This window comes from Sarcophilus harrisii, chromosome 2 (assembly GCF_902635505.1).
Source record: "Sarcophilus harrisii chromosome 2, mSarHar1.11, whole genome shotgun sequence".
NCBI lineage: Eukaryota > Metazoa > Chordata > Mammalia > Dasyuromorphia > Dasyuridae > Sarcophilus > Sarcophilus harrisii.
In genome coordinates this window covers 302,745,209-302,817,297 of record NC_045427.1, presented here as the reverse complement: position 1 = coordinate 302,817,297, position 72,089 = coordinate 302,745,209, and the positions used below count along the sequence as shown (strand labels likewise).

Sequence of the window (72,089 nt, the reverse complement as noted above, 5' to 3'; positions counted from 1 at the left end):
ACTCAACAACAATAAATGTATACATACAGAATGTACCAAAAAATCTTGGTACAGTTTTAAGCTTTAAGCTCCTCTTTTTAGCTTTGTGGTGCTACTTATTTTCAAATCACTAAACATCTCCATTTCAAAAGAATTTAAATTACAGGTAGCCCCAAGGATGATGCAAGTTGGTAGGAACATATAATCAATAATAACTTGCATGTGACAAGAGTAATAGGATCACAGGTTTCGTGGTTAGAAGGTGTTTAGAGATCTAATCCAAAGCCATCATTTTACAGGTGAAGGAAGGAAGAAAACGGAGGCCCAGATTATAAAAGACACAATCAAGAAGATGTAGATGACCCCAGAAAGAGGTGAGCTTTCCACACTTCTCTGCTGTCATGGAAATTGGTCTAGTAGGGGAGAACAAGGAACAGAGATATGGTCTAGGTACTGCCCAGCCTACCACGAAATAGTGAAAAATCCTAAGAAAAATAGAAATGAATCCTGTAGAGAGGACTTGCAGGAACAAGGAGACAAAAACTAAACAGAAGAGGATGAGTTGATCTATATCTATTTCTATATCTACATACTATCTAGCCACATATACATACAAATATATTATGTATGTATATATACATATGTACTTATACTTTTAAGGGAACTATTTGACACAATGTTTAAAGAGTCAAACCTGGAATCAGGAAGATCCATCTTTCTAAGTACAAATCTGCCCTAGACACTTTCTAACTGTGTGACCCTGGGCAAGCCACTTAATCCTGTTTGCCTCAATTTCCTCATCTATAAAATAAGCTGAAGAAGAAAATGGCAAACCACTCTAGGATCTTTGCCAAGAAAACCCCAAATGGGGTCACAAAGAGTGGGATACAACTTGAAAACAAATGCACAACAACAACAACAAATATTTATGGGTACATATATATATATATATACACATAAATTTGTATATTGATTTGTTGTATGTATAATGATGTGTGAGTGAATGTACATGTATATACACATGCATACATATATTTGTTGTATATATAATGTATGAGTGAATGTATGTATATGTATATACACATATATACATACACACATGCATAGATGTGCTTCAATCAAAAAATATGTATCGGACTCCTATTAAGTGCTAGGCTTTGGGGAAGATACAAAGAATATTAGCTACTTCCCTCTGACTTACCTCAAGGAAGATAGTCTAGTTGAAGAGACAATACACACATAAAGGTGATCAATAGCACTAAGCAGCATGTGAGAAGTACCAAATAAAAGATACAGGAAAAACAATACACAATGGGAGTTTAGAAGGAAAAAACACTGTGATTAGAATAGTTTCTCGAGCTGAGCTTTCATTGAACCGGCAGTGTGTGTCTGCATCCTGGTCACCCCTGAGCCTGTAGCCCTGAAACACTAAGCTCCAGTTTGGATGTGCAGACTGCGTGTGGAGGCATGTAACATAAGCGGGAATGCCTGTGTGTTCCTGCACGCCTGTGGGAGAGGGAGCTGTGATGTTTCTTTGTGCACCGAGCAGATGTGTTATTTATGTGCTGTTTTGTGCTGTGTCGAGCTGCTGTGATTTGCTCCCTCCCAACACAGCTCGTTTGGTCCTTGCTGAATCAGAAGAGGCACCCCAGGTTTACTGTGGCAGGAAGGGGTTAATTGGAATGCCCTTGCTGAGCTGCGGGTCTCCTTGCATTCCAGGGGAAATGGTGTTTTTGCCGAGCCTGGTTACCAATAGCAACAGCAGAAGGGAATATTGCAGCTGAATCTTCTGAATCACAGGATTTACAGCCCATATGTTTATTCTGCAGTGAAACACTTCGAGTTGGTGCTCTGTCTCTGATGTGAGCCCAGTTAGTGGAGAGAAGGGTTTTCAGAGCCATTAAAAAAAAAAAAAAAAAACACATTTCTAATCTAAGGCCTGGCAGAGAAGCCAGAGCTTCTGTCAGTAGTGCTACTGGCTGCTTCCTCCCCCAGACCTACCCCGACTTACCTAATACATGTAGACTCACCTAGGGTCTCCCCAGAGAGCTGGTTCTACAGGAAGGGCCCAGGGTGTACCAAACCAGCTCCTGAACCAGCTTACCAAGGGAAAAACCAGATGCATGTGTCCAATATGGAGTTTCCCAAACTCCTCTCCTACCCTAAAAGATACCAGATCCTTAATAACAATGACATCAAGTCAAATGAATAAGCTCTTTTTAAAGGAAATAGTATTTTATTTTTTCCAATTACATGTAAAAATACTTTTCAACATTCAGTTTTTATAAAATTTTGAGTTCCAATTTTTTCTCCTTCCTTCCTTCTCATCCTTGCTCCCCAAGATGGCAAGGAATCTGATATGTTATATGTGTGCAATCATGAATAAGCATTTATTAAGTGCCTACTCTATGTCATGCAAAAGGTAGGAATACAAAGAAAGAAAAAAGACAATCTCTGCTCTCAGAAGCTCACAGTCTAATAAAGGAGATAATACACAATCAACTATATACAAACAAAACATAAAGGGGATAATCAGCAGAGCAAAAGCAAGGTCCCAGATCTGAGCTCCTGTGATTGAGATCACCTCTCCAACAAATGGAAGTAGATAAGCCCTGCTCTACTAAAGGAGAGATTCAGTGCAAGCCCTAATCCAGGACTTAGCTGACCGGCCCTGGCTGGAATCTGTCCTCAGAGGGCCATGGATCAGCCCTGCCTACTCATACTACTCCAGACAAGGTGACTTTGGGCCACCCCTCACCCAACTTGTCTCAAGCTTCCTCATCTAAAGCTGGCTCCACAGCTGGCATTGGCCGGGAACCATTTCTAACTACTCTGGCAGTGGGAGGAGCCACAGGTAAATGGATCTTTAATATCCACTCTCCAGCCCCTAGCTCATCTTATCCTAGCAGGGACACATCTTAGAAGACTTATACCTACAGTAGATGCTCAATACATTTTAGATGAAATGATTTTGATTTTACCTAATTGGGCCTATGTTGTTGATGGGAGGGATTTTAGGTCCCAGGAGGAAAGACTGGTCCTTTTCCCAAATCCCCAGCCTTAAACAGGTCACTCTAGGTCTACTATTATCTCTTCTAGCTCTAATATCCTATTATTCTCCAAAGTCAGAGCACTGCAGCCTTGACAAAAATAAATAACCTCTCCCACCTCCTCTCACCATATTCTCCCCCAAGGTCCCAATCCACTTAGCCCTCTTGTGGTGAAATGAAAGTTTGGGAGTTCAGGCCTAAAATAAAGGGGATGGGATGTCAAAGAGGCAAGAGGGACTGGGGGTGTGCCTCAAAAGCAGAGGAGACTTTTTAGGGACCCATCCAAGATAATGCTCTGGCGTGAGGAAGGCAATGGCGGTTCCACTGGTTTGGGAGAAACGGACACAGGAATTTTCTCCCAAACCCTCAAAAAGAGAAAACACTGTTTAGGGAGTAGAGGTGAAGAATTTTGTTTTATTTTTCTTTCTTCTTTTTAATTTCCTCCCTCTTACTTCGGTAGAGTGAGGAGACCCAGAGGTGGAGATATTTGTACTGAGACAGGGTTTACTGACCAGGTCACCGCTGTGATTTATTTGTGAAATTCCTCTAGAAGGTCAGTGGGCTGGGAAGTGGAGTGAGGTCAAGGAAAGGGGGAGGGGTGTAACTGGGAGGAGGGGCGGCGAAGGAGAAAGAACTGGAGGCAGGGTTGGGAGAGCGGAGCACAACGTAAACACTCAGGAAGCTGTCGTACAAACTGCAGAAAAAGACTGGGAGAGGGAGGAGGTAGCAAATGTATCCCCCAGTGGGGGAGTTAAGGGACGTTTGAAAAGCAGAAAGACTGGTGGGGAGGAAGAGAGTCCGGGGAGACAACGGGAAGAAAAGAGGAGAGCGGGAAAGAATTCCTTGGCTTCCCTTTAGACAAAAAAAAAAAAAAAAAAAGGAAAAAAAGAAAATCACAGGGCCTTCTCAGAGAGAGAAATGGGCCGTCGGCATAGGGAGGCAGCTGGAAGAATAAAGCATTGAAGAGGGATTCCCTAAGCATCGTTTGTTAGTAGTTTTTCATTCTCCGCAGTTTCCTGCTAAGCGGAGGCAATGTGCACGGACAGACTCACGCACGCACACAGCCAGGATACACTACGTCTGTCTCTGAGATTGTCTCTGTGTGTGTCTCGCTGTCTCCCGTCCCCCCCCCCCCCCCCCCCCCCCCCGTCTGTCTCTGTCTCTCCCTCTCCCGCGCTATCTGTCCCTCTCGCAGGTTGGAGGTGGAAGGAGGAGGGGGACAGGGGAACCGCCTTGGGGAGTGGGGGAGGTAATCCGAGATGTGCTTAGTCTTCAGAGGAAGAAAAATGCAGGGGCTCCTGCTCCGCCATAAATTGCATCTGGTGATTTGGGCACCGGCAAGTTATTAAAGCGACTGCATTAAAGCCATAATTCAGCGGGTCGGGGGCGAGGGCGCTCGGCAATCGCTCCTCCATCATCCCGCCAGACACCGCCGCCCGGCCCCATTTCCTGAGAGCGCTCCACGCCAGTGGCCTGAATCAGCTCTTATGCGGCACTTAATGACTTTTTTTCTTGAAGGGCGAGGAGTAGAGAGGGCTGAGGCGTTTGGCACAGGTGTTGGCAGCCCGGGGGAGGGGATGGAACTGCTGCTGGAAAACAGATGCCCCTCTGCTCTGCTTTAGTCCCGGGGCGGGGGCGGGAGGGCGGGGAACCGCCTGCCATAGGACAGGTTCAAGGACATATTGGGGGAGGGAAGGAAGGTGACCATGGGGTAAACGTATTTTCTCCTGCTAGCCCTGCCAAAGCAGGTGGGGAAAACAGGAGCATCCTGGGAAAAAAATCCACTGAATCACAGGATTTGGGATCAGGATTAAGGACCTTATGGGTCACCTAGATTAACCTTTCATTTATATGTGAGGACACTAGGGAGGAGAAAGGACAGGCCCAGAGAGAAGTCACACAGCTGGTCACAGTCAGCTCAGAGCGGCCGCCGCAGTCCAGGTCTCTTGATTCCTAGCTGCTTGCTCTTTCCAGTATACTGAAAGAATTATGTATATATACACACAAACACGTGTGTATATTTGTATGTACATATTCACATGTGTGTTACATATCTATATGTGTATATATGCATACTGAAGCACAACTACTTTTGTGTGCAGTTGGAGTGTTCTGTTATATTTTTCTGCATCCTGCTTTACTAGAGATTGATCATAAGACTAACCTGTCTGGTACATCCGGCAGATTCTTCCTCTATATCTACATTATTTCTCCTTCCTAGCTTGGCTTCAGTTATAGATACACGAAGATTTGTACACTGGAGTAGGAGGGGATGGGAAGATTCAGTGAGAAGGGAGAATTTGTTTGGAATAGAGAAATAAATGAGTGTGGGAATGGGGGATGGACAGGTGGGAGATGTGTGCCTCTCTTCTGAAAAAGGAGGGCTGTGGGCTTGGAGATGTGTTGTTTTAGCATTTCTGCCAAGGTGTGTGTGAATGACCGTGCCATGAAGATGTGTGTTAAAGGAAACGGGGTGGGGTGAATTTCTTCATTGTGTGTAGAAAGAAGGTTTGGATTGAGAAGAGAAGCCCCCCTTCTGGTTGAAGGAGGAAGTTAAGGAATCTGAATTCCTGAATCTGTTTGAATAGGAGAGGGATAGTGTTGCCTGGCATTGGCTCAGGGACTGAGAGAAGTGGTGGGAGGATGGGGCCCAAGGAGACACAGGCTTGTAAGAAGCTAGAAGAGGAAGGAAGATCAGACTGAAAAGCCTTTCAGGACAGGACAGCCTTTTGAGGACAGACTGAATGATGGGCTCTCAGGGATGGAACAGTACAGGGAGTACTGGTACTCAGAGGAGGTGCTCCCTCCAATCCATTAGAAACTCCTCTCCCTCTACCCTGGGCCACCCCATCTTGGGCCCCAGCCTACTTGGGCCCCATGTCCTCGAGTCCTACTTATCTTGGATGGGCTGCATGTTGAGAGAATTGGTTCAGGTTCTATGGGCTCTCAGACTCCATTTTCTTTTTCAAAATTTTCTCAGCAAATTGGAGGATGAATAGCCAAATGGAAGATACCTGGTTGCCAAGATGAGGTAAACCAGCTGAGCCTGAGGGATATCTAGATATGACTTCCTCTGGGGAACGAGAATGGTGGGAGTTTTCTGTGGAAGAATACTGGGCAGATTGGAGAGTTCCAGGGGCTAGAGTAAAAAGTGTTCCAATTTGGAGTTCCAGAAAGTTCTGCTACTAATTTGGGTTGTTCCCTCATTTCTGTGTTTGACCCAGACACAGCCTGTAATTGACTCTTTGTGACCCTATTTGGGGGTTGTTTGATAAAGAAACTAAAGTGGTTTGCCATTTTCTTCTCCAGCTTATTTTACAGATGAGGACAATTTTAAGACAGACTAGGTTAAGTGACTTGCTCAGGTTCACACAGCTAATAAGTCTATGAGGTCACATTTGAACTCAGGGAAATGAGTCTTTTTGATTCCAGCACTCTCTCCATTCCACCACCTAGCTGCCCCCGCCACTTACTACTTCTGTTTAAATTTGGAGTTAAATGTTCTCTAATGTCTCAAAACCAACCTGTTTCCCTTCAAACCCATCCTTTTGAAATTTTCTATTTTTTTAAGAACACCCCTACTCTCCCAGTCACTCAGGTTTAAATCTCAAAATCTCCCCAAATTATTCTCCCTCAACTTCCAGTAAGTTGCTGAGTCCTATTGATTCTATTTTAACAACCTCAACCCCCTCCCCCCTCTCTCTTCCTCCCTTCTTCCCTGAGCCACCACCTTAGCTGGGGCCCTCCTTGCCTAGATTACAGTTAGGTCCTGATCACTGTGGAATAATGAACTTCAAAGTGGCCACATTATATGAATTTGCATTTCCATTGGGCTGGAACCAATTACCATATTTTATACCATTATAACTTCAAATAGTCTGATTTCAAATACATGGGACCACTTCACAGGATTCATTAATTATCCACACCATCCTAATTGGTCTCACTCCCTTAAGTCTCCAATTCATCCTCCACCTGTCTGCCAAAATGATATTCTTATACCACTGGTTTGGCCACATCATTCCACTTCTCAGTAAGTTCTACTAGATCAGCACCAGCTTCGGGATCAAATATAGATCCCTCTTTTGGGCATTTATTTCAGCCCCTACATTTTACAGATGGGGAAACTGACATCTAGAGATAAAATGAATTTCTCCAAGTTCACATGATCAAGCAAGGGGACAAACAAAAAGCCTGTTACAGCTCAGCTCCCACCCATCCCCATTTCCATCCCAATCCTGAATTCCTTAATGCATTCTTCAGCCTTATACTTTAAAAGCTCAGCTCAAATGTTACCTCCTATGTGTCTCACGTGACTGGACCTTTCTTGATCCTGTCTGATCCGCTGGGGCCTCCCCCATGCCCCATAAAACTTCATATTGACATGCTTTCATTTTTATCTTTGTATTTATATTACAAAACACTCTTCTGGGAACATAGAGGAATTTAGTAAATACTTTTCACTTGCTTGCTTGTGTGACCTTGGACAATTCGGGACAATTCACTTTATCTCTGTATCTCAGTTTCTCCATCTGCAAAATGCTGCCCTAAATGATCTATGGTTCTTTCTAATTCTAAACCAATAATCTTAAATTTAAGAAAATGAATTAATTCTTTAAATGCTTGCTATGGACCAGGCGCTGTGTTAAGTGCTGAGTCTACAAAAAGAGGTAAAAGACAATCCTTTTCCTAGGTGGGAAATGGAGATCCTACAGATCTGATGCCTGCTCTACCCCTTGTCCCAATACCTCTCTTCCAAAAGCAGTATCTTTCTGTTCTTCCAAGACCATTCCTTAGTTCTACCAGATCTGCCCTTCTTCAAATGCCCCAATCTGCTTCTTCTTCCATGTCCCTTCCAGGTACCATGAAAGTTGCCTAGGAAGATGCTTTCTGCAGGGACGTCTTTATTCTGACTTCATGCTTTACGTTCACTGTATTTGTTTACAACATCAGCCAGGACACAGAACCAAGCCGTGATGATGGCTTCCTGAGAGACCTGATGGTTTCTTCACTGTATGACAAGGAAACAAAAAAACAGATTCAGATGGTACTCGCATCTACAGCTAATAGTGTCCCTGCTCCGAGCATTCTGCAACTGCGGGTCAGATTCTCTGCTCTTGGTGACTGGACAGTACAGGCTGCCATAACAGTGGGGAAAACATCCCCCTTTGAGGTTCTGACCCACTACGAAATGATTCAGAGCCGAACGAGAGCTCAGAGATGATTGAATCCATACCTTCATTTTACTGGTAGGGAAACTGAGGGCTTTAGAGGTTCGATGAATTGTTGAAGGTCACATACATCATAATATAATTGACAACTGGGATTTGAACCTGGGTTGTTTTCAAATCCAGTGCTCAAAGTGCTTTCCTTGCACAAAAGGGATATTCAGTAGTACATGAATTAATTAATGAACAAATGCATGAAGGATTCAGCTTCATCTCCTCATATAAGAGTGAGAGATCAACAGAATTTCCCCCCCCCCCTCCATTTCCATTAACTCAAATATTACAGGCTCATCTTTAGCAGAGTAATCTCCATCTGAAACAAGGAAGGGCCAAACGAGATTTGCAAAGCAATCAGAAGGATCCCAAATGGTAGGATGGAGGGCCTTGGCTGTTTCCAAAGCCAACCGCCTCAAGACCTGCTCCCACCATCCCCTGGGATTGGTTCCCTCACACTTCCCAGATGGCCAGATTTGGTTTACAACTCATTCCATGGCTGCCCCCAGCTGCCCAAGGCCATGCCAAGGCAGAGGTTCGAAGTCTTTTCCTCTCCCTTCCTCACTCTCTGGACAGGCCAATGAGAACCAACCTCGAAAGCCAGGCTTTGGTTTGGGGTGCTGGATAGGAGGGCATTTGTTTTTCATCTTGCTTTGCAAAGCAAACCTGCACCCCCACCCTCAAGTTCCCTGGCATTAGCATGCGCCATAAATCTCCAGGATGCTGCAGCTGTGACTGGATTATTTATAGCTCTGGTCTTACATTTCCAACTTGAAAACATCACACAAAGAGAAAGGTAATGAAATCTCGACCTCTCCTGCCATCTCCCTCTCTCTAATCTGCAGAGCCTTTCCAGAAGCCAGCCTGACTGAGAGAAGGATGCAAGGAACAAGCTCTCTCTCTCTCTCTCTCTCTCTCTCTCTCTCTCTCTCTCTCTTTCTCTCCTCCCCCCCCCCCAACTCCCCTACATCCCTCCATCCTTCTCTCACATTTTACATACTTGTTCTTGTACATGCACATTCACATATATAGTCTTTCTCTCTGTCTCTTTCTCTGTGTCTCTGTTCTCTTTCTCTGTTTCTCTCTGTCTCTCTCTGTCTCTTATCTGTTTATCTCTCTGTCTCTGTCTCTATCTCTCTGCATCTCTCTCTGTCTCTCTCTTTCTCTCTCTGTCTCTGTCTCTCTCTGTCTGTCTTTCTCCCTTTCAGATACACACTTCCTCACATACATTCATTATCTCCCACACCTACATTTTCTCAGATAGCACTTTCACAAATAAATTCCCTCTCCCAGACTCACTCAAACCATGTCTCCCAGATGCGCACTCTCACACTTACATTGTCTTTCTCAAAAACACACATGTTCATGCTTTCTCACATATACCATTTGGGGGGGCATGGACCCTCTATCAGATACACACAAAGTAACCAGTCCTTGTTCCTGCTCACCCCCATCTTTTGGCATGGCCTCATTGGCACTACTGGCACCTCCTTTCCTGTTGTCTTTAATTTACACAAGCACAATACAAACCCTTCTTGTGTCTATATGTATCAAATCTGTAATGGGTTGTGACCCCCTTTTAGGTCACCCCTAACTTTCAAACTTACAAATACACCCTAACTCTTCTTATGACAGTGTGTGTGTGTGTGTGTGTGTAACTTGCAGTAGGTTTATAACTTCCCTTTTTCTGCCCCCCTAATTTATACATTCCCCCATTTCTTCTTGGGTCTCCATATATCAACTCTTTAGTGGGGATACAATATTCTTCTTTTCCTGTCACTTCTAATTTATAAACACATCTATACATAGGCACATAAGCACAAAACAGTTCTTATGCCTGCATATGCATTTGGGTTTACAATATTCCTTACTCCTATTTCCTCTAATTCTCTCTGTCTCTGTCTGTCTTTGTCTCTCTTTCTGTCTCTCTCTGTCTGTCTCTCTCTGTTTCTGTCTCTCTGTCTCTGTCTGTCTCTCTCTTGGTCTTTCTGTCTCTCTCTGTCTCTCTTTCTGTCTCTCTGTCTCTCTCTCTGTCTCTGTCTCTCTCTCTCTCTCTCTCTGTTTCTCTGTCTCTCTCTGTCTCTCTGTCTTTCTCTCTGTCTCTCTGTCTCTGTCTGTCTTACTCTCTTTCTCTCTGTCTCTGTCTTTGTCTCTGTCTCTGTCTCTGTCTTTGTCTCTCTGTCTCTGTCTCTATCTCTCTGTCTCTGTTTCTCTCTCTCTCTCTCTCTCTCTCTCTCTCTCTCTCTCTCTCTTTCTCCTCTATCCTTTTTCTCCCAACACTTTCTCTCCTCATGAGTCATTCTGGCAGTAAAATTCTTGGGTCCATTGGTGGTTTGTTAGTTTGGTTTTTTGTTTTTTGTTTTTTGCTTTGTCAATGAAGATGGTTCAGCATTAATTATCAAACTTGTCCTCCACGGAGGCTCTTTTGGCTCCTATTCCATGGTGGGTGTGAGTGTCAATTTACATTCATCTGGCTCCTTCTAAAACATCACATACACTGTCTACATAGGAGGACCCATTTGGTGGGTGAGCACAAATATGATTTTCTGCTTTGACATATGGCTAGGAAGGCACATGTGACTGTGTGTGACAAGGATGGGAAGTCTCACAGAGACTCTGCATCCCTTTAATTATGGTTTTGGGGGATTTTTTAAAATAAATCTTATTTTCAGATCTTCATTCTCTCTCTCTCCTACTCCCACTCCCACACCCTAAATGAGAATGTATCCCTTTAAAATTATATACATATGCCTTGAAGAAGTCTATACCATGTGACTTATGTACCCTAAATATAAATAAATGCCCAATAACAGCCCCTCCCCAGGTATTCTGTTAACATGTTATTTACTTGGAATATTTGATAATATTCTATTGCCCAATGAAATACAGTTATACCTTTCACATCACGACTTTCCCCATTGCAGTTTCAATATATAGCAGGTTGATCTTTGATTTCCTTCACAAGCTAATTGTACAATAATTCAGAGTCTGATTCTTTTTGTACAGCAAAATAATGTTTTGGTCATGTATACTTACTGTGTATCTAAGTTATATTTTAATATATTTAACATCTACTGGTCATCCTGCCATTTAGGGGAGGGGGTGGGGGGGGTAAGAGGTGAAAAATTGGAACAAGAGGTTTGGCAATTGTTAATGCTGTAAAGTTACCCATGTATATATCCTGTAAATTAAAGGCTATTAAATAAAAAAAAAACAATATATAGCAGGTTGGCATAAGACATTAAATGGGAATTTTTAGGGAGTTTTGCAGAAGTTACAGACAACACACAAAGGTCAGCAAATGACACAGAAAATGTTTAGAAGCTTAGAAAAACATAAAATATATGGATCATGTTGTATAATGTCAACCCAAATTTTACAATAAGGTATTGACAACATCCCGTAAAAGAAAAGGAAAACAAAACAGACATCTCTGGTATGAAGGGAGAGCTAAAATATTTTACTCATATTTCTAGGTCGTGGGGGGAGGAGGCACATCCCTAACCTTGTGATATGGGAAGGATAACTACAGTAACAATTCACTTTACTCTCTCTCCTCATATTGCACTGGTTCTATGGCCTGTCACTATCTTAGACCCTTTTGTTGCACCCTTATCTCATTGTTCCCGGGGAACATTCCCTGCCCAAGATATTACATTGGGACTCCAGAATTGACATACCAGGATCCAAACAGGATGGAGTTTGTCTCCATGGGTAGAGGAAGGGATCAAGAAAAAGCTTTGCAGAAATCTGTATTACAAACTAGAACTTAAAAAAAAAGTTGGTTCTGGAATCAAGGAGGTCAAAATGTAAACCAAGGAATCTGTGTTATTTATGATTAAGGACAGGTCAAAGGTCTGACGATCAAGAGGTCAGGGCAGGGGTAAGAGAATTCAAGGTATCATTTGTCTGGGAAAACTAGAGATAAAAGGGGGCCTTAATAATCCAGATGGAAAAGGGTCTAGAAGGCAGGAAGTTAAGTAGAGAGAGGTAATGACTAGGACTTAGAATTCAGGAATAAGCTTGACCACTGGGCAAAGATAGTTTGTCCTTCAGTTTTGTTATAACTGCCACTGAATTTGGACTGTTCTTGGCCTGCAGAAATTTATAGGAAGTCACTGCAGCTAAATAGTGAGCAGTTTGCTTCAGATATACTTTGAATGTAAGCCAGCTTGGAATAGAGAGGCAGGGAGGGTGATTGGTGTTCTTACAAGAGTCATTGGAGTAAAATGCATTCACCACTTTGGACTACAAACAATTAAATCAGGATTTTGGAGGAGTTTTGAGCAGGGACAGGACAGCAGATAACAGAAAAAGTTTAGAAATTCAGAACTGCATAATAGATAGAGGGTATTGTACAATGTCAATATATTCTATTTATTTTTGTTTTTAAAATAATAGCCTTTTATTTTCAAAATATATGCAAAAATTGTTTTCAACATTCACCCTTGCAAAACCTTGGGTTCCAAATTTTTCTCCCTCCCCCTAACCTAAACTACAAGTAATCCAATTATATTCTACTTGCTAATGTCATAGTAATTCAGATTTCTTTTCTAATATGAAGGAAGAATCAAAAAAGTTTACTTGGATTTTCAAGATTGAGGGGGCACCATACCCCTAACCTCCTCAATGTGGAAGGAATAACTGTCTTTAATAATAATAGCATTCATAAAGTATTTTAAAGTTTGCAAAGTTCTATACATGTATTTCATACAGATATTCTTTACAACAACTCTGGGATATTATGCTCATTTTACAGATGAGAAAACTAAGGCAAGCAGAAGTTAAATGACTTGCCCTGTAAGTCATTTACACAGCTAGTAAGTATTTGTGTCAAGATTTGAACTCGGGTCTTTCTGATTGACCAGAGGCCCAGTATTCTATTCACTGCACAGCTCTCAAGCTCTACTAATTATCTGGAACTAATTATCTGGAATAATATCAGTAATTGTCTGGAAAATTTTGTACATTTCATAAAACCTGTATGAAGTTCAGTTTTCTTACATATAAAAGAATGAGATTGTTACTAGGTGACCTCTCAGGTCCTTCTTGTTCTAATTCTCTCTCTCCTATCCATATTAAACACACAAAAATCACTCTCCAATATTGTATCTATTTCTTCCTCCTTCCCTGTCCATCCTACAAAAGATGTAAAACCTAAATTAGTGAATTCTGAAAAAGTAAACAACTATATCTGAGTTATGTTGCCCATTTTGAAATGGCATCTTTTTTTTCATTTTTTTTCAACCAAAAATTAATTTTTGTCTCTTCATACTCCTCCCCTCCTCTCACCATTGGGGGGGAAAAGGAAGAATCAAAGAAAAACCAAAACCAAAATCTTGTGATAAATATGAATAGTCAAGCAAAACAAATATCCACATTGGTCATGTCCAAAAAGTATATGTCATTCTGCACCTTGAGTTTATTTATCAGAAGCTTCATCATCATAGAGTTGTGACTGATCATAGCATTGATCACAATGCTTTCTCAGATTCCTTCTGTTCCAAGTTTTCTCTCTTGACCTTGACTTTTCTCCAGAGACTGATCTCACTTCCTAATGCTCTGTATTCTAGGTGAGGGGCAGTAACAGCTAAGTGTCTTGAGGAAAGGAAATGTCCCATTCTCATATACCCACCAGAAATGTCTGGTCTGTGGACAAGAAAATTGTCCCTTCAGAAGAATCAAATTAAGTCTAATCATGTTGGTATCAAGAACTCCTGGTCTGTGAATTTCAGAAAAATCTGCATAGATTCACATGAACTGATGCAAAGTGATGTATGCAGAACCAGGAGAATATTTTACACAGTAATAGCAATATCTATGATGATCAATTATGAATAAATTAACTATTCTCATCAAGACAATGATGCAAGAGATCCAAGGACTCAAAATGAAAAATGCTATCCACAAACCAGGGAAATAACTGGTGGAGTCTGGTTGCTGCAGTTAAAAGCTTATTATTGTTTACTCTGTGTGTGTGTGTGTGTGTGTGTGTGTGTGTGTTTCCCTTTGAGATTGTGTCTTCTTTCACAATATGACTAATACGGTAATATGTTTTGCAAGATTGAACATGTATAATCTATATCAAATTGCTTACTGTCTCAGGCAAGGGGGAGATGAGAAAGAGAGAAAATTTGGAATTTTTAAATGAATGTTAAAAATTGTCTTTACATATAATGGGGGGGAATAAAATATTATTTAATAAAAAATAAAGAATCTGTCTGGTTGTCAGGGAGATTTCTTATTCCTGAGGCAAAGGCTTAGGCCCATCAGTTGAATCTCTGCAATGCTGCTAGGATACTCCCCCTTAATCTCTGTTCTTCTTGCTATTGGGGAGTTGGTCATTTAATAGGTTTTCTGTGGTAAAGGCTCTGGGGCCACTGACCCCGAGTTCATTTCTGAGTCCAATAAAGTTCTTCAGCTATTACTAAAATGGTACTAGTCAATAATATGGTAGCAGGAAAGTTTCTCATGAGGGTGCAGCTAACCTTTTCTCTTAGGTTGTGATCTATGATATGACGAGGTTTTAAAGCATCTTACCAAAGATTCTATTGATTTTATGTACAAACTTTTTTTTGCCTGTAGTTCATAAGAAAATTATATCTGGATATGGCATGTGACATTGCCAGAATTATCTAGTTAAGAAAGAACAGAACTCAGGTGTCCTTCCTTTAGGCCCCCAATTCCTTCTGTTCCAAGTTTTCTCTCTTGACCTTGACTTTTCTCCAGAGACTGATCTCACTTCCTAATGCTCTGTATTCTAGGTGAGGGGTAGTAACACTAAGTGCCTTGAGGAAAGGAAGCATCCCATTCTCATATACCCACCAGAAATGTCTAACCCTAAATTCTTGTCTCTTCTGCATAATTATATACGTACACACACACACACACACACACACACACACATATATATACATTAAATTAAGATGATCAAGTTTACCAGTTTGAGCAGGGCAATTCCATATTTTATGACCTCAGCTGGTAAATTTCTGTCCTAAGAAATTCTCTGGTCATGGTCAAAAGGAATCTACACACACAGTGAAGTTGTCTTCTTACCATTGTAAGTCAAGTGAGAATGAGATAGAAATTCACAGATTATCCCTAATGTTTCAAGGTTTTTCATAGTTTAAGACCTACTACTTGCCCCACCTCTCAAGCACAGTCCTGAACATGTCACTCCCCTGCTCAATAAACTCCAATGGCTCCCTATTGCCTCTAGGACCAAATAAAAATGTCTTTAAAGCTCTTCCCAGCTTGACTCCAAACTACTTTTCTAACCTTATTATACATTATCCTGCTTTCCACAATCAACCTATCAAACAGTCCAAACTGTTCCCTGTACTTGGAATGAACTCTCTCTTCACTTCCACCTTTTAGTAGTCCTTATTTCCTTCAAATACTGCTTCCTACATGAAACATTTCCTCATTATCCCCTGTCCGATTCGCTAATATCTGTCTCCTGCCAATAACCTGATATTTCATCTGGGACATAGCATCTCCTGATGGATATAGGACCTGCTTCAGAATCAAGAAGACTTGAGTTCATGCTTCACCTCAGACAAATACTGGTTTGGTGACCCTAACTTCCCAGTGCCCCCCAGGCAACCCCCTTAAGACTATATAATGCAGAACTTCTGCAGAGCTATGTTGGAAGATGAAGTTTCCTCAAGAGAAGATTACAGGTCTGTTGTTTGTGGTTTAAGTATAAATAGATATAGATATATATATTGATATATGTATATCCTCAATATATCAATATCAATACATATATCAATATATATATTGATATATGTATATCCTGAAAGAATAAAAATCTCTTGAAGGCTAGAATTGTTTCATTTTTCTTTTTTTGCCTTTGTTATCTCCAGTGTCTGCCATAATGTCTGTACTTAATAAATGCTTACTGGTTGACATTGATTTCCCAGTATACTTAACTAAGTGGGAGAAGAAGAACCCTCCAGCCCCAAGAAGTCTAAGAAAACAGGTGAAGGGGGTTATCCTTCTATGGTTGGTGATTGTTGAGCAAAAAAAGAAATTCTTCCCCTACATCAAAGTTCTATTAATCCCCTTCCTATACCTGGACAAATCACTTAACCTCTGTTTATCTCAATTTCTTCAGTTGTAAACTGTGCATGCTAATAATAACATCTATATTCTAGGGCTGTTGCAATCCTCAACAAGTCAATTAACTTCTGTTTGCCTCAGTTTCCTCATCTGTAAATTGGGGATAATCTCCCATGGTGGTTGTGAGGATCAAATGAGATAATAATTATTAAGTGCTTAGCAGAGTGTCTGTCACATAATAAGTGCTATATAAATGTTAGCTATTATAATGCTAAACTGAACCAGTCCCTGTCACAATGGAATGATAGCACTGTCTGTGGACTGTCACCAGGACACAGTATTTTAATGCTCAAGCCCAGTGTCAAATGTTTAAGTCCTTAATCTCTGTTGTTGGGACAAGGCAAAAAAAGGACACACAGATGAGAAGCTAAAGAGATTTGGAAAAACTACTTTCCTTTGAGGGACAGGACATATAGCCAACTCCAGGCCTGGACTTCTTCAAGTACCTTTAAGATGTCTTCTATCTGTTTTATCCCATAATTCAAAAGCATAATTTAAAACCCCAGCCTTTCAAGCAAAATTTTGCAAAATTCTATTAACTATTCCCACAGCCAAACCTCCAATCTATCACCTCCTGAAATATCCTCCAATTTTATCTTTTTTCCATATACCCCTCCTCCTTTTGTACTGGTATTGGTGCTGGTGCTGGTGCTGATGATCAGCTATGACTTAGCCCTTTTCAGCATTATAACAATCCAAGACAATTCCAAAGAACTCAAGATGAAAAATGCTATCTGTCTTCAGAGAAAGAACTGATAGAATCAATGCAGATGGAGACATATTTTTTCACTTTATTTGTATGTGTGTGTGTTTAGTCTTTTCTTCTTTTGCAACATGACTAATACAAAAATATGTTTTACATGATTGCACATATACAATCATATAAAATTGCTTGCCCTTATGGAAAATGCCATCTACATCCAGAGAGAGAACTGTGAAGACTGAGTGTGAATTAAAACATATTATTTTCACCTATTGGAGGGAGAGGGGGTTTGTTTTTTTGCTTGTTTTTTTCTCTCATGGTTTTTTCCCTTTGAGTCTGATTTTTCTTGCACAACATGACAAATAAGAAAATGTGAAAAAATGAAAAATGCACAATATGACAAATATGTTTAAAATGATTGTACATGTTTAACCTATATCAGATTGTTTGCTATTTTAGGGAAGGGGGAGGTAAGGGAGGAAGGAAGAAAAATTTGGAGCATAAGGTTTTACAAAGATGAATGTTGAAAACTATCTTTATATGTATTTGGAAAAATAAAGTATTATTGAGAAAAAAAATCAAATTGCTTACCCTTTTTAAGAAAGGAGGAGGTGAGGAGGAAAGGGAGAAAATTTATAATTCAAGTGTTTTAAATGAATGTTTAAAATTGTTTTTACATGTAGTTGCAAAATAATAAAGTGCTGTTAAAAAAAAGAAAGAAAGAAAGAAAAAGAAAACATCCCACCAGGGAACTGGTTGAATAAACTGGAAGGTACCTAACCTGGAACATAGAAAAGCCTTGGGGGTAAGGGAAAAGAAAGAGAAGAGACAGAGTTAATAACTACTTTCAAGGGCTATCACATAGAAGAGGTATTAGACTTGTTTTTCTGGGCCTCGGGGCCAAGGCTAAGACTAAGCAATGGAAGATGCAGAGAAGCTACTTCCAATGTCTAATATTTTGGCTTCATCTAAGGAAAAACTTCCTAGCACTTAGAACTGTCCAAAATGTCAGGTGCTACATTATGATTAGTAACTGTCACTAGAGGTCTTTGAATAAAGATTACATGACCCCTTATCAAAGAAGTTTTGTAGAACGAACTCATGCTTTGGGTGGGGGGATAGACTGGACAGTCTCTAAGATCCTTCTTAAATCTATTGTTCTAAAATTTCAAAGGCCTGGGAAATGGTATATATAACCTGTTTGTAGGATAGTGATGAGGCAGACCTAATGAGCAGAGGGGTGGGGAATTTGAGAAAAGAAGACAGGGCCTATAGGTAGACTAACAGGGAGCAAAAATAATGAGGCCTTTAGTGATTTCCCCCTGTTTTTGGCACCCTCTCCCCATTAAAATTAACTTGCATTACAGAGCATATACTAATTTAGAATTTCTAATTTATAAACAGGTTATCCCCTTCCAACTAAGTACAGTATAAGTTTCTTAAAGGCACAAACTCTTTTATCATTTAATATTTATATTCCCCACTACCTAATACAATACCTGACCCATAGTAGACTTTATGAAAGTTTCTTGAATTACATTTTTCCTTCCTTCTTTATGAATTTAGTTACCACTAATTGTGGACAGATCCAACCATCCTGGAGAGCAATTTGTAACTACGCTCAAAAAGTTATCAAACTGTGCATACCCTTTGATCCAGCAGTGCTACTACTGGGCTTATATCCCAAAGAGATCATAAAGAAGGGAAAGGGACCTGTATGTGCCCGAATGTTTGTGGCAGCCCTGTTTGTAGTGGCTAGAAACTGGAAACTGAGTGGATGCCCATTAATTGGAGAAAGGCTGAATACATTGTGGTATATGAATATTATGGAATATTATTACTCTGTAAGAAATGACCAACAGGATGATTTCACAAAGGCCTGGAGAGACTTACACGAACTGATGCTGAGTGAAATGAGTAGGGCCAGGAGATCATTATATACTTCAACAACAATATTATATGATGACCAGTTCTGATGGACCTGGCCATCTTCAGCAATGAGATGAACCAAATCAGTTCTGATACAGCAGTAATGAACTGAACCAGCTACACCCAGTGAAAGAACTCTGGGAGATGACTATGAACCATTACATTGAATTCCCAATCCCTCTATTTTTGCCTGCCTACATTTTTTATTTCCTTCACAGGCTAATTGTACAATATTTCAGAGTCTAATTCCTTTTGTACAGCAAAATAATGATTTGGTCATGTGTACTTATTTTGTATTTAATTTATATTTTAACATATTTAATATGTATTGGTCATCCTGCCATCTGAGGGAGCTGATGGGGGGAAGGAAGGGAAAAATTGGAACGAAAGGTTTGGCAATTGTCAATGCTGTAAAGTTACCCATCCATATAACTTGTAAATAAAAAGCTATTTAAAAAAAAAAAAAACTTCCAAAAAAAAAAGAAAAAAAAAGAATTTAGTTACCTCTCTTATAAAAATGATTATTCCTATCTTTTATGTTTCTAAAGTTTTTTTTTTAAATCCCTGTCTGTGCCTCAGTTTCTATAAAGTAGGAGGGGGTAATCTTGATGGACTCTAAAATTTGTCCAGACCTAAATCTAAATTTTAGGTAGAGAACAGAAAAATAGGAGAGGAACTTTGATGATGTGAAAATCGACATCTTCAGGGGCTTCAGAAAACCTGAGTTCAAGTTCCCAGCTCTACCATTAATTAGCTGTGCTCTAGTCTTCCCCTCTGGTCTGTTTCCTCCTCAGTAAAATGGGAGCTTTGGATGAAATGATCTGTAAAGTTCCTGTAAGGTCTACAATCCATGGTGTTTGGTTTGGCGGAGAGACCATCTTGTACTGTTTCCATCCTGGACAGGGCTGTCTCCCTGTTCCAGGGCTCCTTCCCCCTCCCTCCCCCTCTCATTGCTGGGGCTCATGGTTTTATTTTTAACTCAGGAGTTTACAAGTGGGAGCTGCTCTGCAGAAGCAGATTTCATCCCGGGAGACAGGGCTCCTCCCTTCTTCACCTCTTTTGCAGGGGCAATCCCAGGCGATGCTGGGACATGCCCGCCAGGTGCAGGGTGAAGGGAGTCAATCAGGCTGAGTGAATCAGACGCCTCGTGCATCTGCAGCCTGGAAGGGGGCCAGAACTGGCACTCTGTTGTTGACTCAGACTTTCTGGAGGGGAGACCTCTCACTCCCAATGCCTGGGCAGAGGGAAGACCTTCTAATCTCCTGGGCCAGTGGACTCCGGACTCCACACCACCTTCCCCCCCCCCACCCCCAACTTCCTCTTTCCTGAGAAAGTTTCTGTGCAGAAACTCAGGACGGGCCAGCTCCCAGGCCTGGATCCCACTCCATTTACCAGGACAGTCACCAAGCAGCCTTGCCGAGGACAGTAAAGACACTTGTGAGATCCCAGGGAAGGGAAGGGAGTGCAAGGATAGGAGAAAATGGAGACAGTCAGAAAGCATCTCTTAAGGGTCTACTATGTGCCAGGGATTATGCCAAGGGACGGGAATACAAAGAAAGGTAAAATACAACCATACACCTACTAAGTATGTGAGGTCTTCCTAGATCCAGGGCCCATGCTTTGTTCCCTGCACCATCTAGGCACATACCCTTAGATTGTGGGGTTGGAGAGCAGATAGTGACATGTTTTACCTTTCTTTGTCTAGTCACTTTACCTCTGTCTGTCTCAGTTTCTGTACCTGAATAGCACCTACTTCCCAGGGTTATTAGGAGGATCAAATGAAATAATAATTGTAAAATGCTTAGCACAGTGTCTGGAACATACTACATAAATCTTAGTCAATATTATATTATATGATAATATATAAACAACATATGTACATACAACAGGATAAACTGGAAATATTTAATGAAGAGAAGGCACTAGGTTTAAGAGGGTTTGGGAAAGAATGAGATTTTAACTAGGATCTGAAAGGAGCCAGAAGGGAGAGGTTTTCAGTCATGGGAGACATTCAGAATTGAGAGACAAGATATCCTGCTCAATGAACAGCATAAGATCAGATTGAACCCCACTGGATTAAATAATATTTTGGGGAGAAGAGGGGAGATTAGTGTATGAGGTGTAAAAAGACTGGAAAAGCAGTAACACTAAGCCAAGAGTTTCTGAAATTACTAGTCCCATCTACAGAGGAAGAAGGAAGTTTTAGAGTTTACAAAGCATTTACATATTTTATCTGTTTGATAATTATAAAGACCTAATGAATTAGGTTCTACAGATATTATTATCCCCCTTTTACAGATAAGGAAACTAAGGCCGAGGGAAGTTGATTTGTTCTCCATTACACAGCTAGAGTCAGAACCCGGATTTCAAAAGGTCTCTTCGAGTTTTAAGTCCAATTGCTTTTTTCCACAATACCATATTACCTCCCAGGTTAAGAGGCTTTTTCTTATATTAACACATCTCTCCCCTACAATTACCCTAAAACAAAAAGGAGATATGAAGTCAGAAACAGTAAAAGTAGAGGGAAACTGAGGCACAAAGGGGGAAGTGGTGAAATGAGTCACCGAAAATCACATGGAAATCCTAGGAACAGAGCCCAGAAGTCTGGGAATTCCACCCCTACTTTGCCCTTTGTATTACGTTGCCTCCCTTTTAAGTTGGCAAAGCCCTTGGCAAGATGTGGGTGAAGTTGTTGGCACTGTGCCAGTTTGGAGGGTGGAGTTGGCAGCCTTTTGGTAGAAAATGGTTTGCAGTCATCATGAAGAGTGAAGGTTTAGTACCTGCCCTCCGAGCAGAATAAAGGGCAGCAGCTGGGCCACCTCTTTGTCTTGTCATCCGTAGTAGGAGCCCTCAGTGGGGCTGATTGGCTGACTGATTTAATTGATTTGCATCATATAAATTTAACAATCCCCATTTCACGGAGATGAAGTTTAAATCAATAGCTCTTGTGTCATCAGAATATGAAGCCATTGTCTTGGTCGGTGAGTATCTCTATGATCAGCTCACAATTTTTCAAAGACCGATTCTCACTTTGGAATGAGTCTCCTGAGTTTTAGTTCAAAGTCCTTTTCATTGAACTAATGGATATATCCAATAGTCAATAATTAAAACTTTTTTTCCCTTTCCCTTTGTCCTGTATTCAGGTAACACCGATTAAGCCAATTTCAGTCTCTGACCTCTTTGACTGGACCTGAACCTCTGCCAAGACACCTGATCCATAGCCCATTAGAAGTTGGTCCAACTAATGCAGTGAAGTGAACAGAACCAGGAGAACAATGTATGCAGATCTACATTGTAAAGTCAAGTCAATTAGTATGTATTAAGCACCTACAATGTTCTGGGCATTCTGAGTACAGAAAAAGCAAAAACAGCCCTTGTTCTCACAGTCCATGGGGGAGACAGATATAAACAATTATTTACAAACAAGATAAGATGTTGAGGGTAGTTTCAGAGGGAAATGAAAGAGGACTGGGAAAGGCTTCTTGCAAAAGGTAGGTAGTTTAGCTAATACCTAAAGGAAGCCAGGAAAGGCCAGAGGCAAAGCTGAAGAGGGAGCATGTTTCTGGCATAAGGGACAGCCAATGAAAACACTTGGAATCAGAAGATGGAGTGTCCTGTTCAAGGAACAGCAAGGAGGCTCTTTGTTGTAAAAACAAAAAACTCTGAAAAATTTAAGAACTTTGGACAATGCAAGGACCAGTCACAACTCCAGGGATGAGGCATGTTGCCAATCTCATGAAATTGGGGTGATGGATTCAAGTTGCAGAATGAGACATAAATTTTTGCAAATGGCAAATGTGAAGATTTGTTTTCCTTGACTATCTGTTACAAGGTTTTTTTTCATTGGGGTGTGAGGGGAACTGGTTTGGCTGAGAGTGAAGAGCTAGCAATAGTTTTTCAAGAAGGAAGGAAGGAAGGAAGGAAGGAAGGAAGGAAGGAAGGAAGGAAGGAAGGAAGGAAGGAAGGAAGGGCCATTGAAGAATTTTTAAAATGCACAGAGGAAAACAAAACAAAGCTCAGAAGGAAGCTTTGAAAGTAATATATTGAATTTAGTACATATATACAATATACATATATAAAAACATGCTACATATATAAATATGTAGCATATATATATATATATGTGTGTGTGTGTGTGTGTGTGTGTGTGTGTGTGTATACAGTACATTTATAAACTTGTTTTCAAAGCAAATTGCCCATAATAGATTTACAGGTTCAAATATGCTTTTTCCTTTCTGGTCTATTTTTATATATACTGCTTTTATTATAATTCTTACTTTAAAAAAATAGTCATAATGAAGGTCTCTAAGTTCTTTCTGAAATAATCTTTCTTAACCTCCAAGGGGAAAGAGAACAAGCATTCATTAAATGCTTGTTATGTGTCAGTGACATTACCAAGCACTTTACAGGGCTGATATATAAGTTCCTAGGCTCAGTCTGGTGTAATGGAAACAATGCTAAAATAGGGGCATGCAAACCTGGGGCCAACCTCTACTGGGGGTATTCACAGACCAAGGACCTGGAAAGGACTTTGCAGAACAGCTAGTTCAACTTCCTCATTCTACTAAGGCCTAGAAAACAAAGTGTCAGCTTCTTCATGATTCAAGTTCAGATAGTAGCTGCTCTAAGTATTTTCATAGACTTGTAGATATAGAGGCAAAAAGCTATAATGGCAGGTAAGTGCTTGGATGGAGCCTGGGTTTAGATGAAGTGAACTACATTTTCTGATTTGTTGTTAAATCACTTCAGCTTCAGTCCTGTCTGATTCATTGTGACCCCATATGGGATTTCTCTTGACAGAGATGCTGGAGTAAAGTTTGCATTTTGTTTTTCCAGATCATTTTACAGATGGGGAAACTGAGTCAAGCAGCATTAAGTTACTTCCCAAGGGCCACACAGCTAGTAAGTGTCTGAGGCCAGATTTGAACTCAGGAAGATGAGTCTTCTTGATTCCAGACTTTGTGCCCTATCCATTCCACCGCCTAGATAGTCTAGCTTAGTGGGTGACTTAGGCAATCATAAATCAGGCCCAGGGACCAGGCTCTGGCCCTGAAATGCTATTTTATTTAGTAAGAAGGGAAACAGGGTTTTCTAGTCACAAGCACAGGTAGGCCTGCGAAAACATTGGATGAATGTTGAAGATAATAATGGTGATAGATGATCAGGAATGATGATCTGTAAAGGTTTTCCCTCCCTCTATATCCACCAGTTTACCTTCCCAAGAGGATTATCATCATATATTCCTTAAGTTTTTTTTTTTCCTTCCCCACCTATGGTATACTCCACTCCATTCTTTTTACCTCTATTTTTATTTGGTGGCTAGTGATAGTAAGGTCCTTCTCTAAATTGCTATCTGTACTGTCTTTATTTCTGAAGGAAATAGAACTTTTCAAGAAGGATCTATGCCCTTTTCCTTAAGCATATATTTTAGGGGAGCCTCTAGCCCCAGAATCTTAGAGAGGATAGGGAGGACAAATAAGAAGATAGCCATTGGATTTCATTTGGATCTCAAGTAATAAAAATCAAACAACACACACTTTGTTTAAAAGTGGCTACTAAGATCCAAACACCATGCTAAGCAATGGGAATACAAATAAAGGCAAAAGATATGCTCCCTGCCCTCAAAAACTCACATTCTAACAGTGTAGATGTCATGGCAAAAAATTGTACATGTAGATTATTCCATTTAAAGGTTCGAAAAGTGAGTGTTTTTATATTGGATTACATGCCATCTAGGGAAGGGGGGGGGGCTTAAAGGGAGAGGGGAATTGGAACACAAAGTTCTTCAAGGCTCAGTGTTGAAAAAATATGTGCATATGTTTTGAAAATAAAAACTTCAATAAAAAATGATTGTTTTACTGACAACACTAAGAGGTAGGTAGTGAGGGTATACTATTATCTCCATTTTGCAAATGTAAAAACCAAAATTCAGAGAGATTTTGGTCATAAAACTAATAAATAATGGAATTGGGCTTCAGATTCTTAAATCCAATCTATCCTCATGACATTACATTGTAGGCCGAAATCTCCTTGGTCTAGAGATTCCTGGACAAAAACTAGGGGTCTAAGGAGAGGTAAAACCCTCCGTGTTTTAATCACTTGCCTTAGTGCGGGAGCCTCACAAACCTCTGCCTGTTAGCCACACTCGGGCCATTAGATTGCTGTCTTAATTGATAATAACCCAATTAACGCCCTACACTTCAGGCACTAACCAGGGGCCCCAGGTGTGAAGCAGTGGACCCCAACCACCTGGCTCCTCCCTGTGGCCCAGACTTTGTACGTACAAAACACTAATCCCCCGCCAGTAGCCAACTGTCCCAGCTTCCCGTCCCCTCCACCTCAATGAGACACTTTCAAAAACACATTTCAAAAGGAAGTAGGACATGAAGGCAGGGTTTGGACTGAGTCTTGAAGGAGGCGGGAGAAGCTGAGGCAGGTTGCTCTGACTCACTGGGATGGAATGGGAGTCCCTCTAGCCCGATGCCTTCTCTCCAGGTGGCCCGGCCAGTTACTGTTTAACCGAGCAGGGACCCCCACTCCCTGCCCACCAGGGAGCCGTCCCCGCTGCTCACTGCAGTAGGCTCCCTGCCTTTCCCCCTTTCACCTACTTGTGAAAGCTCCTTCCCTCTCCTCAGAAATCACTGTGATTCCCAACAGCGCCATTTCTGAGTCACCGGGGCTATTTTTGACTTCGGGGAACCAGTTTTCTCCACTGCCGCCCCCTCACCTTCAGTCCCCCCGGGTTTCCCCCACCCAGCCCCATCCACCGCCGCCATCGCGCTCCCCGCCCGGCCAGGGTCCCATTATACAGATCACAGGACCGGGAATTGGGCTGCTGCCACCGATCCCCGCGACTAGCACGGAGGAGGTGGAGGAGGAGGGGGGCGGGCGGGCGAGGGAGGGACCGGGAGGGAGCGGAGGCTTTGGGACCGGGATCTGTGCGGACAAGTCCCATGTTGTCCCCATTCTGGAGGCAAGAGGGGCCTAAGGCAGAGGGGACCAGATCCAGGGCGAGTGAAGAAGGGAGGGGCGGTTCCGGAGCATCACATGATTGTCTAGGCTGGGACCCAGTCAAACGGAGTTAATTCCATCTGTGTTCACATGCCCCGGCATTCCAGAGCGGCCTCTCCCAGAGTTTTGGCTCGGCTACACAGCTCCTGCCGCGGCCGCCGCCGCCGCCATTGGCCAACCACCTCTGCCTCCCCCACCCCCACCCGAGCCAGAAACTCGGGGTGGGGTTTGCAGCCTTCCAACTTTCCTCAAAGAAAAACAAAAACAAAGCGAGAAAACACGGTCAGACAGAACTTCCACCTTTCTCCGCTCCCGAGGGGCCTCTCTCCCTAAGTTACACACTTCCTTCTTTCCCATACTCTCTTTGTCCCCAAACCATTTTCGAGAGGAGAGCCCGTTCCAAGGGGGAGACAGCGGAGAGAATGTACTTTGGAGCCCAACAAATTAGAATTCCAGAGAAGGCCCACCTCTCTCAGTCCTAACAGTCCTAACCAAGGCTGGAATGCCTTCTCTTTCCCCTCCAAAAAAACCACAAGTGCAGCTCCCAACATGGATCTTAATCCATCTCTCTTAGAATCAAAAACTTTTAGAGTTAGAAAGGGAACTCTGAAGCCATCCAGCCCAATCCACAGAGCCCAGATCATTACTCTTATCTTATTATTTATGTGATACTTTACAAAATGTTTTTACGAAAATATCATTTCATCCCCATAACAATCTCAAGAGTTGCTTTTATTATGGCCATTTTACAGTAAGGAAATTGAGGCAGACAGAGGTAGAGCACTCTTATCCAGTGTACCTGAGAGGGATCCACCCAGTGGTTCTCAAAGTATGGTCTAGAGAATCCTGGGGATCTCTAAAACCCTTTTAGGGTCTACAAATTCAAAAATAGTTTTTATTTCCAATATGGTAAATGTCTATATAAACAAAAATGCTTTGGAGAAATCCTCAATAATTTTTAATAGGATAAAGATACTGAAAACAAAAGTTTGAGAACAACTGCATATACTATATCCAATGAGTGCCCATTCCCTCTCTGCCAGAAAACCTGCAGTGTGTGTGTGTGTGTGTGTGTGTGCTCTAAAAGCAGCCCATTTCCATCTCTGGTCAGCTTTAGTTCTTAGGAAGTTCTTCCTGACCTCCAGCCTAAATATGCCCTCCAGTTCTGCCCTCTGGTTCCAAAGAGAATAAATCCAAATCCCACATGGTAGTACTTCAGATACTGGACAGTAGGTATCACATTCCCCTGGGGCAATAATGACAGCAAATATTTCCATAGCTCTTTAAGGTTTGCAAGGAAAACTGACTTGATCCACACCACCATGCTGTGATGTAGGTGTTATTATTATCCCCTTTTGATACAAAGAAACTGAGGCTGAGGAATAACTAGTAAGTATCTGAGAGTAGATTCAAACTCTAGTCTTTAGGACTTTAAGTAACATACTCTACAGTATGTAACCTTGCAAGTTCTTCTTCAACTTTCTCCAGGTTAAATGTCTCTAATTCCTTTAAACTACCTCAGACATAGTCTCAAAATCCCTGTACATTCTTATTGCCATTCTCTGAATGCTCTTCAGTTTATCAGTGTCCTATTTCAATTATGGGGTTCCAGAACATTTATAGGGGGAGACAGAAAAATGGATTAGTGAAGAAGGCTACATGAAGATATATTGGGCTTCAACTATGGGACTCCAGAGCATCTATAGAGGAGACAGAAAGCCAGATTAGATTAAGAGGCTATAGGAAGGTATATTCTGTGTATTTGTATGTGAATTCACAAATAAGTGTGTGAAAGATGCCTAAGTTCAGCTGCTACTCTCCCTAGTCTACTTTGGGAAGCAGAGATTGACTTAAGGTGGAGGTCAGAGGAGAGAAAAAAGAAGGGGAAGAGAAAGAAAAACCTTTAAGTAGCATCCTCTTTAAATTATCATCACCTTTCAAGGCTCTGGACTTCACTATGAAGACAAGGTACAGTGGCTAACTGGATGCTGGCTCAGAATCTCTAACTTTCAAAGGCATCACAGATGATCCAATACAACTTTTCATTGGTCATGATCACACTATTATTTGATGTCAGAACCCATATCAGAAAGCAAATTTCATATTATATATATATATATATATATATATGCCCTACCAGATTGCTGACTTGGGGAGGGAGAAAAATTCGGAACTCAAAATCTTATAAAAATGCATGTTGAAAATTGTCTTTATATGTAATTAGGAAAAAACTAAATGCTATTAAATTTTTACAAAAGGAAAGCAAGTTTCCTTACTACTAGTGATTTCCACTCCATAATCCTGGCCAGATTCTAGCTGTCTGCTGTAGCCCAGTCCATCTTGGGAGCCTCCAGAGCGGTTCCAGAGCCACTGCAGTTATAAATGACAGAGATACTACACGTGTACACTTTACACTTTTTCTGTACTCCATATCCCCAAATCTCCAGAAAGAACAATCTAGGAAACAAGATATTAGTTTTAGTGATAGATGAAATCTTAGACCCAGTTGAGTCCAACTTCCTCATTTGCTACACTATGGGGATTGGAAAAGATTCAGGTGATAAAACCCAGCTTCCCCAACTCCCTATTAGTGCTCTCTTCATGGACCATGGATAAAATTCTCTATTAATCCACTATGAATAAGCCCTTTACCCCATCCTAATATTGAACACATTGGATGCTGAAGCTTTTCTCTACTGAGTGTAACAAGAGTGATTGCTTCCCTCAATTACAAGGGATCAAGGTCCTACTCACATTTCTGAGAGAAAGTTATATGCTCTTTTATTAATGGAAGGAAGCACAGAAGAAAGCAGGGAAGGTGAGAAACGGCCATCCAAAAAGGGTCTTTTGGGGATGATGTGGTAGTACATATCTATAATTGCCACTACCCAGGAGGCTGAGGTGGGTGGATCTCCTGAGTTCAGAAGCCGGTTGGGTAACCACACTAAGTCTGGTGAACCTCCTCAAGTAGGGACCTCAGGAGGGGTGAACTGGCTCAGGTTGGAAACAGAATATAGGTCAAGGGCAAAGGTTCTGTGCCAGTTAGTAATGGGATACAGCAGTGATACCAGTTGTATTTCTAGCCTGGACAAGATAAGGAGAACCAGTCTCAAAACCAACCAACCAACCAACCAACAAAACCAAAACAAATGTGGAAAAGTCTTTTGCTGAGAATACCCAGTCTATAAATACAGTTCAAGGACAAGACTCAGTGCCCTGAAGAATGCTGAGCTAGTAATTTTATGTGTTTTTTCTTTCTAAGTTTTTTCCTAAGATTTTCAGCCATCACCTCCCTTTTGCCTTAGTCCTCCCACTATCAGGGGCCCCTATCTAGTGTGGGGGGAGGAGCTTTTTTGTAAGATATTTTTCCAAAAGGTCTTTCTGGAAGAGGAAAACAAGGATTCAAAGCAAAAACTGGATCTACAATTATAGGTGGGAGCTATACATTAAAAGTCTAGTGTAGCTGTGTGCTATAATGAATAGAAGACTATTTCAGGCAGGAAGTTCATGTCTTAGACACTTCTTAGCTCCGTGATCCTGGATAAGTCACTTACATGATTTCCACATAAAGTGCTTTCATAGCATCTCTTTTTGTGGTGGCAATGAGCTGGAAGCTAAAGGAGTTCCCATCAATTGATAATGGATGAAAAAAATATGATATTTGAATACAATGGAGTTCTATTGTGTTATAAGAAATTATGAAAATGATGGTTTCATAGAAATCTGGAAAGATGCATATGAACTGATACAAAATTAAACAAGCAACTTATACAATTTCAACATTGTAAACATAAATTATTTTGAAAGACTTAATAAATTAATGGCATGAGGAACTATTATTCCAGAAGACTGATACTGAAGCATGTTACCCACCTCCTAGAAGAGGTAACAGATTTGGGACACAGAAAGAAATGTGCCTGTGCATGTTTATATGTGTGTATGTGCACATATGTGCATTTACCTTGCACATGCATATATGCATAGATGTACATATGTATGCCTGTTTATGCCTTATGTGTGTATATGTGTGGTATGTGTATATATGTGTATGTATTGTGTATATCTATGTGTTTGCATGTGTATATGTGTTTGCATCTATGTATATGTGTCTGAATACAAGTGTGTATATGTGTATGTATATTACATGTTTGTGTGTAATATATGTGCTGCATTGTGTGCATGCATGGCATAGGTCTGCCTTGTGTATGTTCACATGTGCACTGTGTGTTATGTTTGCATGTGTGTTTTCATTGCGTGTCAGTGCATGTGTTACATGTGTGCATGTGTGTATGTTGCATTGCTGCATGTTTGTATATTGCATGTGTATCAATGTGTGTGAATATGTACATATATAATATTTATATGCATGTGTATATGTGTATATTTGAACATGGTCAATGTGGGAAACTGTTTCCTGGGGCAGCCAGATGGTACCATGAATAGAGGACTGGATCTGGAATTGGGAAGACTTGAATTTAATTTGGTCTCGGACCCTTACTAGTTGAGTGACCTGGGCAGACTGCTTAATCTCTGTTTGCCTCGCTTTTCTTAGCAGTAAAATGAGAATGATAATCATAGCACCTCAGAGTTATTGTGAAGACCAAGTGAGAGCATATGGAAAAAGCTCTTGTCACCTTAGTCGGGATACTGTTCAGTCATTTCTGTCATGTCCAACTCTTCATGACCCATTTTGGGGTTTTCTTGGCAAAGAAGCTAAAGTGATTCACCATTTCCTTCTCCAGTTCATTTCACAGATGAGAAACTGAGGTAAGCCGGGTTAACTGACTTACCTAGGGTCACACAGCTAGTAAGTGTCTGAGAGTAGATTTAAACTCAAGCAGACGAAGTTTCCTGACTCTGGGTCTGCTATCCCCTGTACCACCTAGCTGCCCTGGCACACAGTAGATATTAAATAAATGCTAAGTGTTATTATTCTTGTTTTGGTTGACTATGCATCTTTACTATAAGGATTAGATTTTTTCTTTTTCTTTTTTTTTTTTTCGATTTGGATGGGAGAGAAAGAAAATAGATTTTGTTAATTGAAAAAATATTTTTTTAAGGAAAAAGGGAACAAAGTATCACTACTCTGATCTCCTGATGCCCCTTTGGCTGGGAGAAACAAACTCATACCCACCCTGAGGTCTGTTATCATGGAGAGAGTTTGAAGAGAAGCTACCAGAATAAATCAAGAAGTACAGTCTCAGGCAGGGCTCAGGTTATTTATTACCTGGATAAATCTTTTGAAAAGAAAAACTCAGTAACTCTTTCTTCTTAGCAGAAGAAGATTCAAGCAGAAAGGACCTCTAGAAGAAATTTCTTTCTCCTCATCTCTCCTCCTCCTGCACCTGGAAGTATCAGCCTGTTTTTTTGTTTTTTTTTTTTTAAAGGGGGCAGCATGTCTGAGTTTAACATGAGATGTGTCCAACCTATGAAGGGCTGGACTGGAGGCAGGAGTGAGGACAAAGTTTAGACTTTAGGGATGTCAAAAGTGTACTGAAGTCTGCTTCCCAATCTACTCAGCAGATGGTTAAATCTTCAGTTTGAACATTTACATCTCAGAAATCTGCAAATGCAGATTGTATAATTTGTAGTTTTATTGATTATTTGGACATCATCAAGTGATGGAGAAAATATTAATAATGTAGATTAAATTAAAAGTGTTTACTGTGTGTATTCCTCCTCTCTCCATGGCTGATTGTTAAACATTCACCAGTACACCCCTGAGAAAAGGCCTCCAATAACTGTAACTCAAGCTATCTTTATAATCCTCATGGAATTTAGCTTAGAATCACAAGTTTTAGAGTTGGGGTGATAAGTCTCTAACCTTAGAGACTTCATCTAGTCTAATCTTCTCATTTTACAGATAAGGAAACTGAGACCTAGGGGAATGAAATTATTTAATTTAGAACCACCCCTGAGACTGTGATTTTCCCATGATCACACAGGTGATAACGGTTCTAAAAGGCAAAATTAGCACTGGAAATGGGGGCCTTTGATCCCAAATCTAGTGTACTGACATGTTCTTTTCACCACAACTGCCTCAGTTGTGATGAACTGCCTCAACTGCCTCAACAAATATTCCACCCAAAACAGAATGGAGCCAAAAGTGATAAAAAGGTACACATTATACTGAGATTGGTCATTGTTTGTTGTTTAAATCATTTCAGGCATGTTTGACTTGTATCCCATGTTGGAATTTTTTTGGCAAAGATACTAGTATGGTTTGCCATCTCTTCCTCCGGTTCATTTTACAGATGAGAAAACTGAAAGCTTAAGTGACTTGCCCAGGGACACATAGCTAGTAAGTGACACAGGCCAAACTAGAACTCGGGAAGATGAATCTTTCTGAGCACTCTATTTTGCCACCATATACTGAAAAAAGAAAGAAAGAAAGAAAGAAAGGTAACTATAGAAAAAATCATTCTCTCAGCTTTCAAAAAACCACATTGCTTAATGTTTGTTGAATTGTATTGAACACGTAGGCCCCTTCTCCCCTTGCTATCCTCAGCAGTAACCTTTCCCTTATGAAACTCTGGTGAACAAAATTCACATTAATTATGTCCCAATAACCCCCTACACAGCTGAGTTCTACTCTTAGCTCTACCACTGACTTACTTCTTTAGACTTCAGTTTCCTCATTAGAAACATGATGGAATTTGGATTAGTGAACATTTTCTAAATTTCTTTCCTGTTTTAGAATTCTTTAATGTATCAAGATAAACGTAACTGAAAAATACTCATTGGTGTTATACTTACCACGTAGTATCAGCAATTGGGAAATATTACCTAGAGAATGAATGAATGGAAAACATTTATTAGTCACTGACCAAGTATATTTGTCATTCAAAGCTCTTCATAACCCTGCTCTCTCTTCTACTTTTCAGTCTTCTTACACCTTATTCTCCACCCCTCCACCACCCACGAACTCTGAGATTTATTGACACTGGGTTCCTTGCTATTCCTCAAACAAAACAGTTCATCTCCCAACTGTGGACATTTTTACTGGCTGTTCCTGATGCTTGGAATTCTTTCCCTCTTCATTTCCTGGCTTCCTTCAAGTCCCAGCTAAAATCCCACCTTATAGAAAAAACCTGGAGAAGGATATTGCAAACTTTTCCACTATCCTTGCGGAAAGTCCCATGGACAGTCTTAGGGTGCTATGATCCAGAGGATCAGGAAAACTAAGATACCCACAAATGATTGAACAATAACAACAACAAACAAGAAGCCTTTCTTAATGCCCAATTCCTTCTATTGATTATCTCCAATTTATTCTGTTTGTGTTTTTGCTTGTACATAGTTTTTTGCATGTTGTCTCCTCCATTAATTAGACTGAGAGCTCCTTCAAATCAAGGACTGTTTTTTGCCTTTCTCTGTAACCCTAGCAATTAATACATTATGTGACATATATTAGGTGCTTAATAAGTGCTTGTGGACTGACTGCCATAGGGATGCAAAACAGCCCCAGCCATTAAGTAGTTTACATTTTAATGGGAGAAACTACTTATAATGGAAGTGATGACTGGGGAAGGCAATTATGGTCAGAGAAATCACAAAGATGATGATTGGAACAACTGAGCAGCCCACTTACATATCCTTTCTAGGATCGATGATGACAAAGTTGATTTGATTACGTTTCTTACAGCAAATAGACGTTGAATTTGACGTCAGAGGATTTGTTTTTGAGATCCAGCTTCATTATTCATTATCTGTCTGACCTTATCACATATCATTAAGCCTCAGTTTCTTCATCTGTGAAAAAAAAGATTTGGACTAAATGACCTCTGAGGCCCTTTACAACTCTAAATAAATGAAATATATCTTTAAAAATACATATGCACACACACAAAATATGTTTAGGAACGTTCATATTGCTTATATGTGTGCAAAGTATTTTTCTGATTGCTGTAGCTATTCTTCATTTACCTGGTCCAAAATCACCTAAAAGAAGCACCCAAAAAATATTCCTCAAAAACAGTTTAAGTAAATGTTCACAATTATCCCACCTCTTTTTTCTTTATGGAAAGAAATAACCCAATCTGGACCAGCTGCACTAATTTATTAAAAGCAATCTTACATGAATTAAAAAAAAAAAAAAGAAAACTTTGATTAACGACACATTTATATTATCATTTTCAGGTGCTTCTCTGAGTAATTTCGAATATTGATAAGGAAGAATTGGCAGGGCTGCTGAGAGAAGCATAGGTAGAGAAACTGGCAAGAGTCCTATCTATGCTTTGCATCTAGTAAATGCCTAATAAATGTCTGCTGAATGTCACTGAATACAAGGAAGAAGTGAAGCTGAATGCGGCCCAGGCTGATCCTGTAACCAAGAATATTCTCTGTGTCAGGAAAGGGGAAAATATGCTGCCTGTTTGTCAGCTGCTTAAAGGAGGGAGAGGGGAAGAAGAAGGGGGAGGTGGGGGAACAACTATGTCAAAGGGATAAAAGAAAGACTGATTAATACGCCCAGACCGGCTGCTGAATGGATCAGAGCAAAGCGAAAGGTCACATGGTTACAAAAAAGGAAGGAAAAAAAAAAAAAAAAAACCCTCCCTACAACAACTGCCCTCTAGCTATGGTTAACTTTAATTAACTGCAGTATTATAATTCACTTCCAGCTCAGGTTCCACCCTCCCTCACTCCCCTGCACTTTCCCTAGTCTGATCAAACCATCTTCCTCCTTGGAATATTTTGTTTTCTTTTTCTTTTTAAATTATGCCAATAACAGGGAAAAAAAACAATAAAGTTCTTGAGGGGCCTTTAGTTATTGTTCCCGTTTACTATCGACTGGCACTAAAGCATGGCTTTTAGGAATCCTTTGCAGATTGCAGAGCTCCCACTGAAAAGACTGGTGGTTACACAGTATCGGTAGATCTTTGCTTCCCACTAAACATACTTGATACACATATATGAAGCCTGTCTATTTCAGCTAATACGCGTGGCTAAAAACTTCATAACCAGTCAGTAATTGCAATTCACGGTTGGTAAACCATACCCATATTATTGGGCTTCTCTTTGTAGCGGGTTTGTAGCACTTTTACATATAAGCATATTTTTATGAGAGGGGGTCATCTTCCAAGGTTATCAGGTCAAATGGGCTTTTTTTTTTTTTTTTTAAATGAATGATCTTTTAAGAAAAACCAGTTCAGATCTTAGTAAGTTAAAAGGTGCAATTGATAATCAAGCCAATGGGTTTTCAGAATTAACTGTGTGCTATATGCACTGTCACTCCAAGTTAATTTATTTCAACAGATGAAAATAGATTTTGTGACTCATAAGCGACAATAAAACACTTGGCATCAAATAAAAATGCAAGGACATAATCTCAGAATACTCACATACACATGTCTATTTCTATTGGTGGAAGAGATGAGAGACTTAATGAAAAAGAAATCAAATTATAATGCAGGAGCTACGGTGCCCTGCTCTGATGTATAAGGGGCATGCATAGTCATCAAGCTCTGTGTCCAAAATTGCCATCCTTTCCAGTAAAAAGGTTAAGGGGAACAGAAACTAAAAGTGAGCCTTCAGGCCAACTCAGTTCCTTCCCTAAAGCATCTGGAAGGCCCACAGAATTCTCCCCCCGGAAGGTTTCCCTTCCCCCTCTCCCCTTAACTCAAGGCTCTATTTATTCCAATTGACTGGGCTGGGGATACTTTGGTGCTCCCAACTCCCCCCTCCCCCCATCCCCAGGAATGAGGAGTGAGGAAAGAAGTGCTGAGTGATGCATTTCAGATACTATCTCAGGGCTTTATTTTGTTTCCTAGCAGTTGTTTTCTACTCTTCTTCCTAGGAAAAGTAGAAAGTTTCAAACTAGATGTGCCTTTTTTAGGCTGGAGCTCAAAGGGAGATCAGCCCCAGGATATACTGTTTTAGGAACTCAGGTCTCCTCAAAAGTCCCCCTCCTCCACTCCTAACCAGCACCAAGAAACTGTCACTAAAAAGTTAATCAGTGAATAATCACATTTGTTCACAGCCCAGAGCAAAGGATCTCACTGGATTTGATTAGTGACCTTTCTCCACTTGAAGTGCTCTCCAACCCCACCCCACCCCCTCCCCAATCCCACTTCCTGGTCAGTTAAATTTTCCACCTTAAGAAATGCTTATCACAGCAAGAGAACAAAAGTTTAATAAATAAGGAGAAAACTGCTCCTTCCTATCAAGGAACAAACTGCATCAGCTGGAAGCTGCCAAGAGCCCCCCCTCTTGGGCTTAGCACAATTACATGCTTCTCAGTAGTCTGCATTCCTCCTTTCCCCTCTCCCCATTCTTTGTCAATTCTCAGCTCTGAAACCCTTTTGTTTTTAAAAGCAGTGTATAAATTAGCTCCAATCCTACCTCCTGACACATCAAAAGTTAGACCCACCCTAGTTGTTCTAGATTTGTTAGAGCTCCCCAGTTCTAGACAACTCTTATAATCTACTAATGGTGATGATGATGATGGTGGTGATGATGATGATAACCATCAATCACAACCACAGGTTGAGAAATCCCTACAGCTCCAGTGACAAGGCCAGTTGCAACTGGAGAGCTTCAGGATAAAACAAAGTGGAAAAATCAGTAAACAGAAAATGCTTAGTCAGCAATTGCTACCGCAGCATTAAAAGGTGAAATGTAAATAGGCAGGGTGCCAAGATGTAGATAAGTTTAGATAACACCAGCAGCTTTTCATAGATGCTACAATTAAGGACTTCTCAAAGGCAGACATGTTTTTGTTGCATACTTTGTAGGCTTTTAAATAACGGAGGGAGGGGGCAGCCCTTGTTTTGGAGCAGTCGCCTTAGCACTGAGAAAAATAAACTTGCTACTCAGGAAGTATTAATATCAATTGAATTTATTACAAGTTACTAAGCTCCAAGGCACATTACAGTGTTCTGTTAACTACAGAAATGTATAAAGGACAAACAGAGCATGTTTTCCATGTACAGCATTTTGCTCTACTGCTCAAAAGCATCCGTGCATCAATAAAGCAAAAACAAAAACACATGAAGATTAAAAACGTTCAGATCAATAGAAACAAACTGAAACAGTTTTTTTCCCCCTTACAAACTTGCAACAAAAAACACCCTCCCCCCAGCCCCACTCCCGACTCCCCCTCCCTCACTGTTTTGCAAACAAAACAAAACAAAACAAAATTAAGTGAAGACTAAACACTCAGGGCTTGGTAAAACAGAAGCTGATCACCATTTTTGTAGCAATTTTTTTTTTTTTTTTGTAGGCATCAACACTGGCCTTGGCAAGAAGGAAAAGGTGGTTTTTTTTTCTTTTTTTTTTTTAATATCTTCTTTTTTCCTTTTAGAGAAGTGCATAACATTTACAAAAATACACAACAGCAGCAGGTAATTGCTAAGGGCTACTAAATCTTGTACCTAGGCAAACACACTGCCACCAAATAAATGAGAAAACAAGTATTGTGTAAGTAACCAAACAATATTATATTCTGTTTAACAAAAACCAGCTCTATCCTTCAAATGAAGAAGAGTTACATACCTTTGTTTCAAAATATAGAAACATACGACGAAAATAATGTCTATACATAAGACTAACTTTTTGCAGTTTTGTTATATTCACAATTCTACATCTTCGTGGTAGGGGGAGGAAGGGTTGTAGACTTGGGAGGGGGTGGGAGGGATCTGGCTTGGAGAAGAGTGAGGGGTAAGATTGAGGCCAAAGGGGGATTTTGCTGGGTTTTAAGGGTCTCTCTCTTTTTTCACTTTAACGTCTCCAGCTAGGATAGTCGCGATTTCCCCCTGCATGAAAGCCCAAGGTACGTTAGAACCAACTAAGGGGCATTTCTCGCCACTGGGGCAGTACACCTCACCGGTAGCCCCCTGGGCCTTGATGCTCTCCCTAGAACAGGGGAAACAAAACTTGTGGCTGGGCACGGAAGGGCACTGAACAAAATGTGTGTCCTCCAAACGTTCGTGGCAAATGGTACAGCAGAGGGGGCCGCTGTTGGCCATGGGGGAATCAGGAATGTTTTGGGGGTGAACTTGGTCCATGCCCGGGTGGGCACTGGGTGGTGGGGGTGCCACTTGTAAGTTTATATCCCCATTGCGAGATGCCAAGCGGCGTTGGGCTGGCACCGAGGCCGGTGACACCGGGCTGCTGCTGTTCCTTCGAGTGGCCGTAGTGGAATGCACTGAGCTGCCGTCCTTGGGCGAGTGAGCGTTACCCAGCGTGTCGGCCACAGACATGAGGGCCGCCATGGGGGACTGGCCGTTCTGGGGGGCTGATTCGGGTGGGGTGGTCCGGTTGGAGAGGGGCCCCAAGGGCGGGGGCGGGGGCGGCGGGGGCCCCCCGGCTCCGTGCACTGCCCCGAACCCCCCGGCCGACATGGTGAGCTTCAGGGCCTCGCTTTGGCTGGCCATCCACTGCTGGCGCTGCTGCTCCTCGCTCAGCTTCAGCGCCCCCTCGGCCGAGTCCGGTGGCTCCGGGGATGCTTTCCTCTTACGCAATCCAGCCGTTCCCCCACGGCTGGAAGCGCTGGCAGGAGGAAGCACCCCAACGACTCCCCCGGTCCCCCCGGTGCCTCGAGGATGAGTTACCAGGGCGGTGGGCAGCATGGGACAGCTGGCGTCCAGGTAAGGTTGGGGGAGCATGTCTGCCCCGGGGACTCCCTCCTTGAAGAAGCGCACAGACTCGGGCAGCAGGTCCCCCAGCAGCCGCCAGTCCCCCGAGCCATGTTTCTTCTCGTACTCCAGGTACTTGAAACCTGAAGATAGGCCGCGACCGAAGTCCTTCATGCAGTCCTGATACATCTGTTTGGCCACCCCAGAAGCGCTGGAGAACACGTTGCCCGAACCTGTGGGATATTCAATAAAGAGCTTGAGTTCGTAGTCCAGCCCGGGCTTGGAGACCGCGTCGAAAGCAAAGACGCGGCCCAGCAGCGAGTGGTCCTTCTTGAAGCGAACCTCGTAAGGAGTGCAACCGGCCAAAGTCAGCAAGGTCTCCCGTACCATCTTGGGCTTGCTGGCCCAGTCTTCCGCTCGGTTGCGGAGGCTCTCGCTCAGTTCTGCCAGGGCCTCTGCGTTGCGCTGCTTCTCTTTTAACTCCCGTTCCTGGTCCGTACTGGACACCGAGCCAGGCCGCTTGCCCCCGCCGCAGGCCTCCGAGGATGAAGAAGAGGTCGAGGACGACGAAGATGAAGAAGAAGTCGAGGAGCCGGTGGCCACGGTAGTCCCCCCGAGGCAGGAGGGACCCCCGCCTCCGCCCACGCCGGAGCCCTGCGGGGGTGGGCGATTGCCGAGCCCGTGGGGAGGCGGAGGGGGTAACACGGCTGCTCCCGGCCCATTGAGCAGCGTCTGTGGAAGCAGGTTGGGGGGCACGTTCAGGGGACCCCCGCCACCTCCGCCACTCCCACTCCCGGGGGGTAGCCCTGTCACTAGCCCCCCGTGTGCCCCGCGGCGGGAGGATGAGGAGTTGGGGCTTTGGCGGTTCAGCTCCGGGGGCCCGTCCTCAGGGGAAGGTTTGGGGAAGCCATTGGGACCGCCCAACCCGTTGGGGAGCCGGGTGGCGTGGCCGCTGCCCCCGCTGCCCCCCAGGCTTCCCGGGGGCGGAGGGTACTCAAAGCGGCTTCGCTGTTCGACTGCTGCGGCCGCAGCGGCGGCTGCCGCGGCTGCCGCGCTCAGACCGTAACGTTCTAGGCCTGACGGCGCGGCCAAGACGGCGGCTTTTGTAGCGCCGTCAACGTGGTTGAGCTGCTGCTGCTGCTGCTGCTGTTGCTGCTGCTGCGCCGCCTCCTTGGCGGAAAGGGCCACGGTTTTGACCCCGACCGGTGGTGGCGGCCCGGGGGATCTGCCGTCTTGGAAGCAGCCGTGAGCTCGCTTCAGCTGTCTGGCGGTCTCGATCACGAACTCGATGCGGTCGGCACCCTCATAGTTAACGCAGCCTCGACATACTGGCTCCGTGAAGTCCCAAATCATGGCCCAGGGCATGCGGGGCAGGTCGCACAGGTAACACGACTGTCTCCGAGAGGAAGCCACCTGCGCCGAGGACATGATGCCGGCCCGGGGGAGGGAGGGGGAGGGGGGAAGGGCAGATTGGTCCCTACCCGCCCAGGCTGTTGTTGCTCTTTCTCCTCCGGGGAGGGCTGGCGGGCGGGGGAAGGAGAAGAGGAGGAAAGGGGGAAAGATTCTGCCTCCTGACACTCGCTGCCGCTGCGCCTCTCGGCGGTTGTTCCACCACCTGGGTGGCAGAGTAGCTGCCTCCTAGCCTCCGCCTCCTATTGCAGCTTTCTGGTAGGGGAGGGGAAATCTGTCGACTTCTTCCTGGTGTGGTTGCCCCTGGGACAAGGGTGCTGGGAACGGAGTGGGGGGTGGGGTAGGTAAGAACGTAGTGCCCCGCGGTTACTGTCACTGCTGCCTTTTCCTCCCTACGGTTTCTGTCCTCTTCCCTGGGCTGGGGGGCAGAGAGGCGTTAAAGGCTACCGTACTCTACCCTCGGTTTGTATCCGTTCTCGCTTGCTTCCGCTGCTTCTCCGGAGGGAAAAGGAACAAGAGGAACGGGAAGAGTATGAGGAAGGGAAGAGAGAGGGCCACAGGAGAAAGGGTTTTAAGGGAGCCCCTGGCAACCGTCCTGGCCCTTCTGCAGCACTGGATGTTCCGCCTGGTGGCTGTAAGATTTTGCACACGCTGAGCCGCCGCCGCCGCCGCTTCCCGGACGCACACCAGATGAAAGGAGCAGCCTGGGGCTCAGCAATCCCCGGCCCCGTCCCCGGCTGCCGCGGCTGCCGTAGCTCACGTAGGGTGCATGGCTCTCCGTCGATTCGCTTCTTGTCACATCCCGTTCGGAATTGGAATGTGGGGATTGTGATTGTTACTCTACGTTCCAGAGGCGCGTCTCGCGCTCCCGCTCGGGCTGCAGCTCGCGCTGTCCCCGGCTCTGCCGCGCGGGATGCCGCCCGGGCGGAGCGGTGACGTCACCGCCATGCTCTGCACCAGTCCCCCCCTCCCCTTTACACTTCCTCTGTCTGTAGAGCCCACTTGTTGCATAGGGAATGCGCATGCTCGGCATGCAGCCCAGATTCCTCTCAGCCTTTCCCCTCCTCCCCCTTGTCCCCGCCCTCCCCGGACTCTGTGTGTACAACAGCTGAAGCAATGCAAGTTAATGCTGGAAATCAAGTGAAGAAATACCCAGGGCTATGTTTGGAAATTAAACAGAAGATGATCTTTCTCTCCCCTCCCTTCCCCAGCCGATGCCCAGCTTTCCAGTGTGAAAATGCATTCAGGAAACATGCATCATCTCCCCTCCCTGTGAGTTCAAATGTCTCATTTCAGAATTTTAGCTGTAAATTTCATAAGAGACATTACCCATCACATTTAGAGTTTTCTAACAGGGATCAAACCATTTTTCCGTGAGGGTATTTTATATAATTTTCCACTACTAATGCCAAAATGCACAGCAACAACAAAATTAGCTATTTAGTAACCTCATCTTGTGTTTCCTATTTTATGGTTTCCAATCTTGATCAAGGGACCGTAGGAACTGGAGTTTCAGTGAATGATGGTAGTGGAGGCAGACTGAGCGATTCCATTTTTTCACTTCTGGCACAAAGTGGCTCAGCAGATGCTGAGTTGTGAAACCAGGGGTCTGTGTAACCTGTGCTCTTTGTATAGCTGAACGGTGCTGGAGAGGCCAAACAGGTGAGTAATTTATGTGTTTGCTAATGGAAAGGGAAACAGGATTCCCTCCATTTAATAACAATAATACATTGGATTTTTCAGAACTGAAGCTCATTTCTTAGTTTCCGATAGGAAAAACATGGCCATTCTGCCTCCTTCCTTAGAATTGCTGAGGACATTTATCTTATAGCAGAACGTTTTGCTCAAATTAGCCTATGTTAATGTATTTATGAAGTTCTTGCCAAATCATGGATGGGGAAAGGGACTTCTCTTGAAAATACACTACTGAAACGAACAAGAAAATATTCTTTTGGTAGGGATTCTTTAGAAGATATGGCAATCTCTTCCTGCTCTCCTCCCACCACCCCCACTCTCCTCCGTACCACTCTCAAGAATACTCAAGAACCTCAGCCTGATTGCACCACCCTAGGGCTTCAACTCCTAAGGGAAAGATTTTATAAGGGAAGGAGCAGTAGGGGCAAAGATGGCTCTGGGGACCCCTGTCTTTTATTCCCTCTGCAGTCTGTTTTTGCAAAACAATGAAATTGCTGTCCACTCCCCAACAATAATAAACTTTCACTGCCAGGCCTGCTTTGGATCATGGCAATTATTTTTCTACAAAGGGCTTGCAAACAGAGTATTGCATCACTCACACATACTTCAACCATTGCGATGTAACTGGTAACCCCAGGGTGAGTCAAAATATATGAGGGTGTGTGAAGGGGGAGGATTGTATGACATTCCCATGAACCTGGAGGACATTAGCTCTGGCTCACTTGTTTAATCCACTTCTGTATCTTAATATGTTTTCAGCCCATCCTTTTATTTAACTAAAATGCTGGAAAATGACAATTTAATTTCTCTTTGCCAAGATTTTTTTTTTTTTTTTTTTGCGTGAAGCTCATTTCATGTCACAGTGATGTTGGCTATGTGCATGCAGGTCTGTGTCTATGTAATAACTTTGGGAACATATATGTACTTACATATGCAGACATAATCATATCATATATGCATTGTTAAAAGGTGGAGATAAGTCATACTTCCATGGTAGTCTCATAATATTTTAATTTAAAAAACGGTTTTTTTCTCTAGATTAAGCCCCCCTCCTTAGGAATTACGACCACTTATCATCACTGCACCTAAATTGTCTGAGGCTGCCTCAGTTTGGGAGGGGTGGGAGGGATGCGTAACATCAGGAGGTTAGGAACATATAATTCGCACAGGAACAAAAAAAGTAGGAACACCTCCTGCTTAAGGAATGAGAAGGAGTGGATCCCAGAGCTTAAACAGCAGTAGTGCACCTTATTAACAAAATTAGTCTCCGGGAATACCAAGTGAAGTGCCAGTCGAATCTTAGGGCACCCCTCACTCGAGCTGACTGTGGACCACATCAGAAGCTTAATTTCAAACACTTTTGAATTTACAGTCTCCACTCGCTTCTCCAACCTATTTACTCAACTAGTGGGTTGTTTCGGCTAGGGAGAAAGATTGAGATCTCTGCGGACCGGACGTACATGGGGCTCTTGGGAGAACTCACTCAACTAAACCTCTGTGCTTTGGGCCCAGAATCAGGGCAAAAGGTTTCCCCTGGAGCTGGGGGAGGGGCCGGGGACAGGGGTGGAGATTGGTTTTTGGAGGAGGAAACGGACTAATGTTTGTTGTAGAGCAATAAACCTTCTGAAAAGCCCTTTCACAACCCGATTGTCCACACGTCCAGCTAGTTCCCCAGCATCCTTTCCCGATTTTGGACACACTGGATCCTGCCTCCACTCCACTGCAGAGGTGGTGTTCTCCTGCTGACTTATCCACGCGGCGCCACTGTTTTATCCGACTAGCACCAATAAAAATACATTTTTTTTTTTTTAAAGGGCGCTTTCTTTCTTTCTTTCTCTCCTCCTGAACCTCCCGTCACCCTTGAGCTATTCACTCGGCTGACAGCTTCTTCGAGAAAGGCCTTTTTTGGAAACACTCACCCCTCTGTAAACGAGGCCGACTAGACTACTCACAAGGGCCGCCTTTATAGTGGGTGTAAATAATAAGCACCTTAGATAGGATCAGGCCTCGCAGATCCCTCCCTGGCTGTGTCAGCTCCTAGTGGCCCGGCAAATGAATGCAGAAACCTGGACATCCCTGGACATAGAGGCTGGGGGAGGGGAGGGAAAGGTTGGGGATTAAACACGTGTGAAATCAGCAAGTGGGACGAGACCGAACCGTGATTTACTTTTACTAACTGGACAAGCTGTGGGGCGGAAGTGTGTTTGCTTTTCTGTAATGATTAATCCAGGGGTTTTTTTTAAACTTCGGCCAGGGCCGAGGTTACGCAAGAGCCACTCGAGCGTGAAATCCCAGCAATAACACGGGCTCGCAGCAGGATCTGCGATCTGAGAACCAGGAAGAGAGGAACCTATGCCTCCGAAATCTGCCAAACCGGGCTGCGTGCTAGCTGAGCGGGGGCTCTCGGGGGGTAAAGTCGGCTGGAAGGAGAAAATGAAATCTTGATGGTGGCGCTGGCCGTGCAGCTGCAAGAGAAGATCAAATCTCTGACTACATTCTTCCGGAGGGAGGGGGGGCGCAGAGGAGGGCGAAAGAAAGGGGGCGTCGCGTCGAGTTCCTGCCTCTCGGTCCTCCTTTCCTAGCTTCTTCCCCTTGCCACTTTGCCAGGGCATCGGGGGAGTCCAGAGCTGTCCTCAGCAAAAGCTGGCGTGTTTATTTAGATCTGAAAATAAAAGAAATCCTGGAATGAGCCTTACGGGCTGGGGGGAGGGGGGCGGCGAGGGAGGAGCGGGGAGAAAAGGGAAGCACTAGACAATGACACTATTCAGACGCTTGGTTGAGTTAAAACAAATACACTAGGAGAGGGGCCAGTGGCGGGAGGGAGGGGGCAGGAAGGGGGGAGGAGACGAGGAGGGAGAGAGCTGGGATAGTGAGATGGGGAGGGGGGAAAGACAACACTCGGGGCGGCTTTTGAAGAGGGGAGAGGTGGAGGGGTATAGGCTGGGCGGCAATCGATACACGTGCCTCCTGGGTTTGAACCCTGAATTACAACCGAGAGCTTTGGGGAGGAGAGAAGGGTAGCTAGGATTCAAGGACTCCCCAAACAACCCTGGAGCTAAATGAGCTCCGGGCACAGCTTCTCTGTGGCGGGAGATTTCCGGGGTCACTGTGTCAGAGGCCCTTCTCTTTCTATCTCGGGCCAAGAGAGTTGCTTCAAATTGGGAAGCCCAGGCGTTCCTCACCCTGCCTTCTCTCCAGCCCCTTTTACTTAATCAGTCTCGAAGCAGCAGCTAGTGCTGCAATCCAGGTAGTAGGTGCATCACATCTTCAGTTGGCCCTGCCTGTTCGGGTGACTTGGAAACGGAGAATCTGTCCCTAGATAACACGCGCGGTCTCCCTTACGAAAGCCCCAGGGGTGGCAAAAAAGCATCAGTTATTTTGGTCAAACCAGGGCTACCATGGGGTGACGTCAGGGAACTTGACAGCATGGGGGCGGTGGGAGGCTGGGGGAAGGGAAGGTGGAGCTGAGATTTAGGATCTCCATTATTTTAAATTAACACCATGCAAATTAGATCCAAAGTGGGGGTCTAATCACCTACTATTTTTGAGTCGTTAACCACACTCGGATGGCTGGCTCTAGGCAAAACAGTGAAGCAATAATTTCACATTTATATTGCGCATTAAGGTTTGCAAAGAGCATCCCTTTGGAACCTAGCACCAGCCGGCATATTCTTCCCTCAGGCGGAGCGTTCAGAAGAATTTGTTCACACTGAAGTGTTAGGGACTTTTTGTGTTACACTACTCTACTCACTTTTTGCATCTTAAAAGGGGACCCCCTGAGCGAGGAAGATATTTAGCAAAGGAATGAATCCTAATGGTGGAATTTCAGAGAGGGAGGGGGGAAGAGGAGGACCCTTATTTTGGGGAGGAGCACCAGAATCATGCTGCCAGTCTCTGGCCACCTCTGCCCAACCTTTTCTTTAACTTGAACTTACCCGCTGATTTTGAATGACAGGAGGAAATAAATCTCGAGTCGAGCTAGAAATTGTGAAAAATAATGATTAATGAGAATGGGAAGGAAAATTGGCTTCCGGCTTCCCTCCCAGCCCAGATAGTCACCTAAATACACTATCCATTCTTCCTGCAGATTCCCCTTAAGTTTAAGACCAGTGAGCAACACAAATTCTCCATTCAAGGCTAGAGTGACTTTAATGCAACTGGAATATTTGCCCAGGAGTTGGAGATCTTGAACCTGTCCAGTATCTTTTGCAGTCCTTACTATGTTCTTGAGCTTGATCGCCAGACTCTCACATCTCAAGACTCCCCTTTCTTTCCCTCCCCTTAACAATAAGATTACCTTCTGAAGTTCTTTCCAGATCTAAATACTGAGACGAGGATCCTTATCTGGTGCTCTTCTAGATTTACTTTTCTTCCCTACTAAATCCCCTAACCCCCCCCCCCAAAAAATAGTTTTGGGATCTATTTTGTTTGTTTCTTGATTCTGCTTGGAGAAATTCCTCAACGACCTTTATGATTTTTAGTTTTACTATAAATTAAATGAAGATATTATTTTTTCTAGCCATCTCTAAGATCAAAAGAGATGTCAGCGAAAGCGCTTTATAAAGTTTAAAGCGTTATAAAAACCCAAGATATTAATTGTCTTCTCAATTCCAGAAACCGCTAGGTAAAATTATTGCACAGAAGTATTCTGTAGGCACTAACCGAGGAACAGTATTTAAAAAAAAAAAACATTCTTAGGGTTAGGCACCTGAAGAAAGAGTGTTTCCCTCCTAGGGAGATTGACTGCCATAGGTTTGTGAAGGGTAAACCAAGGAGTCAAATATCTGTAGGCTAGCCTAACGTTTTTGGTGGACTTGCACAAATAAGGACAAATAAGAAAACACTGTCCCTTAACCACAGGGCTTTGTCTCTTAACCTTGGGGCTGTATAGAGAGAAAAGGCAAAATTACAAGACCTGATTGAGTGAAGCTTTTTCTTTTTTTACAGCTCTTCAGGATGTATTTAGAGACTGATGAGTTTGATTGAGGTTGCTGCTTTTTGCTTTGGTTAATTTAAAGATGAATAGCCGGAGACTTCTTAAAAAAACAACTAACTTGTCAAAACCGTGGGTGACAGAGTATAAGGATATAATTATATGTTTAAGTTTATCACTCTCTGGTTTAAGTAAATTCAGTAGAGAACACTTTAGAACTTCTTGGGCCCAAGGCAATAAGGAAGTTCTGGGGTCAGAGAGTGAGTGGACGGTGGGAAGTGAGAGATAGTAGTGGTTGAATTTGGGAAGACAATTTCCCTTCCTGGCTATTAGGCAGGTTTTTCTTCTTTTTATTTTTATTCTTTTTATATATAATAGTCAATTAGTTTTTCTTTTATTCTATAGCATTGTAGTCTCCTCAATGACATTTTTCAGCTTGTTTCTCTGAACATATTTCTTTCTTTTATTTTTTTTTATTACTAGCATTCCCCTCCCCTCCCCCTTTTTCATATTACTGGTTTTCTGCCTCGTTGCCCACACAATAACCTTCAATAATGCAAAATCCAACTTCATTGCCTAACAAGTTCTGTTACCAGCAGCCTACATTTCCCACTACAGAACAGTTCCAATCCTTTTATTTTTCCCCCCTCTACCTTCTACAAAACTCTGGTTTCTTCCCTTAATATCTCACAGTTCTGCCTCCATCCCATTCAGATACTTTCAAGGCTGCCTGGGTCCTCCTTCTGCTGCGCAAACTCCCTATGCATCTGAACTCAATTCATAGATTTTATGGAGAAAGAATCTTAGATTTCAGGGCCTGCAAAATAAGCCAGACCTCCCTATTTTGTCTTGGGCATTCAGTTGAACTCTATTGCTGTGAGCTGAAATTTTGGTGGCTCTCCACCTCCATATTCATGCCAAAATTGATAATGTTCATTGAAAATCCTGAATAAAGTGAACATGAATAAAGAGAATTTATGAAAAGACTGGCCGGGTGCATAGTTATAGGAAAGAAATATGAGCCTCTCCCAAATCTATCCCTACCAAATTAGAGCTGCATGAATTTTGTATAACCTGTCAAAGATTAAATTAGTTGGAAGCAATGTCACCTTCCTCAGGACCTTCTATCCCAACCTAGGGAACCAGGCCCACAGTCACCAATTTAGGAACTCCCATTCCATTTCCCTCTCCAATCAGTCATCCACTTTTACCTGACAAGTTTGGGTTTTGTTTTGTTTTCTTTTTTATCAGAACCAGCAGTCAAGCAATATAATCCCATTTCTAGATTCCATGTTTAAGAATGGTAAAGTTTATTGCATTTGGAGTAAAAAAAAAAATCTAGTTTAAAAAAAACCCAATAATTTTGGCCATTTGACAAGACTAAATATAATGAACTTCCTTTTTTTCAGGTTTCCCTTTTGGTGAGACCGAGGAGAAAATTCAATCTTTCATTAACACTCATCTCCCCCCTCCCCCATCATTCTCTACCAAGGCTCTCATCTGATGACTTAATAGTATTGACTGGCTTTTAATTCTGATTAACACTCTCAGCTGTCAGAGGGATGCTGGAAGGACACACACAGGCTGTACTGTCCAACAAATGCATAGACATTTAGGGAATTTTCTTTCCCTCTCTTTTCTCCATCCTTTTGAAATGACATTAAGTTGGGCAGAGATTAGGAGAGGCAAGGTAGAATAAAGACAGAAGGGAGGAGGGGTTAGGAAAGGGAATAACAACAACAAAAGCAATTTACTTTCTTTTCTAAGGCAGCTAGTAAAATTCCTAAGGGAGATCAAATGCCAAAATTGACTCTCTTGGTATATTTTAGACCAGATTGCTTGGGTGAACCATGTCAAGGTTTTAAGCTGTACTCTAGAGAGAGTCATGAAGAAAAGCACAAAACATCTTTGAGGTTGGGAGGTAAGCTCCAGAAAAGCAGCAGAGGTATGTGCTTGCGCCAGTGCTATCCCACCCAATATCCTTCAGGATCATTTCCCCCTAATTCACTGCAAGACTTGCTGTGGGGAGGGAGGGGGGTAGGGGGAAAGGAAGGAATAAGGAATAGTCGAACTGGCGAAGAAAAAACAACAGGAAAGCAGCTATAAAATATGGTCCCCAAAGGAAAGGTGCAAAATCCATTTGAGCAGAGATAGAGATATCTCCACCCTGGGTTTTTTTTTCCCCTCATTTGCTTTACAACTCTGCAGACATCAGGTTAGCAAAAGGTAATAAATAGTCTTTGCACAGTGGGATCCAGACTAGTGAAAACAGTTTACTGAAATTAATGGGCCTGGCTTGAACCAAAACCTCCACTTTGGAATTAATGCCAGACATAATTTTCCTGAACTCTATCCAACTGCCTGAGCGACAGACAATTTTCATTCTATTTGTACTAAAGGCTTATGACTAGAGCTGGAAAATCAAGCCTGGGCCCTTGATCTTCCTGTACATTAAAAACATTTTTAATTATATATTTTAAAAATTAAGAACAGTGAGAGCACTGTGCCAATTCATGGATTCTGCCAGCAGAAGTCCTAGTGTTCTGGGCAATATGTGGTTGTCAGAAATTCTCAGGAAAACTCTCCATTTAAAAGCCAGCCTTCATTCTTCTCCGCCCCCCTCCACATCCCCCCCACTTCCTTTTCTACAGCATTTACGCCGGGATTGGTCTCGGAGATTCTCCCCATCTCAGCGAAGCCCTTGGGGGAGGGACAAGCGGAGGAAGACGAGCCTCCACTCAGACACTGTCCACTTGTCTCGGGAAAGCACTTGGTGACACTTGGTAATGAATGCGGCCTAACTGATACTGTAAACAGCAGACCAGAGCCAGACTTTTCTCCTTGCCACTTCCCCCTTCCCCTTTTCTCTCCCTCGTGGCTTTGCCATGGGGGCTGCCTGCAGTTCTAGGCCGCCGCTTCTGTGGGAAGCAAACACCCGTCTCCATCCTTCCCTCCACACACACACACACACAGAGCAACATTTACAGGCACAGGCCGTCCACTGGGCTGCCTTCAGTTGCCCTCTAACCTGAAACGGCTTTTCCTTTTCCTTGTCTCCCCCTTCTCCCTGGATTATTAATAAAAACAGAATCCCAGGCAGCCGGCTGGATTTTTGCTTTCACTGTACAATCTGCACTTGTGACACAGGACATGTGGAAAATTTTGAGTGCACTGCAGTGAATGGTATGGGGAGGGAGAAGGAGAAGGAGCGTGAGGAGAGGGAGGAGTAGGGGGGAGTGTGGAGGGAAAAGGGGGAGGGAGGGAGTTACTTTTTAGCTTCCGCTAAGTCCTTGGCAGCTTGCCAGCCCTAAAGGATTGTGGGAACTGAACGCCTCCCAAGTACAAACTGCCAGTTTTAAGCAGCCCTGACAGTCCTGCTTCTTCCAAACTTGGCAGCAGTTCAAAGTGCTCTTTCATTTGAAATTCTGGAAGCCTGCCATGTGCAATGCAGATTTGCGGTGCCTGCTCTCATAAGGAACTGATAAATGCCGTACAGTTGCTATGGGGACAGGAGGCTATCAGAATGGCCCTGTGATCTACAGCCTCTCAGCTCTGCAGGGTTTCTCACTCTCTCTCTCTCTCTCTCTCTCTCTCTCTCTCTCTCTCCCTCCCTCCCTCCCTCTCTCCCCCTTCCTCTCTCTGTCTCTCTCTGTTTTTGTCTCTCAGTTTCTATCTCTTTCCTTTTTTTGGTCTTTGTCTCTCTGTCTCTACCTCTCTCTCTTTCTCTCTTTCTTTTTCTCCCTCTCTCTCTTTCTCTTTTTTTCTCCCTCTCTCTCTCTCCCCCCTCCTTCCCTCTCTCTGTCTCTATCTCTTTCTCTCTGTTTTTGTCTGTTTCTATCTCTTTCCCTTCTTTTTTTGGTCTTTGTCTCTGTCTCTCTCTCTGTCTCTCTCTCTGTCTCTCTCCCCCCTGCCTATCTGTCTCTGTTTCTCTCTGTCATACACACACACACACACACACACACACACACACACACACACACACACATTCTCCCCCCCTTTCTTTGAGATGGTGAAATAAATGTTCTGGAAAAGCTTAACCCTTCCCAGCTAGAGTTCTGATGATTCAGCCAGACAAAGCTGGAATGGGACGGAAAAAAGGTGGTTTTGAAGTTTGCACAGAGGTTTAACCCTGCCTGTCAGTCACCCTTTTGGCCTTTTTCCGTGCCTGGGAGGGGAGCCTCTTCTCCATTCTCTCCCCTCCCTCCCCCCCTTCTCCCATCAGTCCTTCCTTCCCGCTGGCTCTGGAGCTTATACAAAGCTGTGTTTTTCGTAGAGCATTTCAGCAAAAGAGAAAAACCCCAAGAGCCGGCTTGGAGTCATTAAAACCCGGATGTAAACACAACAGCCCCACATTCTGCACAGTTTGAGTGTATTTTATCTTTTTTAAACAATATTTAGCTGGCAACCTCCCCCAGCATGGATGCCAGATATTTTAGCCAGCGACTGACGTCATTCAGCATCCATCTTGCTGTGCTGTTGTTGTCTTTCCCACATTTTCCCTGCTCTGGGGCCGGGGACCACGATTCTGCCCCAGTTTGGGGTTCCTTCTGAAACTCCCTTTCTTCAGAACTGGGAGTTGCATCCCTTCAGAAGCAGGGCCCTTGTGACCACAGCGTTCCCTGGGAGCGGCGTTAATCACCCCCTCCATAATACTGATTCAGGACCTCACACTGGGAAAGCAGAGGTGAAACAAGGCTCTCTTAGACCACAGTATGAGTGTATGTGTAAAAACCCAGATCCTAAGTAACACATTTTACACACATCCAGTCCGATCCAATTTACACACACGGAATAACATTAACCATTGGATATATGGCAAGATCTATGCTGTCCGCTTTATGGGTGGCCCTTCATAATGGGGCATGCAGAGGAGAAAAGGAGAATGTCTCCTCTGGAAACCAAAAAGGCTTGGTGATTTATTTGTTTTGAGGCAAGAATGGGGAGAAAAATATCCCCTCTACTAAGCCTACTGTTTCCTGGACTTAAATGTTCTTTAACATACCAGGAAAGGAATGCATTTTCCACTCATATTTTCCTGTGGTTTTTAATATTATCTGCTAAATATATTGCTCCACGCTGTTTACTTTGGGGCTTCAGCCTGCAGACCTTGGTCTACTCTCAACCTGAGGCGATTCCACACAAAGATTATGTGTATGCACTTTTAAAGAGTATTTGGACTTGTGTGAGGACATGAGAGCAGTGGGAATTTCTATTTGGGGTTGGCATTTTTGAGTAGCTCGTTCCCCTAGATAATGAGGGCCCCAGAACTCATTTGTCCAGATTTCTGAGGCACTTTCCACACGTCTGCAGTCAGGGCATTACTTAGATAAGTCATCATGCACTGCATCATGTTGGATGCATACATATATATGTACATGTGTATGTATGTATTTTTAAGGGGAAGAAAAAAAGCTCAAAGTTTGTGAGACTTTGCTATCATTTTTAACTGGGATTTCTTTACCTACCTTTCTCTAGGTTCCTGCCTCCAGTTGTCATGGCAATTTCGGGTTGCTCTACGAATTCTGTTTGTCTCCTTGGAATTTCCTGATTCTTCAGTAACCCCTTTCAAATAAATAAATAAATACCATATGCTTTCCATCCTTCCAGCAGGCTGAAGAAATACATTCATCAGTGTTTAAACTTTGCTACTGGGTACACGAGGCTCACCTGGAAAAAGAGGGGGGATGGGGAGACACTTTGGGTATAGAAAGGCTCATGATTTAAATATTTCTTTCTGGTTGAAATAGAAAGGAAGGGGGTTGTTGGGCAAATCTTAGAAACTAGTGATTATTTTATCCTGTAATTCAGAAAGGCCCGTTCCATCCAAACTTAAAACCTTCCAGGCTAAACTAGGCCTTTGGGGGGTGGGGGAGAGAAGGGAAGGCTCTTTGCTGCTGCTAAGCTTTTGATAGCAGAAAGTATATTTAGCATTGGTTGTTTCTTTTCCCAAGATAACAGGCGAGTATCTTTATTGAGCACCAGGGAGACAGAGCTTTAAACACTACCTGACTGTATGCTCTGAGTAGGAGGCTATATTTTTATCAAGGGTTTCTGGTGACAATTTTCAGCTGGAAGAACAAAGCAGACCATGACATGCACATATCACCAGAAACCAGAGATAAAGAGCCCTGCACAGCAGCATAGTGGACAGGCTGGATATATTTTTATTTTTAATGCTTGGGCTGACTATGAGCAGTCAACCCCTCTGTGTGTTTCTTCTAACCCCCACCTATCTGCAATCAACTTTCACATTTTAATCCCTAACCTTCCCCTTTTTTGAATGTCTTTGGCTTATTTGTTTCTAGGTCAACCTAGCAAAAAAAAAAAAAAAAAAAAAAAAAAAAAAAATCCTTCCTTTGCCTCCCTCTCCCGAGTCAGGCAGGGAAATCCGGAGATTCACAAGTAGCCATTTTGGTGTGATTGAGTGCCCATCAAATCTGTGGCAGGCATAATAATTCCAAACAACCTTGACATTCTCTCTCTCTCTCTCTCTTTTTAATACTATTGCAACAGGCCTGATAATATCAGAAGAGGCCATGGCATGGCCCGTTTGTGCCCAAGGCCTGAAAAGCCTGTTATTCTTCCAGGTTTCCCAGAAATCTATGATTAGGAAGGTCTGTTGTTAGGCCAGAGACATGGGGGTGGGGTGGACAACAAAAAATTTTGTTTGTTTCTTAGCATGTGACCCAGAATAGTTTTTTTTTTTAAGCTAATTTTAACCCCACTGAAGTGCTTCTGGGAAATAAAAAAAAAAAAAAAGCCAACAACTTGCATCTGGAGGGAGAATAACTGTGGGCTGGATAAAAAGCTTTTTCAGCCTTGTGCTCCTTCCTGTTTCAGTTTCCAAACTTGCATTATCAGTAACCTGAAAAATGATGAGTTTCACCAAATTCCTGGATATTGTGCAAAACAACAATAAGTCTATTTTAGGTGGTATGTGTCTGGCTCACTCCCTGGAGGCCATTGTTTTGGGTAATGTGAATGCTTGGGATTTCTGATGCTGGTTTTCTGTGATCTCAAAGTACCTGAGACGCCCAACCTGAGACGCCCAACCTGAGACGCCTGGGAAGATATCAGTGGAAATCCAGAAGCTAGACATCCTTGCCTTACCACCAAATAATGAAAGTACTCTGGTCTGTTGGGAAGACGAGCAAGCTATAGAAACCAAAGCAGTGATGTTTGTAATGTTTTAATTACTGGGCGTGGAGGGGTGGTAAGGGGGAGGAAAGAATGGCACAGTACTGTGATATTTGTAGCCTGGGAGCATTTGAAGAGCTGGAACAGTTGGTGCAGTGGACAAGGATTGGGATTTGAATTCAAAAACTCCAGCCCTGTCCCTTGACTTTCCCTGAGTGACTTTGGATGATCAATCAATCAAAGATAATTTATTAAGGAATTACAGTGTGACTGAAACTATTTTAGGGGCTGAAGATGCGAAGGCAAAAGTAAAATTGTTCCTGACTATCGGCAAGCATGTACATGGGTTTATACAAAGTCATTATTAGGTAGTGGAGGGAGATACTAACAACTAAGAGGATCAGAAAAGGCCTCATGGAAGGAGGTATTCATTGAGCCTAGGGGATTCTAAAACATGGAGGTGAGGAGGACAAAATCCTGGAGAGGGAGATGAAGAGGAAAAAGTCAGTTTGGCTGAACCTTGGCATGTGTGCAGGGAAGGATAATCTTGTAAACACAGCTTGGAGCCATATTATATAGGGAGAGGAATTTAACCTCAGTTTCTTTCTTTGTCAAATGTGCTGGATTAGATGACTTCTGAGATCTCACAGCTGAGGCTAGGATGAGAAAATAATTAAAGAGATTGCAGACCTTTGATGACATTAAAGTTTTTGTAGTGATTTTTTCCCTATATTTTCTCAAATCTTCTGAAATTGGCATAATTATACCTTCTCCCCCATTTTATGGGTGATTAAACTGGGGCTCAGGAAAAGTAACCTCTAAAACATGTCATAAATAAGGTTCAAATCCAGTTTCAAAGTGACATCAAGCCTAGTACCCTATTTGCTATTCTATCCTGATTCTTGGATCCTGTTAGAAATATATGTATAAAAACATGTGAATGTTAATAATAAAGGTACACCAGAAAGGAAAAAAAAAAACCAACCACAAAAACATGAAAATACTATATTTTGATCCACATTCAGTCTCTATACATCTCTTTCTGGATGTATATGGCACTTTCCATCACGTCTATTGAAATTGCCTTGAATCACCTCATATCTGAAAAGATAGGCTCAGAATTTTAAAAAAATCATCCTACTCTCTCTGCCTTCTTCATCCTATTCCCTAGTTTCCTCACTAAAGTACATCCTTCATAATCACTGTATATATGTTCCTATATATATTTTTTAAAGCTAGAAGGGACCTTAGTTATAATTTAATCCAATTTCTTTATTTCATAGGCAAGAAAACTGAGATTCTTAAATTGTCAGGGGTTTAACCAAGACCACACAGTCTATCGAATTGGATTATACCTACTGGTTCCCAGAACTATCTTCTCTTCACCGTTTCATGGCTCTCATTCTCCTGTCATAGCTAATTGTCATTGCTGGGCTTGCCGGTCAATGGTTACCAGCTGAGGGTTTTTTGGTCTAAACGTAGCTGGTCTGAATTATTAAGGCGAATACAGTCAGAGATATAGACCATCAGATTAAGTTGATTCCCATGAAGCCAGTAACCCAAGAGGAGTGAATGGGGATAGTCTGAAGCTCCTAGGTCTGGGAAGACTAAAAGAGAAAGTATTAGGAACTCTAGCCTGAGGATAAATGCAGCAGAACTCCGGAGACTAGCTTAGACACCAGGAGAGACCTGTGGAAGGAGTTGTTTTGACAGCTCTGTGTGGGCTTCCACTGCCTTTTAAATTCCCTGCTCAGCTCTTCCTTACCTGGTTAACTCCTCTGAGGTTTTCAAGGATATTCACTAGTCTTTCACCCGGTACCTTTACTCTTTTTTCATTCCAGCATTTCTTGACAGACAGGAAGGCCTAGAAAGAAATTGAAATTCCCTGAATGACTCAGGACTTAGATCATCAGTCTTCTCTGATAATCTCTGGTTACAGGTATTCTGACCTTAAGAATTGCATCAAGATATTAGCAAAAACTTGAATTACATTCTGTTTGGGTCAGCTGGGTTGCACAGTGTATTCTGGAGTCAGGAAGAGCTAAGTTCAAAATCTGGTATTTGACATTTACTAGCTGTGTGACCCTGGACAAGTCTGCCTCAGTTTCTTCATCTGTGAAAAGGAGATAATAGCACCTACCTCCCAGCATTATTGTAAGGATCAAATGAGTTAATAATTGGTTGGGTTTTTTTTGTTCTTACCAGATCATATTGGAGAAAATTTAATTTTAGTTAAACATTATAAACAACTAGTTCACAATCAAAATTTGTTGTTCAGAGAAGAAACTCAGTAAATGACATTTGATTTCATTTGACTATTGGATATTATGATTTAGCTGATTAAGGTTTAGTTACATGAGTTAATAATTGTAAAGTGCTTTTCAGAGTATCTGGCACAAAACAACTCTGAACTATTATTATTTGCATGTGTATCATCAAAATAAATACTTTCCTTGCTTTAAGATATCGATTATAATGATCTATGCCTATGAAAAAATGAAAACTTTTTAAATGTCATTAGCTTTGTATTTTATAGGAAAGGAATTCCTTTCTATCAACATTTTCATATCAAATCACCTCAAAAAAGTCTTTTATGAGTTGAAAAGTAGTTATTGTTTAATAGATATATAAAGACAGGCACTTTTTATTGCCAAATGTGATCATTATTCTCCCCTGTTTCTACATGTAGTTATTCAAAGCAAGAGTTCCCAATTTGGAGTGTATGTATCTTTAAGGGGATCAAGTAATTTGTCAAAGGAAGCATTTAATAAGTAATCATATGCTATTGAATTCTATCTAATTTCCTATATGAATATGGTAGACTCTAGAATTTTATTATCTTTCATACCAAATAGGATGTATTGGGAAGACTACTGAAAGCCAAGGAGTATAGAAATAGAAAATAGTTTGGAACCACTGCAATTAAGGCTCCTTGAAGGAATGCTAGGATTGGGGAAAGGAAGATTCAATTGTTTCTGACTCCCTAAGCTGTGTGACCCTGGGCATGGTGGGAAAAAGTTTTTTTGCCAGATGAAATCACAGTTCCTTCATTTGAATATAACAGAACTTAGTCTTTCTTTCACCTTTTAAGTTAAAGGCTCAACAACAACAACAACACATTTTTATGTGGCACTTCTAGGGTTTGCAAAGTGCTTACTCTGTCAATAGTTTCATTACTAGAATACAGCTGCTTCTGGGATGGAGCTGACTAGTAAAAAGATCACTCCTTAACAACATGCTGGGAGTGATGGAAGTTAGGGGAAGGTTGTTTTTATTTTTTTTTTTTTTAATCCCTGCTCCATGGGCTTTGGAATGGACAGGATCTTTGGTATGAAAGAGATCCAGATTGGGGGTGGGGAAAGAAGGAAAGGAGAGAAGGAAGGGTGAGTATTTCACCCTCTGGGTGGGTTTCAAAAAAGACTGGAGAGACTGAATATAATTTAGTTGCTTAAAAAAAAAAAGGACAAATGTTTAAATTGACCTGGAAAACCCTCACTTTTCCCCCTTCCCTACAATCCACGCCTGTGCTCCTGAACATAAATCAACAAGAGCTTTTACCCAAGTTCTTTCTTTTATTATTATTATCTTTGGTTCAGGAAACTTTTGGAAAGTTTCCCAGACTGTGTCTATAGAATGTTTCCAGGGAAAATGCATAAGGAGAGTCTGTGTTTTGAGTTACATTGAAGGGGCCTGAGCATGTTTTTCAGTGCACTGGGGCTGGGAGAGAGCCAAGACCTGTGCAAGAGGCCAGGAAGGAGTGGGGAGGAACAGTGCCTAGGAGAGCTTTTACCATCCAAAAGCTATTTGAAACAAAGGTGTGGTTTAGCGGGCCTGCATGCTCTTGACCTCTTCCAGTTTCTTATTATTGCAGCTGGTATGATGTAAGGCTGAGTACCGAGGAGCTGAGGTATCCAAGACTCCAGGAGAAATGCTGAGAACAGCTGTTTGACTGTAAACAGTAACAAGGATTTGAACTTCATTTGCAAGCTGGGAGCATTCATAGTTTTTGCATAAATAATTCCTCAGGAATTCGATCCGGAAGTGCCAGGAAACACGGAACCCGAGCAGAAGGATAGTGCTGGAGGGACGAATGTTCTCTCTGTGGGCAGCCTCTCCCCAGTCCCAACTCACGGGGGGCACTGAAGCCAATAGGAGACCAAGAAATGGACGGGCCAACATGGATGGATAAATGGACAGACAGACATATATAAACATATATATGTGTGTATATAGAATATATATACAGTGAGAAGAGACGGAGAGGGAGAGAAAGAGGGGGAGAGACAGAGAGAAATAAAGAGAAAGACAGAGAGAGGCAGATAGTCAGACACACAGATAGACAGAGATACATATACATATGTAAACATATATATGTATGTATATAGAATATATGCACAACAACAAAAAAAGAGACAGAGAGAACAGGAAAAGAGAGGGACCCTCTAGAGAGAAAGAGGGGGAGAGACAGAAAGAGAGAAAGACAGACAGAGACAGAGAGAGAGAAAAAGAGAGGGACCTCTAGATACATATACATATTTAAACATATATATTTGTGTATAGAGAACATATGCACAACAAAAAAAAGAGACAGTCATGAGAGGGAGAAGGAGGGACCTCTGGAGAGAAAGAGGGGGAAGGAGAGACAGAAAGAGAGACAGACAGACAGAGACAGAGACAAACAGAGAGAGGAGAGGGGTATAGACATAAATGCAATGCACATACACAAATACATCCACATCAAGAAATGCAGTAACATACACACACAGCAACACCACAGAGAGATTCATGGGAATGCTCCTTTCTACACGCAGCTCTCTAACATAAAGGCAGGGAGCTTTTCCAGCCTCACAAAGGCACGGTTCCCCACCCTCGCCCTAACAATACAAAGAACTCCAGGCAGGCTCTCACAAAAAGGGGGACAGAACTACTGCATGGGTCAGCGAGGCAGCGGCAGACTGCAGTTCTGCCAAGTTGCTGAGCTGGGGTCCCCACCCTCGGCTCTAACAGAGAAGGTTTTCCCCTGGATCCTGTGCAGATGCTGCATTTGTTGCTTCAATGATTCAGGGATTGTTGTGGGCAGCAGGAAACAAGAAGACATCTAAGAAGTGAGAAGGGATCGTGTGCAGTAGTAGAATGGAGGGGGAACTACTCCCCAGCTTCTCGGTCTCACGACTTAATATTAGCAGCTGTCAAAGTTCTCAAAGCAAACTAATTCTACTTCCATTTTCACTGGGACGGCTCTCTAGGATTCTCTCCCAGAAACTGCATCAGACCAGAAGATGCACGCACGGTCAGGGAACCTCTGAGGTCCCTTCTCTATGCAGGTGAGCCAGTGACCAACGTGGGTCCCCAAGGATGGCATTCTTCCTCTTGCAGAGAGGCAGCAAGTTATGGCTGTGGAAGGTCCCCCCTACTCTCAGGCAGCATCACTCGGGGGTCAGTTTGGTGCAGCTTTGTGAAGGGTTCATGAAGTTGGGGAATGCTGGGATATGACTGTGACCCCCAAACAAACAACACCAACAAAACATTCTTAAAACTATATTGGGGGGGCCTTGGGAGAAGGCATAATACTAGAACTGAGAATAAGTAATCTGTCCCTTTGGGATGCGCGCATCCTCCTTTCCCTGGATCAGCTTTGGCACTGTATCCCCTTCTCAGAACTCACTGTCATCACCATGCCAATTCAATAAATATTTATTAAGGACATGTTATGTGCAAAACACTGTGCCAAGGACTGGAAGGATAAAGATTAAAAAATGGGAATATCAATGAGTTTGCTGAATGGTGAGGTAGGGAGGGAAAGGGGAGTTTATTCTCTCTGTCTGTCTGTCTGTCTGTTGGTCTGTCTGCCTCCCCCCATATATATCTATGTGTGTATATGCATATATCTATAATACACAATACCCATACATACACACATATCTGTATATATATATATATATATATATATATATATATATATATATATACACATAGGAATGATACGAGGTAGAATGTGTAAGGAAAAAAAGAGACAGACAAAAAACTATAAGAAAATATGAAGGCGAGATCATGAGGAAAGGAGGTAAGACTACAGGAGAAAGTGACCCACTTGGGAGGAGTCTGTTACAGATATCTTCATGATAGTGGAACAATCCAAGTTGAGATCAGAGAATAAATCCAGTTTTTCTGAAAGTTAGAATATGTGAAGGGGAATAACATGAAATAATATGAAAGGAAGGTTGGAACAAGATTGCAGACATCTTTGTCCTTGAGATTCCGAGCAGGTATGTGACATAGATAAGTGCTTTACAAGGATTATTTTTGCAGATGTGTGGAGAGTGGGTTGGAGAGGAGAGAAGTGTGGAGACAGGGAGATAAACTAAACCTTGATTTATAGCATCATTGGAGGAATCATCTATTCGTGTTCATTGCTTTGAGCCCCCACTGATGTTTCTCCATTCGTCAAACCCAGATAAAACACACACACACATACACACACACACACACACACACACACACACGCCATATCTTCTGAAGCACTTACACTAGTTCCTCTTCAAGTTTTCAGTATCTTTAACAGAATAAAAGAAAGACACATTAGCTCACTTATAAAATAATGCTTAGGGAAACTCACTGAAGCAGTAGACCTTAGAGTACTGGCTTCTTGCCACATCAACTGGAGAGTTTTGTAGAGATCACTCTTGACCTTTCTTAGTACAGCAGTTGCAGTCTAGACTGTGTTTTGAAATATCATGTGCTATATTTTTTATTGATTATTCCTAGTTGCCCCAAATCATTATTTTTCTCATTTCATTTCTTTGATTTATTTTAAAATCACAGGTTTGCATTTCTGCACTTCTGATTCACATTTATGTTTGTCCAGGCCCAGCAGCTTTTTAAAATTATATCAAGTATACAGAACCTTTCCAAGAAAGAAAGGAAAAGTTTATACAACTTCCATCAAGTGGAAAAGTTGAAATGATATATGCAGGGTATGTCCATTGACATATATGTGGCAAAAGGTAATAAAACAAAGTTTATTCCTGTTTATAGTCAATAATCTATGTTTTTAAAAGTCTAAAATAATAATACTTCAAGAATATATAAAGAACTAAAAAGGGAAGAGAAGTTAGAAAAAGAAAAAAAATGATAGAATTTCAAAGATTCATAATTTCTTCTGCATGGTTATTCCTTGTACCAGTGGTGGATCACAACTTCTTTATGACTTGCCACACAGTCTCTGGGAATTTCAGTGGCCAATAGATTTATCATCTTGTGGCCATCTTGGTGATGAGTCTCTAATTCACTGGGATTTTTTGGATAACAACTACCCCAGTTATCACAGATCCATGCTCAAAGCCTTTCCAGTTTGGCAGAACCTGCTAGATTTTGTGCATCACTGGCATAGCTCTTGAGATCCCAAAATCAACTTCACCCTACAATGAGCCATTAGAGGAGGACTTAAGAGAACCTGAAATAATAATGATAAAACAAATAAGGAAGAAAACAAGTATTTATTTAAAATTAACTATGTACCAGATGCTGTACAAATCATTTTATAAATATTTCCTCATTTATTTCTTGTAATAATCCTATTTTACAGATGAGAAAACTAAGGCAGAATGAAGTTTAGTGACTAGCTGATGGTCATACAATTGTCTAAGGCTGGATTTAAACTCAAGTCTCCAGATCCCAGGACCAATAATTTATACACTGTCCAATCTAGCTGTTTCTATTGTGCTTATCTATCCAGTACCTCATCATGGCCATAGAGATGACTGGTTTCTCAAAAGCCCATGGAGCACAAATACTGACAGGTTTATCATACTTGAAAGGATTCAGATGTAACAGATCAAATCTATTTTAAAAACACTAGCCTAGAAAAATATGGTAAGGATCATCCCCAATATATGGGCCTTACTTGAATGTGAATTCTTTGGCTATAACAAGCCATGAAACAAAGAAAAATATAAAATCTCTCTCAAGTCTGTTTGGCTCCTTTTACAAGGAGAGCAGCAGAGTGGTGGGGAAGGAGCTTGAGGTTATGGAGAATCACATAGTTTTTAGACGGTCCATAAACTAACTTAACTATTAGTACTGTGAATGTACCAGTGGACAGGCTATTGGAGGAACCAAATCATCTCAATTATATATTCTTATTCTTAATGAAACCAGAAGAAACAAGGGAATGGCATCTAAATGGAGGGATAGCTCTAGATTCTCTTTGGAGAGACAAATAAAGGAATTGGTGGAGTTGATTTTATCATTCATGCAAAGACAACAAAAAACACCATTTCATGGGACCATCATAATTTCAGATGTGCTTGTAGAGGAGATAGAAATGGAACAAAGATGGGAACAGCAGTTGTACTGGATCCAGGAGATCTGTGCTGAGGATGACATGACTTTACAACATTGAGGATACATAACATATCTAGAGGAGAAGAAGATAGGAAAAGAATGAAAGAGGCTCATGTTTTCATTGTTGTTGTTCAGTAATCTCAGTCATGTCTGACTCTTTATGACCCCATTTGGGATTTTCTTGGCAAAGATATTAGAATGACTTGCCTTTTCCTTCTCCAGCTCATTTTACAAGTGAGGAACTGAGTTAAATAGGGTTAAGGGACTTGCTCAAGGTCACACAACTAGTAAATGTCTAGGGCCACAGTTGAATTTATAAAACAAGTCTTCTTGATTCCAGGCTCAGTACTCTGTTCGTTGTGCCATCTAGCTGCCCTATTCATTCACACACATACATGTACACATGCATACATGTAAATGTCTGTACAATACACATATGTGTATGTACTTCTGTGTACTGCATATATACATATATGTATGTGTGTCTGTATATGTACACAACAGCGCAAATTTGGGCACAAAATTAAGCAAGAAGAGGAAAGTGAGATAATTTACCTTTGGGAAGATTGCAAAAAGCCTCTAATTTAGCCCCTTCATTTTATAGATAAGGAAACTGAGTCACAAAGAATTTGTAATTTGACCAAGATTATATAGCATGTAAGAATCCGATAGGATCCAGCTCTAAGTCTACCTTATACCAAGACTTATGTTCTATTCACTATACTACCTTCCATGTGGGTTCACAAATAAATACATTTTACAAATACAAATTGGGTGAGCCTTGGCTATCCAAATTCTAAGTGAAAAAGATCTGAAACTCTTGGAGGACATAAAGCATCATATGAAGCAATATGATGAAATGGGAGCAAAAAAAAATTGTGATGTAATCTTAGGCTGCATCAAGTGGTATAGAATCCAATACTGGAAGGACAATAGTTTTGATTTCCTCTGTCCCAAATACAATGTATCAAAATTGATTATTGTGATCTTGTGATAATGAGAGCCAACTACAACCAGAGAGAAGATTGTGAGAACGAAGTATGGATCACAACATGGTATTTTCACTTTTTGTTGCTGTTTGCTTAAATTTTATTTTCTTTTTTGATCTGTGCAGCAAGGTAATTATACAAATACGTATGCCTATTTTGGACTTACATATATTTTTACCATGTTTAACACATATTGGATCACTTGCCATCTAGAAGAGGAGGTGAGGGGAAAGGGGGAAATTGGAACACAAGGTTTTGCAAGGGTCAGTGGTGAAAAATTATCCTTGCATATGTTTTAAAAATAAAAAGCTTTAATTAAAAAAAAAAGAAAAAAGATTGATTATTGTCTCCAGTTCTAGACATTCCATTTTAGGAAGGGTGGTGATAAGCTAGAAAGTACTCAGAGGAAAATAGGGTATTGAAAGGTTTTTAAAAGCATGGCATATAATAGCTCTTACTAATTTCAATTCTTAAGGTGTTTGTAAAATATTTTGCACACTAAGGAGAGTCCTTCAGGTGTCAGTCCTATCTGTAAGAAAAGAAAACTAAAGCTCAGAGAAATTGTTACTTGGCTCATGGTCACATAGTAAGATGTTGGAAGCAAGATTCAAATCCAAGTTTGTCCTGACTCCCAGCTTTGTATTCTCTACAATATAACATGGTGCCTCTTAACATAAAAATATTTTAAATTGGATTTTATTATTTTTAATTGTTTCATCATTTCAGTCATATCTGATTCTTTGTGAGCCCATTTGGGTTTTGGGGGGGTTTGGGTTTTTTTTTTTTTTGGCAAGAATACTTGAGTGTTTTGCCATTTCCTTCTTCAGTTCATTTTAAAGATGAAGAAACTAAGACAAACAGGATTAAGTGACTTGCCCAAGGTCATACAGCTAATAATAAGTGTCTGAGGCCAGATTTGAACTCAAGAAGATGAGTTTTCCTGACTCCAGGCCCAGCATTCTATCTACTGTACCTCCTAGCTGCCGATTATTTAAAAAAAATTAACAATCATTTATTTCCTCTCCTTCCCAGTTGAACAAGACTCCTAAAAAGAAAAGAAAAAATTTCATAGCACATATGAATCATTGGCCATGTACAAAAATGTATATCTCATCCTGCATTTTAAGCCTATCACCTCCCTGACAGGAGTTATGTAGCAGGCTTTATTTTGGGTCCTATACAAATAGTGGCTTGTCATTGAACAGATCCAAGCTCTAAAATCTTTCAAAGTTATGTTACTCTATAAAGCTATTGTCATTATATAAGTTATTCTCTTGTTTTTGCTTATTTGGCTTTGAATAAATTAATAAAATTTTAATAAGCTAATAGAGACCTTCCCAGTTTCCTTTAAAACTATCCATTTCTTAATGGCACAACCATTTTCTAATACATTCCAATACCATACTTTATATAGTTATTCCCCAATAGATGTATACCCCCTTAGTTAAAAGTTTAGGGATAATATAAAAGGAACTATTATATTTGGCTTTATACATGGGTCTATATGAATATTAGTTAAAGGAACTGGCAATCTCCCCCCAGAGAAGAAAAGCCCTAGAAGAAGGAAGGATACACAAGTATGCCTTCAAGTGAGTTATTGTCAAGTGAAAGAGGGTATGTTATTTCTGCTTGGCCTAAAGAGGTAGCACTAAGAACAATAGGAAGCTAAAAAAGGCAAATGTCGGGGGAAATGTCTTAAGATCCCATAATCAATATATAACATGCTGTATATATAATATATAAATATATAATCTTTATTCAATTTTATTTTTAATTTATGGAATAAAACAGGAATCCCCATAGCATAGTACAATAAAAAAGCTGATTGTACATGAAACTGCAAACCCACTATGCACAAATTGTTATTCCTTTCAAATACAGAACAAAATTAGTATGTAAATTTCTTTTTTTTCTTCCCCCCCACCCTAGAGATGGCCACCGTTAGGCACAAATAGATAAATATATGTATAATTATTCCATAATTCTTTTATTTATATATAAATATAATCTTAAATTGAGATTTTCATATATAGAGCTATCCAAAAGTATAAAGGACTCCCTTGGGAGTCACTTGTTTTCCTCTCATTAGAGATCTTCCAACGAAAGCTTGATGACCACTTTCCAAAAATGCTATAAAAGGGAGTCTTGTCCAGTTACAAATGAGATGAGATAGCCTCTGAGGTTCTATCTAGCTCTGAAAATCTTTGATCCTATTTGCATAGCTAGCTCATTGAGTATCTCAGTATAGATATGTATTATATGCATGCACATATGTGTATGCATATGTATGTATCTTGGACATAGAATGAAGATAGATCATGACTGAGAGAATTGAATAGTAAGATGAGATCAGGCTTATCACATTTAGGGAGTTATGAAGCACTGTTAATTATTTCAAGCTTCTTTTCACCATCAAAATCCATCTTCAATATCCTCCCAGTGATGTTGGATGGAAACAGAGTACTGTAATTTTATAAAAATACAAATTGTAGGGGATACCAAGGACAGTGGAAAAGGTACATGGCAGGACATTATTTCACCAACAATGGCTTGTACTCGAGGAGCGGTATATAAAAGAAGCTTCCAAAGACATGTATGGTCAGAAAATAGGAAGGCAATTTATTTAGTGAAATTGAGAGATGACAGATGGACTGTCCATATGCTGCACTGTTTACCCCCACCCTCACCAATATGAAAGAAAAAAAAAACAAAACAGAAAGACCTTCAGCTCATTGATTGACTTCCCCTTTGGAAGATTTACAGAAAGATAAGAACATATATTAGCAAAAAGCCATGGAAAGACTGTATCCCGTTGGAGAATAGCCACATTAATAAGCCCACTCATTCAATGAAACGATGAAATATAGATAGGATTAGAACTTTAAAAAAGTTTAGAAAAGTGTTCTCTGAGTAATAGAGAACAAACATCTCACTTTACAAACGAGGAAATTGAGAGCCTGGGGGACTCGTTTAAAGTCCTATAACTAACAAGCAGACTAAAATTCTGGACTCCTGATTCTAATCCAGTATGCTTTCCCCATACATTAGAATGACATCTCCTCTAGCCTGGAAATTCTATGATTTTATCTTCCTTAAGAATAGAGCTTGCCCTCTCCACCCCCTTCCCTGCCACCCAATTAAAGAACCCTGCAGCAGATGTTCCAAATAGGGAAACTCTCATTTTCACTAGGGAGAGAGCCATGGGGGACCAGTGAAAAGCCAGAGAAGAAGGCTTTCTCTTCCTAACCTCGAGAGGTATCCCTTCAAGAGAACCTAAAGGTTCTGGAGAGTTTCTACAAGGAATGACAAGTACATTATATCAATGCAGAGGTATAAAGAAAAATTTCTCATTGACGTTTCCTCAGGCACAAAAATAGCTGGAGGTGTGAACTATATTTGCCAGGGAAATGAATTGAAGGAGTTTGGGATCTTTAGTCTAGAGAAGACATTTAGAGGGGATATTATAGCTAGCTTCAAGTAGCTGTCACTTGGAAGATAGGAAGTCCATATCTGACCCTAGAAGACAACATTGGGAACAATGACTGAATTTGCAAAGGAGTAGATTTCATCTGTTTCTAAGGACTTGCTTCTCAACAATTAGAATTATCCAGAGGTGAAATTGATTCCTTTAGAGAATGATTCTTAGTGGAAGCTCTATCACTGATGGTCTCAAATAGAGAAGATGGATGATCACTTTTCAGAGATATTGTAGAGAAGATTCTTGTTCAGGGATGGGCTCTACTAGAAGAGCTCTGAGGTCTTTTTCAAAAACTGGATTCTGTGATCTTAGCATCTTAAGAAATGTCCTCTTCTAAAGGGACCATCTCACAAACCTAACCTAGGAGGAACAGTGCTCTTGATTATAAAACAGAATGCTAGAGCTGGAAAGAATTCAGAGATCATCATCAACAGCTGCAGTTCACATTTTTATGCTGTTTTACAAATACTCTCTTACATTATTATATTGTATCTTTACAGCAATCTCATAGGTAATACAAATAGATTAATACTAAAAATAATAATTATTTTTTAATCTTATCAAAAACAAGTTTTTAATTGAATTTTATGGCTTATGAAAGTCTCATTACATTTTTTAAATTAAAGCTTTTTTATTTTCAAAATATGTATATGCATAATTTTTGACACTCACCCCTACAAAACCCTGTGTTCTAATTTTTTCCCTCTCTTTTCCCACCCTCTCCCTTAATTGGTAAGTGATCCAATATATGTTGAACACGTGCAATTCCTTTATACATATTTCCATAAGTATTATGCTGCTCCAAAAAATCGGATCAAAAAGGAAAATAAAATGAAAAAGAAGACAAAATGCAAGTAAACAACAACAAAAAAGTGAAAACACTATGTTGTGGTTAACATTCAATTCTCTCTGTTCTCTTTCTGGGTACTAATGACTCTCTTCATCGCTGAACAATTGGAACTGGTTTGAATCATCTCATTGTTGAAAATAACCACAGCCATCAGAATTGATCATTGTATAATCTTCTTATTGCCATGTATAATGATCTCCTGGTTCTATTACTTCATTGAGTATCAGTTCATGTAAGTCTCTCCAAACCTCTCTAAAATCATTCTGCTGATCATTTCTTATAGAACAATAATATTCCATAACATTCATATACCATAACTTATTCAGCCATTCTCCACTGATGGGCATCCACTCAGTTTTTAGTTTTTTGCCACTACAAAAAGGGCTGCCACAAACATTTTTGATTATACTAACAACTATTATCTCATGTTCATATTTTTTGATGTGAGTTTGGGCGGAAATGTGCAAAGACAAGTTGCTATCTTACTGTTATTCTTATATAGTTAATGTTCTGCCAACTGTCACACAGGTGGATAAAATGACTACTTTGGGGAATTAAATAAGGGTATCAGGATGTAAGCTCACTATGGATTTACTGAAACATCTTTGAGACAATTGAAGTTGTAGATAGGATGACAGTCCTCAATTCTATTCAGAGATGTTGGCAATCAATTCTCTCCATGGATATTGCCATATATTATATCAATTGTTCTTGGCATTATTATATTGATAATCTGATTTAAATAATAAATAATTTTCCTTGCAATCATCAAATATCTAAAACATTTTACTAGATTTGGATATATTTTATTTATTTGTTATATATGACTTTTTGTCATTATGTACTCCTTCCTCTTCTTCTTCTCTTCTCCCTTCTTTCACTTTCTTCCTTCTCTTCCTCCTCTTTTTTTCATCTTCCACCAATATGTTGTAAGAGAACTCTATAGCCAAATCTACTGTGCTAGAAGAAGATAGAGAAGGACAGAGGGCTTAAGTTGACATAAAGAAGGAAATTGTGAAGATGATTTACAGGGGTTGAAAAGGAAAGCAGATATTGAATTTGGGAGAGCAGTCAGAGAGATTTTGAGAATAAACTGAAGAAAGAAACCTCAATTTGAAATTTCTTGAAACTTGAAACTTGAAATTAAGGAGGAAAAAGACTCCATCTGAAGGAGAATTCAGTACTTAACCCTTCGAAAAGGAACCTTCACTACTTGTCCTTCAAGGAATCATAAAGTAGAACTGCAGAAGCTAGCAGGGAAGAGAACATGTAGTAAAGGTCAAAGAAATAAGATAAGAGTGGTGGTAGCTGTCCTGCTCAGAGATGTTTATGTAAGCAGGTATTTGTTGACTTGAGAATAGAGAAAGGTCTGTTCCTAGTGCGTGTATCCAAGTCATAGCTAAGAACATCCAAGAGAATGACTAATGCCCACTTCTGGTGATTCACATAGATATAAATGATGCTTTCATAAGTGACCTAAAAGTATTATTACATATTCAGGAGATCATGAGGTCACAGATTGTTTTCCTCACAGCTGACTAGTGACTATAAGGGAGGCAGAAGAGGATAAGATGTAAGGGCACATCTGGCTAAGAAGTTGGTGTCTGAGATAGTATCCTAAAATACAGGAATGACAGATTCCTCACCTGTTGTTCAGTCATGTTACTTGTGTCTGACTCTTCATGACCCCATTTGGGTTTTTCTTGGCAAAGATCCTAGAATCATTAGCCAATCCCTTCTCCAGGTCATTTTACAGCTGAGGAAATGGAGGCAAACAAGGTTAAATGACTTGCCTAGGGTCACATAGCTAGTAAGTGTCTGAGGCTGGATTGGACTCAGGAAGATGAGAGTCTTTCTGATTCTAGGTTCAGTGCTTTCTGCACCAGTAGCTACCCACATGACCAGGGATAGAAGGTACCAAATAAAGACTGATAAGAATATGTTTGTCATGTTTGAAAATATTATAGCAGCTCTTTTTGTAGTAGCAAAGAATTATAAACTAAGATTGTTCCAGTAATTGAGGAATACCTTAAAAAATGTTGTATATGAATGAAATGGAATATTGTTGTGTTATAAAAAATAATGAAAAGAATAATTTCAGAGCATCCTAGGAAAGTTAGTATGAACTGATGCAGAATGAGGTGAGAAAAATAAGAATAATTTTTAAAATAACAACAATATTATAAAGATGAACAAATTTTAAAAACTTAAGAACTCTTATCTATTCAAATGCAGCCATCATTCTAGGGGATCAATTCTGACTGATGCTGCCTTTCTTTTAAAATGGAAACAATGGATTGAAGAGATACAATGAATCATATTTTTGTACATAGGCAAAGTGAGAATTTGTTTTGTTTGACAATGCATTTTTGTTACAAGGGTTTTGTTTTTGTTTTTCCTCTTCAGAGGGTAAAGGTTGGAGAGAAAAAAATGTTTCTTAAATTGAAAAAAATTTTAAAAGTATATTTTAAAAGAATTCAATTATCCTTTTTTACATAGTGGGGGTTAGGACACAGTGCTTCCTTGATCTGGAAAATATGCATAAATTTTTTTGACCTTCATTTTGAATCAAAAATAGTCTAAATTATTATGGTATTAAAAGACAAAACATGTTGATATTATACAATACCATATATATATATATGTATATATATATATATACATTTAATGCATATCTGTGTTTCTAAACTTTTTCTGGTTCATCTGCTGGCCTTCACATGATGTCTGTGGCTTCTGCAAAACTCCTCCAAAATTAAAATTTAGTTTTTTATGACAAACTTCCAGATATCAAAACCATGATAGGGAAAGTTGGGTGTAGAAGGAGTAACTATAGTTTGTCTGGTATCTCAAAAATCTAATCAAAAAACTTTAAAATAAAAAGGACAGAAAAGGGATAATACTGCCTGTTTATGTGTGGGTCTGTACAAACATTTTATATATATATATATATATATATATATATAATTATTCTATAAAAAAACTAGGATACTATATTATATATATATATATTAAATATGAAAAACTAGAAGACTATAATATGTATATGAAAAAAACTAGATGACGAATTATATAACAGAGAGTAGCCACAATGGAGAAAGGACAGCAGTAAGGCACCCCAAAATTTAATGATGATATTTTTAAAAGAAGACAAAAGTAAAACTTCTAGTTTTACTGTCTCTGCAAAATGTCCAAATTTAGGCAACAAACAAGAGGAACTGTGGGGTCCTAATATACAGAAACAAATTAGACCTTGTAAATATCAATGAGGCTTAGTGAGATGAAACCTATTACTGGAGTATGGCTCTGAGTGGGTATACCATACCATATTCCTAAAAGCAGCATAAGGTAGTATCTATCAAGGAAGCATCTCATGTAAGGAAATGCTGGAACCAAAGAGGAGAAACAAGCTAGAGAGCATTTGGGTGAAGATCAATGGAAGGAGAAGCTAGAGCAATTTTCTTGCTCGTACTATAAACCACCTAGACAGAAAGAGGAAATGAATCAAGAGTTTGGAAAACAGGTTGAAAACCTGGCACAGAAGTAAGATATTGTAGCAATGGGATAATTTCAATTATACAGGCATTTGCTGGAGTTCTCAGCCAAAAGCAAAGCAACTAAGAACTTTTTGACTTGTCTTAATCAGCATTTCATTCTTCAAAGTTGGAGGAACCAGCAAGAAGAAATTCTGTTCTGAATCTGAGTCTGACTACAGGGAAGGACAAGTTGCTGGGGTGGAAATAATGAGAATTTTGTGAGGGAAGTAACCATTTTCTACCTGCCAGAATTTGTAATAGAGAAAGAAATCTGGACATAGTCTGACATGCACCCTAGTTTGGAGGAAAGCAGATTTCAAAGGCACCCAGGTGCTTTTGAATGGGATAAGTAGAAAAGGTAGGACTCCAAGTATTAAAACTCTACAGGGAAAATCAGTCTGAGTTAACTCTCAAGAATGAAATCCCACAGGTACAAAGGAAAGCAATTTCAGTGAAAAGGAAAGTGAGAGTTGTTTGAAGAAATAGATATGAAGGCATAGGGAATTTATCAACTTAGATTTTTTTTTAATGTACAGAAAATGATAGCAAGGACAGCAGGACAAATAACACTGAATAAATAAAAGACCATGACACAATCTTGAAAAAAGACCATCAAGTTTACTAATCTTTAGAATAAGATGAAGTTGTCAAGGAAAACAAAGAACAACAAAAAATTTGGGATTTTTTTTTTTGAGTGCGGAAGATTATCAAGAAGAAGGATAGCTAGATGTCTCAATGGATAAAGCACTCAGTCTGGAATCAGAAAAACCTGAGTTCAAATATAGCCTCACTGATAAGTTGTTTGACCCTAAGTAAATCACTTAACTGCTGTTTGCCTTAATCTACTAGAGAAGGAAATCACAAACCACTCCAGTAGAAAACCTTATAGACAATATGGTCCATGTTGTCATAATTGACCTACTGAATAACAATATCTAGGGAGCGGAAGAGGGATCAAAGAAATGTGAGGCTGCTGCTTAAAGTAGATAGAACATTGATAAGAGATGATGAAGAGAAGACAGACTTACTTAGTGTCGATTTTTCTTCTGTCTTCTCTGACAAGGACAATGATTTTTGCACTGGCAATGATGGAATAAAAATGGTTAACATGGAGAAAGTGTGTAAGGA

General features: G+C 41.3%; 1 protein-coding gene and 1 long non-coding RNA gene across 3 annotated transcripts; both read right to left on the bottom strand.

The window, feature by feature from the left end:
• Nucleotides 1-36,837: 36,837 nt before the first annotated feature.
• Nucleotides 36,838-40,998, bottom strand: IRF2BPL (interferon regulatory factor 2 binding protein like). Its single transcript, XM_031952460.1, has one exon. The coding sequence runs from the start codon at nt 40,019-40,021 to the stop codon at nt 37,712-37,714; it is 2,310 nt and encodes a 769-aa protein (XP_031808320.1). The 5' UTR covers nt 40,022-40,998; the 3' UTR covers nt 36,838-37,711.
• Nucleotides 40,999-42,513: 1,515 nt separating this feature from the next.
• Nucleotides 42,514-52,171, bottom strand: LOC116421575. Of its 2 annotated transcripts, none has more exons than XR_004231993.1 (3): nt 52,097-52,171; nt 45,634-45,676; nt 42,514-44,360 (listed from the first exon to the last, which is right to left on the bottom strand). It is a non-coding gene; the product is annotated as an uncharacterized LOC116421575 (long non-coding RNA). The 2 variants fall into 2 exon arrangements; XR_004231992.1 differs by lacking the exon at nt 52,097-52,171 and adding an exon at nt 49,660-49,857.
• Between the last annotated feature and the right edge of the window lie 19,918 nt (nt 52,172-72,089).

Coding starts and splice junctions, on each gene's coding strand:
- IRF2BPL (XM_031952460.1), bottom strand. CDS start 40,021: ATGTCCTCGGCGCAGGTGGCTTCCTCTCGGAGACAGTCGTGTTACCTG.